Below are 72,089 nucleotides of genomic sequence, written 5' to 3'. Positions count from 1 at the left end.
GGGCAAAATAAAGGGACGGTCCTTTTCCCAAATGTAGGAGTTCTCCACCTTCCCTAAAGACATCTCTACCTCTGGGTTTCATACCTGCTGCAGGAAAAACCAGCCTCAACTTCTTTGAAAATGTCAGTGGTGGTGGGGAGAGGGGGGTAGGGGTGCGCCTCATATTCACCACTGCCATCCTTTACCTAGAACTCCATTTTACAAGGAAGCCAGGTAGGCTCAGGTAACATGTGTGTATACAGCCAGGTACACAGACTGACAGTCTTTATCAAAGCCTGTCCTCCGTGGCAACAATTATGGATCGAATATAAAAGGGACACCATTCAAGAACCTGGCAGAACAGAGATGGTATTTTAAAACAGTCACTTCAGGGGACACCTGGGTGGCTCAGTAGGTTGGGCTTCTGCCTTTGGCGCAGGTCCTGATGGGAGGGGGGGTCCTGGGATCGAGACCTGCAGCATTGGGTTCCCTGCTCAGTGGGAAGCCTGCTTCTCCCTCTCACTCTCCCCCAGTTCCTGCTCTCACTCACTCTCTCTTTCAAATAAATAAAATCTTAAAAAAAATAAAAATAAAAACAGTCACTTCAGCAGTGATCCACAGGCTTTGTAAGTGTCCAGAAGTTGACTTGACGCTTGAGCAAGGATGCCGATGTTCCACGGAGAAATACAGAGCTGTTGTAAGGAAAGGAAAAACCACCCCCTACAAGCCAAATGTACATTAAGAAGCAAGGCCCTGAGCCAGAGAGCATTTTAGGAAGCAGGGCCTGAAATGGTGGAGGAGGCTTGCATTGTTTCTTGAAGAGTGAAGAAAAATTGTTTAAAAAAAAAAAAGAAAGAAAGAAAAGTTGCTAAGAAGTAGAAAAAAAGCACACACGTGTTTTTTAGCACATTTTCACTGGACAAAAAGATGTCAGGAAGAGAAAAGTTGTCCAAAACAGGCCACTCAGAGACGGTAAGTGTGGGAAGCAAATAAGTTCACGTCTACACATATGTACTTTTTATAGACTTACAAGAGTTAAAACTCTTTTGAAAAGAGCTTTTTATACCCTGAAGGGAGACTTCCATATTTGAGCAGGCACTTATATGACTTTGGGGGGCGAGAGGGGGGTGGTTGCAGGGCTGAAATCAAATATCAAATCAAACCCCTTGGTCTTTTCTTCCGAACTCAGCTATTCTGACCCCAGCCTCTCCACTGAGGAGGTTCAGGCCAGAAGTCACACAGCTGCCTGTGACCTGGCAATTGAAGACTGAAATGCAGAGCCCACAACAGAGACGGGCATTCAGATCCAGCTCGACCAGCAGACTCGGAAACATTTTTCTCCAGTCACATTCCTGCATGAAACTGGGCACAACCAAGAAACCAGCAAACCTGGGGGTTTTTTGCCCCCGCCCCATCCCCAAACTCCAAGAAGTTCAGCCCTTCTTACCCCTCAGGAAGTCTACACACTGTCGCCCTCCCAGTCTACGAGCCCCCAACCATGCCTTGGCCCCAATCACCCGAACACCCAGCTCTTCTCTTTAGCTCTTGTTCCCTCTCAACACACCCACACACACTCTCACACACGCTCTCTCTCACATACACAAAGTAGGGAGGGCTGAGCAGTCACCAATTCCTGCCTCCAGAAACATGAGGTGGGGGGGGGAGTGGGGTCTCACTCCCAGATCAAAGGTTTGTGGCCAAAATCACTTTCAGGACAGTGCGTGAAATCAGCAGCAGATGAAAATTCCACTGTCTTTTCAAAGAGGCCAACGGAGCCAGTTTCTCCAGTCCAGAGTCTTCCTACAGATGACTGAAGATGTTCTGTAAACTCCCAAATGTTGCCCCAAAAGACCCACTTAAAAAATTAAAGACAAGATAATCATTTAAGAAAGCCTTTAAAGGCCATTATGTGATTAGCAGAAGAGAAGGGGAGAGGGCTGTTGACGCTTCCCCATCTTCACGAAGAGTGGTCTGCAAAGGGGTTTTCGTGGCTTCAGTCTCAAACCGACAAGAGCCAGAGGGAGCAGGGGGTGGGAAGGGAGTGTGTGCTCTGCCCAACCCATTGCTCCCTTTGAGGGAAGCCTGAGACCCACTTCAGGGAGGGAAGAGGATGGAAAAGTCCTGGGAGAAGGCACAAAATTCGAAGCAGGAGCAGCTGAACTACCTAAGACCCCCACCCATCCACCCCTCAGGACACAGGAGGACAGCTAAGGCTTCTCTGGAGGAGTGCACCAAAACCCCAGGCATTAATCCTCCCATAGACAAGACTTCGTGCTGACCCTCCCCTGGGAAGGGAGAAGGGCTCACCCAAAAGGCAGATTAAGCCCAGGTATTTTACTCAGAGGCCCTGTCGGGTTAAAACCAACAAAACACAAGTCTTACTCTGAAATGAAGCCAAATTTGTCACCTAGCAAACTTTCTCTGTCTTGTTTCCCATTTTTATTCACACCCCTATCCTTGCAAAAGAAACTCCAGCAATTAAGGGTGAAAGAAGGGAAGAAACATCAAAGAAAAAAAAATCACCTTTAAAAGTTACAAATGAGAAGTGAAGGCACCTTCCTTGGGCAAAGAACTCTCTAGAAACACACCCGTCACTGCTAGACCACTCATTGCCTTGTCCTCACCATCCTGTCCCCTGCATCCAAAGAATGGAAACCAGGAAAAAAAAAACAACAACAACATTCAAGTTGTCTCACTGCTGTGAACCTTTCAGCACAAAGCTGCTGTCAATTCCCCAGTTTCTGTCCATACAGGAGACATGTACCACATTGGGGGGAGGGGACCCTTTACCATCTGACTGTCTTCTTTGAACATGTACAAAGTGACAATCTGGAGGCCAACTTTAAATCATATAGAAAGGAAATCTGACAGTTGTTGATTTTGTACTTTTTCTCCTTAATCTGGATTTTGAGAGTGGCTTGCCAATGAGCCAAGATTTTTGCCAGAGTTCCTCCCTCGGGGCAATTTGACTCAATCTTAGCTTCTGAATGTTTCTCCATTTGAGCAGCCTAAGGACTCAGGCCACTGTGCTTTGGACAGAAAAGGCACCCTTTCAAGTCTGAGACTAGCTTTTGCAAACGCAGTCCCTCGCCTGGATTCTATTAAAACCGGGTCCCCATTTCCTTGACCGCAGTATCTAACGCAGGCAGAGGATGGTGGTCCTGGGCTGTGCTGGGATTTCTAACAATCACCATTATGACCAAGTTCTCATACCAGTGCATTTGGATACCCCTATGAAGTACACTGTAATGGAATCTGCCTTCCTGTTGTGTTTTTATGGTAACGCCCCCATCCTGGTTAATTACACCAGCCTTGGGAACCAGGGTAGGCCAAAAGGCCCAAGCATTACAGAAATAGGCCAGGCTAAGCGCGAGCAACCATTTTAACAACAAATGAAAGCATAAACCACAGCATGTACCATACTTGTGGAGGCTACAGAGTCAGGTGCCTTAGCCCCGTAATCCTGGCAGGTGTGAGAAGCAGCTTGCAAGTTTCTTCAGGGCAGAATCACTATTGTCTCCCTTGTAAGGTGAGGCTTAAACCTTTCAGGTTAGGAAGCAAACTAGATACTCTAAAAAGTGGGTGTAACAAGTCCCTTCTAGTGATGAGAGAAGTTCCCTACACTTTTATAAAATGTTGCTTAGTCACTTAAATATTTACGTTTTAACATGAGGCTGTTGCAAGTCTACAATACAAATCATTTCTTAGGTAAGGGTCTGCTCTGGGCCCTCCAGTATTTCCAGGCTCTCACAGTTACACTTCAGAAGCACCAAAAAAAAAAAAAAATTTTCAATGCCCAACGGCACACAGTGACAATAAGGACACACTCTCTGTCTATGACTTGAGACCAGAACTGAGGGAACCAAGCTAAATCATCACCAGCCCCAGATGATACTTTGCTAGGATTCCGCAATCACAGATTTATTCTAACAATCTGTAGGTCACCCAAGGTGAGCCAGGCCTGTCCTGGGAGTGTCTAGTAATCATCATTTAAAGTCATAATGATGAAAACTGAAATCTCACTTATTTTAGCTCCTTGCCACTGGGCAGTTCAATTGGCACTGAGTTTACACAGCAGTTCAAGCCAATCCCAGAGCAGCAAGAAGGAAGGCACTTCACTGTCCTGTTGGAAGGAGCCAAACAGAGGCCCGTGGAGAGCACTGTTTTATTTGGGTCTTTTCCGCCCTCCTGAGTATTCATTTGTGCAAATAAAAGACGGAAGGGAAGAAACCAAAATTAAAGTTTCAGGTGGTTGGGGAAGCAGCTCAGATTTTTTTTTTTAATTTTGGAAGAGTTACCAAGTGTTTCTCAATAGTTCCCTGTCAATCAAAATTGTTTTGAGGAGAACTGGAAAACAGCAGCTCTATCCCAGAGAAAGTGCACCGCTTCAAAAGAGAGCTGGGAGAGGGAGGTGACCCATGTCAGAAAGACAGACGGTCTCCAAGTCATTTAATTCCCTGCGATTCCAAAAGGGCTGATTTTAAAGTGTAAAAGTGCTTGCTTCTGCATCTGCCCCATGTTGTTAAATAACACTTGGGCAATTAAATAAGAGAGCAAAGTGTGACCCTAGCCCATTCTGAGAGGCACTTACACGCTCTCTGAAAACATGCTGGAAACTAAATGCAGACAATCTCCTTAGTCCTGTAATTTAAGGACAGGGGAGAGGAGAAGTTTCTCTTGGCCTTCACAGCCACACCCCCTCTGAAAGGGGGCCTTCGGGGTCTCTGCAAAAGAGAATGAACAAAAATGCAGGTGTGCAAACACCCAGGTGTAGGCCTCTCTCCAATGACTCCATTCTTGAAACCCTTCAATTATTTAGAACTGTGGACTCCTGACTTCCCACACATCCCACCTCTGTTCCTTAATCGCTTGTTGTGTTTGGGTCGGGTAAGGAGGAGGATTCAGAATCTTGGGCCGCCAGTGGCTGTTGTGATAACAAGGAACAGGCCACGCTCTCGCCCTGGCCTCTCTGGATCGGTTACCTTGGAAGGTGTCTGCTTTCCTCTCACATGCAGGTCTCTGCCCCAGCACTCGGGCTTCCTGCTCCAGCCCGGCCTCCTGGAACTCATGATTTTTAGGGTTTCCCCTTGAAACCTATCCAGAAACCACAGCCATTAAAAGAACATGAAGGTTTGACACCTCCTGAATTTAGGAATGAGGGGACTCGAGGGGCCAACTCTGCAAACTCGCACCTGCTGCTTGATGGCAAAGAAACAAAGCTCCCCAGCTAGTGGGAGCGAGGTTTAAATTATACTCTATTTATTTAGTGACTTGTCTCCAAGGATCTCAAAGCATGGGGTGAAATAAGATGACGTGTAACTTTCTCACTATCTACCTTCAAGACTTAAGTTTGTTTTCCTTGCTTTGCCTTCATACATTACACCAAGCAGCACCCCACCCCCCCGCCCCCCCACCCCCCCCACCCCCCGCCGCAGGAAAGGCCTTCTCCCTGTGCCCAAGTGAGGGCCCTCTGATATCTCTGAGCTTATCTGTCAGGGGCTTTTAGAGTCTTCCAGGCCTGTTAAATGACACAAACATGGGGTAGAGGCAGTGACGACCCTCCTGGATTCACCTGCTGATGGTTTCATTTAAACCAGGTTACATACTGTGCACCACTAAACCATGAAATGCACTCTTCTAATACACCAGGTACCAGTGATGGTCTTTGCCCTCCAGGTGTTTGACCATTCTTATAACATAGGTATGTCCAAAGCAGAAAAAACCATTTTCCAGAAAGTTCTTTTCCCTCTTTAAGTCTGTAATGATTACTTTTTTTTTTTTCCTGCTGTTGACCTAACTTGGGCAATCTTTCTCTTTTAACAGGACAAACATCACAGCTCTCCCTCTCCTCCACCCCTCTCCCCACGGAAATGTTTTTCCAGAGTGAGAACAAACTAAAATTAGAGGGTGGGCAAGTGGATCTCCAAAGGTGCCTCCAGCTCCAAACCTCTGATTCTCCCTTTATTTACTCCACAATAAGCACATTCTTCACATTGTTTCAAACTGACCAGTGACTTCTCTTGTGCTGAAAAGGGTGCATTTTTAGGCGGGGGAACTCAAACTTTTAAATGACACTAGCACTGCAAGTATTCAGAAAGCATGAACTAATCCAAAAGCAAAATAAGGAAGGAAGAAGGGAGGGAGGGTGGGAAGGGAGGACGATGGAAGGAGGAAGGGCTTTACTCTGTGCCTAGCAGAATTTAGACACTCTCACCCCAGGTAGGTTCCAATTGGAATCTACTAGTTCAAGTGCATCCAGCCTGCCCTTCCCCCACATGCCCCAAGAGAATGGGAAGTTCAGCCAAGACTTGCAGCACCTGCCCGCCGCTCTAGGCCGGCTGTGCGAACCGGGCGGGCTGGCCGGCGGGGGCGGGGGAGGCTCCACTCACCTGGCACACAAAGGCTCCGCACACCTCCGGAGGGAGGAGGCACTCGCAGGTCCGGGGGCCGCGGCGCGCACGACAATGGGAAATTCCAGCGGCACCCGAGCCCCGAACTTAAGCACCCCCGGCGGCATTCTCCCCACCTCCCGCCGCCCCTGGGACTCCGAGGTGGCTCTGGCTAGGTGCAGGAGGGCCGCAGGCAGGGGAGGGGGGCTCATGGTGGTGGCCGGGGGCTGGCGGTCGCCCCTCCCTGGGGAGGGAGGGTCCCCGGACGCGCGGCGGGGATTCACCCACGGGGCGCGGCGCTCGTGTCCGGGTCCCCGGCCTGCCCGCCGCCGGCTCGCCGCCCGCCCGCCCGGAATCGCTTTATGTAAATGAAGCTCAACTCGCAGTTTGCAGGCTCACCGCCCGGGGAAGGGGGGCGGACGGGGCGGGGGGCCTTCGGGGATCCACATTACACAGCAACAAAGCGGAAGGTTAATTTGAAACTCACAGCCCCGCCGCCGCTCGGCTCCCCGGGCAAAGCCTGACATCTACAGTCGTGCCGGGCGCAGGCCGGGTACTCAGCGGCGGCCGCGCCCGCGGGGACACGAGGACACACGGCCGCGCTCCGGGCACGGGCCTCTGGGCAGGCCGGGCCGCGCGCCCGGGGACGGGAGCCCTGGGCGGCTGGGCCTGCGCCGCCCCGGGAACCGGCCCGGCGGGAACAAAGCCCGGTCCTTCCCAGGCGCTGACCCCTCTTCTCATCAAAAGTCAGAGGCCGGCCTAGAATCCGGCGAGAAGAAAGGGGCGCGCCCTCGGCCACAAAAAAGAGCCTGGGGCCTCAGAACGGGAGCCATGGGTCTCTGGGCCCCATCCACGTCACAGCCAGGCCACTCTAGCATGGGGACATTAGCCAATGTGGACAGGAATTTATTTGAAACACACACCCATCCTATTAACTGCTTTACAGAGCACTTCTGTTTTTCAGCTGCAGAAACTTAGAAAAACATCCCCGGCTCTTCATTGAGAGTTTAAGGATAGAGTTTTTCAAGGAAGAGAAAGAAAGAAGAGGGAGAGGAAGAAAAGCAGCAGCAGCTCGCAATTAAGCTTACAGTCTTTTTGCAAGACTTGCCTTAAAAAGCCACATCGTTTCAGATAAGGCATACATCATGCCCTTCACAGGGAGATTCCACTGCCAGGTCAAATTTAATGGGGCCACCCCAGTTGGTCAAGGCAATTGCTGGACACTTTTATATCTCCCCAGGTTCACCTTTCCCATTCCGATATGCAAAGGCAGCGCCACAGAAATCTCACCGGAAGTCCCCTGTCCTCCCTGTCAGAATCCCACACTCGCTCTGATTTTACTCCGGATTCTCTCAGCACAGAAAGGCACCTGCTTTTCCCTGCCTGAAAGCCACCCACCCAGGCTGGCCCCACAGCCTTGAGAGTCCTTTCTGACTGCACAATAATGAACCATGCAAGTGTTAGAAATATAATAAGCTCACGAGGCAAAAAGCAGTATGTATGGAATCGTATTAGCATTAAGCACACACTGAGGCAGAAGGAGAGAGAAAGCCTGGCTGATTATCATGTCTCCATGTGGAAGGCATTTTGCACAGTGTAATTCGGGTTCAAATTCACGTAAATATCCAACCTGTTGGGGACAGACAACCCTTCTCTACAGTTTATATTTTAGTGCAGAAAAAAAGAGACTCCAAATTGTTTTTTTTTTTCTTCAGCTAGGGCCCTGGGAGAAAAGACTGCCTCTAGGGAATCATGTCCGATTAGGGACAAAGGAGAGCACAAGCCAAATTCTGTCACACATGAGAGAGTGTATGGGGAGGGGGACTTGAGAGCAAAAAAGGAAAGTGGAGGATGATTTTGCAAACCAGAATGTGATCACTGCCGAGCTGTTTCCAGACCACCTGACTTCAGACCCAAGAACAGGTGGTGTTTTCAAAACACACTATTATTTATATTAGCCACATGAGTCCAGAACACCTTAAAGAAAACCAATTAATAATTTAATTGAAAAAGTGACTATGAATAATACATGAAGATGATGATGCTAGCAATAACGCAAGTAACGAGGCACACGCAACACAGAGATGTCTCTGGAAAGGTCTTTAGGAACATTAGGACCCCCAAGCTCCTGCGTCTTACCTGGGAGCAACCTGTAGCCTGTTAAAGACACTAAAAACATGTTTACACTCCCAGAAAATCTAATTTCGCTGCTTTATCTTAACTTTTATTAACAGGGGACGACCTCATAATCTGGTGACATCATGAACCTGGCCGACAGATAAATATCTTCAAGAAAGACCCAGCTCTAAAGTAATCTGCAAGGAAGTGGAGGTGCTGGGCAGAAGGCCCTGGGGAGATCTGCAGGACACCACCAGCGTCCCACGCGGCGGACACCGCACTCTGCCTCCTGCACCTTAGAGGCCTGACAAGTGGAACTGAGAGTGACCCTGGGTCCCTTTCCTTTATCTTAATCCGGCACCAGCTACACACATGCCGAGAGCTGGTCAAGCCTGCCTTTGTGACAGGCAACACTTTAACAGGTGAATCCACAGGCAGGTCATCTACGGCCTCTGTATCATGACGAATATAAAGGATTACCAAAAAGCTGGGGCATTACCTCTACCAAAACTCATTCCCATCATTCACAAAATAACACCTCTTCAGCGGGATTCTGAAACTTCCGCGCTTATGGATGGAATCAACAGTTTCCTGAAATCCATGTTGCAAGTTCTGTCCTCCAGCTCTGAAAGGCACTGGCTCTTCTGAGGGTAAGACGCTTGTAGTGAAACGCACGGCCTCCCTAGCAGAGACAGCCTGGCACTCCATGGCCCCTGAACACTGTTGACAAACCCACTCTCAGAAAAGGCAGTTTTCCATAACTAGTCTCATCTCATCTGGAAACCGTAATTGGCAACAGCCAAAAGGATAAATATTTAAAAATAAATCAGGGAATGCTCACCTCTTCCCTACTCCTCCCTTTACCCACTCTCCTAGCCAGAGGCCAGTCCTCCGAACACTGAGCTGGCTGGTAAATTACAGTGACCCCAACTGAGCCAAACTGGCTTGTCTCTCTCCACACACACATTCACTCTCCAACGCTGTCTCCCTTCCCTTCAGCAAAGGTAAATATGATCTCTGAGCTAAGATACAGTGAATGTCAGCATTCTGACTTGTAGCTAAACCTGGACTCTCTATTTTCACAGCACAACTGGGTTTAGGGAGCTTGGTGTATTCCTCCAGATCCTGGTATTTTTAGGAAAATATACATACACACGGATTTTAAAATTAGTGCTTCATTAACCTTGAGGTTTTAACAAAGGAAAAGCCAGGAGAGGGCAAAAACAAAAACAAAAGTCCCTGAAACAAACAATAAAACATTTGGAGCTAAATTGCATGCCATGCCCTGAATTCAACCCTTCATTTCTAGGCAGTTATATTTAAGGACCTGGTACCCGCCGGGTGACCAGGCCCTCCTGGGTAGGACAGAGAATGCAGGCTTTCCTCAGAACAGCCCACACTCACCTTCATACCCATGGGAAGCTGGTGTGCCAAGGCCTACACACAGATGTTTTGATTCACATTTCTCTGAGACAGAGCCTCAAGGCCTCCATCTATTGCTACAATGCTAATTCCAGGGATTAATTTTTACCCCAAATCATGGCTGGAACAGTATCTAGTTTACTTACCCACCCTCCCGAACTCAGACCCTAAATCTGTCATGACACACATACGAAAGACACAAATGAGTAACTATTTTCTAAAAACTGTGATAGGAAGGAGCTTGTCCAAATTAATTGTAAGTTACAGAGCCCAAGTTTTAAGATAGCAAAAAATAAAGAACTTGCCTTCAAACAGCTTTAAAGCATTAGATAAAGAGCTTGCTCTGTTTCTTTTTTTTTTTTTAACGAAAATATTATTTCTAGAAGGGCAAAGAGAATTTGCCATGCAAGACTTTTATACCCAGGGGGATTCTTACATTTGTGTTTCTAAATCTTGAAATAGAGAATTTTAATGAAAAGACAGACAGATGCTTAAGGACAGCATCGCAATCAGGGTCCATACATTACAGTAGAGAAATGCTTTGTTTGGGGCCAGGAAAAAGAGCTGGACTCCTATTTTGTTCCTGGGCCATCCCCACTGTCTGACACATCCCTTTGCACTCAGCCTGATGCAAACCAATGAATTCTTAGAGGGAAGCAGGTTGGAGGGAGAAGAAAGGAAAAAGGAAACAGGAAAGAAAAAGGGGGAGGAAATTTGGCCTCTTTATATGAATCGTAGTTTGGGGAAAAAAAAAATCTCAACATCAGTTCCATAGGATGTACCAACAGCTCCCATACACATGTGTTAAAACAATCAATTAAACAATATGCCAGGAGCACAATAACCAGGATCAGATTTGTGTGTGTGTGTGTGTGTGTGTGTGTGTGTGTGTGTGAAGAATTCCATTTAGCTTTGCAATTCCTTCCGATCAAGCAACCACTTCTTGGGGCAGGACACTAAGAGATAAACAAAAGAGCGCCCTGTTCACACTTCCCAAATGAGAATCCCATTTTCTTATCTTTCCATTTGAGTGCATTTTTGTTTGAAATCTGTGCTAATCTGACTTAAGAGCCCGAGCTGAAATTTCACATATCCTCCAAGTCAGCCAGTGTTTTAGAATTTGGATTTCTATTGAGGCTGTTCCAATCGTCAGTGAGGCCTACGGTAAAATGTGCTTCATGCTGTTTCGTTTGTCTCTCTGCAGACAAATAGAAACTGTGAAATTTAAAGAATGGATAAAAAAAAAAAAAAACCTAAAACAAAGAGGTTAAAAAAATAGGACAAATGTTTTTGCTTTTGTGTCTCCCTGGAGCAATTGTTTGGGGGAGTCTGCATTGACAATAACCATGAGAAGGCCATCTAAAGGCGATGCGCACACAAGGGGACTCCTTGCCTGCTGCCTTTGGTCTGGGAGAAAAAGCACCTTAGCTCCGTTCTCCAGGAACAAAAGGCCAGGGCCACGGAAGGGGGGAGAGGTTACTGGGGCTTTCACAGGGAGCCAAGTGTCAATGCAGGTTCATTTTTCACCCGTCTTAGTTGGAAAGCAGCTCAGTGAACTTCCTAATGACTGCTTTTCCCTCTCCCCCTATTATTTCTAAACCTAAAAGAACAAAACAATAATATTTTTTTAAACCTAAAACCCATCATCCTATTAGAGGAAAGCCTTGGGGACCTACAAAGTTTTCCCTCCTTCCTTTCCCCACCCTACTTTTTTTTTTTTTTTTTTTGGAGGAGGGGGGGATTCCAATTGTAGATCACATGGAAATAAGAGACACTGGACATTGTGGTCATTTTTAGTAACGCCAGAGAACTGCCTTTATGTCTACAAAAAGGCAGGGAGCAGAAAAATAAACGCAAAGGGGGAAAAAAAACTGAATAGGGATAGAAGGTGATAGTCGGGAAGCTGTGGGGCAACGCCTGAAAACATTTTCTTTTTTCACAGCGTGAAGTCGCGAATGCCAGCTTCAGATATGCGAGTGAATCAAAGTCATCACTATAAGGTTGGGGGTTTTTTTGGGGGGAGGGGGGTTCATGGAGAAGTGGACAATAAGGCTGCATTAAAGACATAGGGGTGTGGGTGGGTGTGTGTGTTGGGGGGGTGCTTCAAAGAAAGGAAGCTGAGATGAATCACTTCATGCCATGGAAATGCCAGGGCAAATGCATGTCGGAGTGTTTAACCAGATTCTAAGCTGGAAACATCTTCCCCAGCGGGCGACCCCTAGGACGAGGCAGTGACACGCAACCCTCAGCCTTTGAACCCAGACCTGGCAGCTTAGGAACGCGTCCCCCCTTCCCCAGGCAGTCCCAGGCTCTGGCTGAAAAGCGAGGTGGGGGTAGGGATGAGAGGGCCCTGCGAAGAAGCACAATAAACAACTCAAATATGAACGGAAATGACATCAGCAAAGTGAAGGACCTGTTTATTGCAGATCAAAACAAAACAAACTTCCAAACCTTCTGTGTATACGAGATAACTCTATAAAAAGCCTTCCTAAAATGTCACCAGGGTCGACACATCAGCGACCCAAGAAAACGGATGACAGCTACCAAAGGGGGAGGGGGCACAGGGAGGAGGAAGGGGGATGAAGGGGAGAAGATGGGAGGAGATACAAAACCAGAAGGGGCCAAAAACCCAGCTGACTAGTTCCCCCCTCTGCTGATCCTTAATATTTATTGGTGTTTATAATCTAAAAGCCATGCTCTGTGTTTCACTTAATACAAGGCCAGACAGTGCTGTCTAATGAGGCAGCATTACAATCAGCTTGTAATACTGAATTTTTAATGCTGCCAAGGATTCTGTTACATAATAATATGAAAAACAGAAGCTGAAAGTGGGCTTGCGGTGACAGGACACTGGAGGTCCAGGCAGGCAAGCGCTACACGCCCGCCTTCTCTTCCCTCTCTCTGCCCACCCCCATCTCCCGATTTGCAGTCAGCCCTCCATCCCTATACAGGAGGTCGGTATGGAAACCAAGAGGATTTCTTAGGAAATCCACTCTTTGTATTATTATTGCTATGATTATCATCTCTGATCCAAAGTTATATGTCAAGAGTTTGAATTCTAGCCTATCTGGGGTTAGAAGTCTGCGATGAAAACTGGGGGAGGCTGAAGAGACAAGGAGTACAGGAGTGGGGGGTAGCTTATTTTGAGAAAGCTGAACAATACGGAAAAAAACCACAGAGGGGGGAAAAAAACTAAAATGCCGGGAAGGGGGGGACTGAAGTCAGCCGACCATATTCACAGCTGCTGCACTCAGTTTACATTGGTGTAATTTAAAAGCATATATATAGCCGCCGTTGCTCCTCTCTGTAATACCCCAAGACTGTAAATCTATAACCACTGCAATGATTTAGTGATTAAAAACATGATAACATATTGTGTAACTGCAAACCACAGAACCCCTGCCAACTCTCCTCTAAGATAAAGAGAAAAAAAATACAGAAAATGTGTTGCTTGCAGCGATCTTCCTAAACCCAAAAGATTTTAATAAAAGAACCTATATAGTAGACTGATCGGAAAAGGGTGAGTGAATTCTGTGTGAAGCCAGCAAAGGGAGGGGGGAAAGGGCAGCTTTATGTGGGATTCTTTTCCTTGTACTAACAAATTACGACCTAAACATGCCTTTTCTTTTCTCTCTCTCTCTTTTTTTAATAGTTTGTTGTAACTGGAATAACTGGTCTTGTGTGCTGTCTTGCATATTCAAAGCAGCTTTGTAATCGGATCTGGAGACCCAACCTTATTTGCCTGAACTCAATAGGGTTTTTCTTCTCCCCCCTCCTCTCTTGTTTTGTTTTGGATTCGGTATTGTGGGTTTTCTGTTCTTGCTAGGAGCAGACAACTAGGCAGGAAGAGGCTCTGGTGCCTTTAAGCTACAGAGCAAACACCTGAGAGGGGGAGGCACAATTTGTAACATGGCAGGAGGAGCCTAAAATATACACAAAAAAATAAAATCAAAGCAGCTGTAGGGGTTTTGGCCTCTGAGCAGCTGACCTGACCCCATTCTGTATATTCTTTTATTTCCCCATTGCAGGATTCCTGCACCTTGGGTCAGATTCTAACTCAATGTGACCCTGAGGAGAAGGCAGTCACCGAGCCCTGGAAAACTGCTCCATATGGGGGGGGCTGTTGGGGGGAGTATAAGTGCATATGCATTCAGACTCCCCCAGTGTAGACACCCACACACTATGTCCTTACACACACACAAACACAAACACACACACACACACACACACACACAATCTGTCAGGAATGCCAGGCCATGGGGCCAGCTCCAGCCCAGCTTTCACAGCTCACACTGCCGAGAGCCTGAACTCTCCCTAAAGCCCCCCAAAATCTTCATATCTACAACTCTACCCATAAACACATGCATGCAGAGACGAACACTCCAGAGACTCTATATGTTTAAAAAGTCCACAGATCTGAATTGCCTCCTCTCTGGACCTGAGCAGGGCAGTTTATTCAGAGAAATCAATAGGAAAGAGCATTTGCAAATATTTATATAAGCCCTGTGCGTTTCAGCATTAAGTAATTAAAAACTAAAACTCAGGGAGGGGGAAGGGAAGAGACACACAGACAGAAGAAGGCTGCAGGCCTAGAGTGGGTTTTCCTACCCACACCTCATCTCCCCAAACCACAATCCTTTCAAAACCAACTCCATGTACACTTTTTACGAAATCCTGTTCGTGCACCATTTGCTAGACTATTTCAAAATCATCTCCAAATATGGATTCACCTACCACCAAGCTTTCAAGCCTGACTGTAAGATAAGTGTCTGTATTCCCTTTTTCTCTCTCTCGCAAATGCATACACAGCAATCCTTACTTTTGACATTGCCTCAATCTCTGGTGTATTACTCTCTACTGTATTTGTATTTCTAAATTATTTGCACTAAAGATATCGAACATTATAAGATGAGAGGAGGGCCCCCAAGGTGATAATTCAATGAGTGAATACCCACCCCCTAAGCCCCCCCCCAGTACTTTCCTCAACCTACAGGATACCCACACCTTGGGGGTTCAGTACCTGAAATCCACATATGTAAACATATTTGCATACCCCCTCAAAAATGTACAGTAAAAAGGAGGAGTTTTTAAATGAGCCACTATCGAGTGGACTTCCTCTATACTGTTCCGAAGAGCTGGGCAGTAAATTCTGCGTGTACTGCCTCTAAATCCGCTCTGAGAAGCCGACCAAGGCACTGGAGCACCCACACTGCAGATACTGTAGAAATTTACAGTAAATGTAGGTGCACGATTGCAGCATGCTGCCCTATCGATTATGCAGATTGTGATCAATCTTCTCCCCTCTCCCATTTCCCAAGCCTCTTTCTGAAGACCTCCAAATAAGTTGCTCTGTAACAGGCCATTCTCCCAAAGTAGGAAGAAAAAAGTAATTTTTTAAAAAACATAATAAATCCTCAAGTGTCCGCACTGAAAGGGCCTGAGTCTTTTTTTTTAATTCAAAGTGAATTTATGCTCTGCAATTTGCATTACAGTCCAGCGATCACCGTATGTCAGATTCTTCAAAGGTGCTTAACAAACCCCCTTTTAAAAGTCACTAGAACTGGAGGCCAGAAAAAGGCAATCAGCTTCCTTCTTCCACATAGTCCTTAGATCAAGTTTCAATAATTTAGACAATAAAAACTGTCATATTTACCTTAAGTTGGAAGCAACAAGGGGGAAAAGTTAAGAGTGGGCGATTTCTGAAAGCACTTGTAATCAAAGAATTTGCCACAGTCGAAGGAATGGCACAGCATTTTGCAAAAGTCAGCTTCTGAGCAACAGATTAATATGTAAAGTAAAATGTATTTTTTAATGTAATAGCTCTACAAGAAACCTACGACTACTGAGTCCTTTCACAATTTAAATACACTGCATAAAATACACTCACATCTACTCTCCAATAGATACGCAAAAAGAGGTACATGAAAATGCATAATGGAAAAGAGTGAAACAAGACGAGGGGTGAGTGGAGAATCCCAGATTCGTGTGAGCAAGAAACAAATAAAGAAAAAAGAAAGAAAGAAAAAGAAAGAAGGAAGAAAGAAAAAAAAGAAAAAGAAGAAGGAAAAAAGAAAAAAAGGAACACTCCGATGTCTCTCAACTCCCCTGGTCAAAGAGAGGCCGGCTAGGCTGGGTCTAGTCCTGGCCGGCGGCGCAGCCCCGAGCCCCCGGGAGCCCCTAGTGTCCAGGGCAGAGCCCCCTCTGGGCGCTCGCGGCGCTGCCAGTGGGGCAGGGCGGAGAGCGCGCAGGTGAGGGTCGGGCGGCCGCCTCGCCCCCTCGCCCCCTCTCGGACCCGGGGCTCCAGCCGGGCGGCCGCATCCCCCGCAAGTCGAGCCCTGGCGCGGAAGGCGCCCGCCCGGCCGGCCAGCGGTAGTGGCGGCAGCGGCAGCAGCCACGGCGACTGCTCCGGGCCGGGTGCGCGCCCCGCGCGGCGGCTCAGCCCGGGGCCCCGGAGCCTCTCGGGGTGGGGCAAAGTTGGGGGCCGGGGGAGGGGGGCGGGCGCCGCACCGCAGAACACCCCCCGCCGACGGCGCTGCCACCTTAAGGCCTTTTGGACCCCGGCCGCCCTCCCGCCCTCGGCCCGCGCCCTGGCCGGCCCTGCCCCGCGGCGCCTCCAAACTCGGCGCGCGGGCCTCGCCCCGGGCGCCTCCACCCTCCCGGGGGTCGCTGGCGGCCGGCGGCGGCGGCGCGGGGGCCGGGGAGGAGGGGGCGGCCCGGGCTCGGCGGCGGCGGCGGCGGCGGCGGCGGGAGGAGGAGGAAGAAGAAGAGAAAGAGAAAGTTTGGCGCAGGGGGAAGGCGAGCGGGACGCAGCGAGCGAGCAGGGCGCGGGCGCGGGGAGCGCGGGCGGCGGCGGCCGGGCGCGGGAGCCGGGAGGGGGCAGGACGAGCCCCATGCAAAGCAGCCCGGGCGCCCCGAGGAGCCCCGCGTCCGGGCGGTGGCGGCGGGAGGAGGAGGAGGAGCAGGCGGCGGCGGCGGCGGCGGGAAAAAAAAAAAGAGGGAAAAGTTGCCACTTACGCGGTTGCTTCTCCGGCGGCGGCGGCTGCAGCGGCGCTGCTGGCGGCGGCGGCGGCGGCGGGAGCTGGCGGCGCTTTTAATCCCGAAAAGAGGCGCTCGGGCCGCGGAGCCCATCAAGGCAGCAGCGGCGGCTGGCGGGGGTCGGCGGCGGCGGAGGACGCGCTGCTGGCGGCGGCGGCGGCGGCGGCGGCGGCAGAGCTGGAGCGCGCTCGGCGGAGCCCGGGGCGGGAGGCGGCCGCAGCCGGGGAGCCGGAGCCGCCGCCGCCGCTGCCGCCGAGCAGCATGGTTGGCGGGGAGTTTACAGCCCCCGGAGCGGGCAGGGGCCACGGAGGAGAAGCGGCGGCGGCGGCGGCAGCGGCTCTAGGCTGTAATTGGGATGCAAAGCAGGCGGTGGCGGCGGCTGCGGCCGGGAGGAGGAGGAGGAGGAGGCGGCGGCGGCGGCGGCTGCAGCGGTCGGAGGGGACGCGCTGGAAGTGGGAGCTGATGAGTGAAAAGAAAAAAAAGTCTTTGGATCTTTATTCTGCTAATTAGTTTCCTGCAAAAAATGGCTGTGATTAATTCAGTGCGCATGTGCTTCATTACCCAGGCACGACGGGAAGGGCTAATTAGCCACCTTCTGGATCAATAAGATTCAGCAAAAAAGAAAAGGGGGAGGTGGAGGGAGGCAGAGGGGAGGAAGGGAGGAAAAAAAAAAAAAAAAACCGGGGGAAAGTGATGAGCAGGGCAAGGAGAGCAGGAAGAGAGGATGGGAGAAGAGCCCAGGAAGAGGGAGAGAGGCACCAAAAGTTTATGCATGTATTAAAAACACATACACACACACGCGCACACACACACACACACGACACACGCACACACACACACACACACACACACACACACCGAGAAGTGAAATGCAGAGAAGCAACAATAGAAACCTGGCTAAGATTTTTTAAAAGATTTCTTTCTTTCCTTTTTTCCCCCTTTCTCTCTTCTTTCTTTCTTTTTTTCCTTTTCTTTTTCTTTCTTTTTTTTGGCAAATGAAGCAATGTTTAAATTAAATAGGAAGAGAGCATCTTCAAAGAAGAGGGGAGCAAGGGGGGGCAATAATGGAGTGGGACAGCTCAAAGCAAAGATTTAAGTGAAAGGCAGAGAAGCAGCAGAGACAAAATAGAGGCCACTTTAAATTGCAAATCTGAGATTTTTTTTAAAGGAGGAAAATTACCTCCCCCCCCAAATCAGAGGACAAATAAAGAAAATATGGAGAAAACTTTAGCACGTACCATAGACTAGACAAAAAATATATATATATGATATGTTAATTTTGCCTTCTGAAATAAGATACAATCAATCTTCTCTGGTTCTTTAGAAGGAGAGGGGAAGCAGGAGTGATGATTAGAAGGAATAAAAGGGAGAAAGTGAAACAGAACTGAAAGGGGGGTAACTTAAGGAAAGACAAGAAAAGGAAAAGTTGCACTTGGAAACAAGTCCAACTTTCTACCTTTCTGGACCTAAGAGAAAAGTAAAATCAATTTTCTCGTGTAAAACCTGGAAAGCAGATGTTTTCAAAACACAGGAAGCTATTTTGCCATCAAAAGCAGGGATGTAATAAAGGCAGTGAAAAATAATTTCAGACTAAATTCGTAAGAAAGAAAGCCAATATATTTAAATAGCGAGGAAAGGTCTAGAGTGGAGAAAAGGGGAAAATTACATACCCCTTCCCTAATGCCAAAAAAAAAAAAAAAAAAAAGTCTTACAGCTTCCTCCAAGAGTTTGGAACAGAGTCTCGAAGCCAAAGGGCTTGAAATGAGAGGATGGATTTCAGATAAAGACTAGGAGCAGTACATCCCACCAGAGCCCAAAGGAGATCCCTGGAATCAAAGACAGCAGCCAGGGACCCTGCTACTGTACCGATTCCCAGTACATCAAAGCCATCACTTAGGTGGGCGCACGGTACCTCCAAAAAGCAAGCAAACAAACGCAGGAAGAACAAGAGTCTCAGTCTGTCTCTCTCTCTCTCTCTCTCTTTCTCTACCCCCTCTTTCAAATCCTAGCCTTAGCGTCACTGCTAATGCAATAGATTTTTTTTAATGACAAGTATGTATTTATGTAAGTTCTAAATATGAGCTAGTACCACTGAAATTACAATGTCTGGAATAAAATAAAATGCAATTTGCACTTGAAGTGATCTGCAAACAAATGCAAAAACAACGTTTATGTTTCTGAAGGCATTTTTAGTGAACCCTGGAACATCAGGTAGACAGCTCTCACCAAAACTTATTTTTCTTAGAAAAAAGATTTTTCGCCAGCCTAGCTGGATTGTTTATTTTAGAAGGAATTTGGGAATTAATCGGGAAATCTATTTGATTAGAAAGGAATTCTTCATTTTGAGAGATTTTCCAATGCTCTTAAGAGCATGCAGCTTCTTAGTCAAGACTAGGGGGAGAAAACCGGTTTAGGATTTTGCAGGGTTACCTCATCTAATCCTTGTGAATTCACTCTGGGAATAATGCTGTTTTATTTAGAAAGAAAAAAAGAAAATACATTTAGAAAAATCGGGGGTTTCCTCTCTATGAGCCAAATCTGGATTGCCATTCAAACTTTTCCTGGCTGCTTTTCCATGCGGGACAGTTGATCAATAAAGCCAAGTCCAGGCTGGCTTGCTACAGGTTTCACCAGTCAGTGCTTGCAAAACCTTTGTCATTTTCTAAAAATAAAAAAGCTAAAAGTTATTGTAGAAGAAGGGGCTTTTTTTTTGTCCCCTGCACAATGTGTCTTTTGTGAGGTTAATGCCATTCTGGGCTCTCGATAGCCCTGGACAATGGGAACTCTCCAGGAGCCTGCAAAGACTCTGGCTTTTTTCTTTCTTTTTTTTTTTTTTTAAGGGAAGGATGAAACATTCCTACAGTCCAAACACAACTTCTACTTTGATTAAATAAATATTTATCTTTATTGTAACCATTGTATATTTTTACCTTCAGTTTGTCCGTTTCTGATTATTATTTTAAATTTTTCATTGGCAACAGCTAATCTTTTTTTTTTTTTTTCCCTTTCAGTCCAAAGTGCAGGTCAGTGTAAAATGTAGCTGACTGAAAGAAGACTGGTAAATTCTGAATTTTTCCATAATACATCAGGTAAGGAAAATTGTTCAGACCTTCAGGAGTATATTTGCCTCTTATTTATCTATCTTCACGAATCTTCATAATTCTGTTGATTTACTTTTTTAAGATGCAGCAGAATTAAATTTCTCCCTGTAGATCTTGGAAATTCACTTAAATGCTATGTATTTATTTTCTTTTAAAAATGTAAATAGTACTAGAAGCGAACTTGGAGCTTGTTATACAAAACAGCGCGGAAGAAGTCAGATATCTCCACTGGTATAGGCTATTTGAGGGAAATTCTGGATATAAATGTATTTCATGCTGCAATATAGGAAAATGTCAGCTTAATCTGGTAAATACTTATGCTAATTTTACTCAGTGAATTCGTTATAAAGAGGAGAGGTACCAAGCTTGTATGATTGAATAATGCTTAGGCGATAATCCAGCATCTATATGGATTATTTTATGTACAAAATGAAAAAAGGAACCAAGAAATTCAGAATCTAAATCCTTCATTTAGCTGGCAAGAGGGCAGAAAATTTTAGACCAATCTGTTTTTAAGACATTTACAGTAGGGAGAGAAAGTAGAATGTAGGCTAAATATTGCATTGATGTGTATATTTCTCTGCCTCTCGCTCAAATAAATGGATACAAACACAAAGATATATGCATAAATGGGCACATAAATATACATTTGAATGACTCTAGATGTCTTTGCGTCTCTGTGTGTGCGTGAATATATGTGCACACAAATATACAAGGTATACATAAATGCAGGTACTGTACAGAGCTATGCGTGTGCTCTCTCGCTGGGGGTTTTTGTTTCCAGATCTGTTTGAAGCTACTTTTTTGCAAATATAACATAGGAGTGTCGGTTTAATGATGAAGATATGGATGGTGAATTTGAGTAAGAATCTACTTCTCTGCAATTTTCAGAATCTGGGGTTGCAATGTGAGCAGCTATTATTTGGTCCAAGGGCTAAAGATGCCGTGGGCCAGTCTTAAGGGGGAAGAGAGGTGAAGGGGATCTTAGGAGATCTCACTTGCAAAGAGCCTAGCTTCTGGGCCCTGGGTTTTCTTCTGCTGGAGGGTTGGGGACACAAAAACAAAAACAAAAACAAAAAGGGAGGAGGAAGAGAAAAGAAAGCCCGTGAGGAGCCAGGGGAGGCTGAAAGGACGCCTCTGCGCACAACTCTAGAGCTAGATCTAAGGGCAGGGTTGCAGGGTGAAGAATGTGCGGGTCTCTTTTTGAATGTGTATTGTTATTCTAAGTCTATTGTATGTATGTGTTACTGTCCTTTCATTTGCCACGACAACATATGGATTCCATAAATGCAGACATGCTGAAGTGCATCTGTCTGGGTAGTTAACACGATCCAAACATCCCTCTTCGTTCCGCTAACTCTGGCTCTTCCTCGGGTTCCCTGGCAGCGCTCCGGGCTGGCCGGCCCTTGCCCCAGGCTCTCAGCACCCTGCAGTCTCGCCCTTTTGTAGTCTCCTGGTGGGATCCAAGGTGCCGCGCCGAGGAGGCGGGCTGCTCCGGGTTCGGGGGTCAGAGGCGCCGCTGCCGCTAGCCCCTGAGCGCCAGGGAACGAAAGGGTTAAGCTGCCCGGGCTCTGGGAAGGGGCTGCGCTCATCCCGGAGCGAGGTGCAGCCACCAGCAGCTGTGATTTAGGGGTCAAGTCCGAGATCACCTTTCTCCTGCCTCTGGAAATGGCAGAAGATGAGGTAGGGAGGGAGAAACAGGAGAGAGAGGCAGCCAGGCGCGGCACTTCGCGCTCCATCCATCCGTTCCCTCCCCCGACCTCCCAGCCCACCTTCTGACCCCCAGACAAATCGAACAGTTCCCCTTTCTCCTCGGGGTGCAGGGTGAGGTTCTTCTGAGCGTCCAGAATTGTTCCATCCCCCAGCTCTATCCTAGGGCTAAAGCACTGTGATCCAAGCCCCAACCACCAAATCAGAAAGTTTGCTCTTAATGCACCAGAGGGTGAGCAGATGGGTCTGGGTAAAAAATGCTCCCCATTTGTGGAAGACAGGGGTGCCCTCGGCAGAGTGGGGGAGTTTGGATGTTGGCGCCAGCCCCGCAGACTCCGGTCATGCTCCTCATAGTCCTCAGCGGATGTACACAGTGGTGTCCATTACATGCAGCTTCTTGCTTTGTGCCCACAATCTCGGTCCAAAGCTTTCTTTCCCCCAACTTGGGCAGCCTGGAGAATACTTTTGTCAAAATATTTTTCACGCCTGAAAGATAACCAAAACCCAAATTCAGATTTGTTTCTGAGGCATTTCACTGGAAAAGAGCAAAGCGTCTGAAGTCCCCTTGTTCTGGCGCTGCACGGAAGCACCTGGTTGTGGGGCTCAGTGCCCAGGTGATGCCCTGGGGACCGTGGGCCATGTACGCGGTGCCCACAAAAGAGGCTTTAATTGAGAAAGAGCTTCCCAAATCCACCCCACCAGTTTGGACTTTAGGACGACAGCTCTTTTGGAAAGTTACTCCAAGAAAAAGGAGTTTTTGGTGGGGAAAAAAACTGGCTGGAAATGACAGAGAGAAAGGAGAACTAGATCCCTGGGGGGACACGAGACAGGTGGGGGACGCTAAGAGTAGATAGGGAGATGAGCGCACAAGGAGGTCCACATACAAGGCGTGTAGGGCACGGCCGCGCAGAGGCTCAGTGACGCGCTCCCCAGACGCTCCCTTCAGCTGTCAGAGTGAGGGCGAATCACCCCGATTTCCGCTTCTGCTTCCAGGGCCAAGAGTGGACCAGCTGGTCCAGTAGGCAGCTGAGGTCTGTCTTCCTAGCCCCGGCACCCTTAACCCCGCCAGAGCCTCCAAACCACAGAAATCAAACCAAATTGGCCGCTCGAATCTAGAGAGGTTTCATCCCTGGGGCAAGGGGGAGGGAACAAGCCTTTTTTTTTTTTTTTTTTTTTCTTTTGAACTCCCGATTCAAAAGAGACCACAACCTACTCTTGAGTGCCATCCCCAATACAAGGATTGTGGGTATGTTTCATTCTTTCATTCTTTCTTCCCTGTTTCTCAGAAGTCAAATCTTTAAAGAATTAGCCCCAAACTTAGAGTGCTTGGGTCACTGAAAGAGTTCCAAATGATAAAGCCTGCCCTTCGTTTCCAATACATGGCGCACTGTGAAAATGCAGGGCAATTATTCAGTTCCAGGGTTTGAGTCAGATTTCCAGTTTCCCCGGTTCCTTTGCAATGGAAATCAGAAATCCAACCTTGGGGCAGAAGTCACCTCAGACTTGGTGGCTCTCTTGGGTTCCACACAGTCTGCACCACTGGCAAGCGCTGGCTTCCCTTTTGGTGACCTGGTACCAGAAGTTTGCGCTGACATCTAAAGCCTAGGGCGGGGGGAAGAAGAGAACTAACCTCATCTCTATGCATCAAAGTGAACAACTTGAGGGCAAGAGACCCTCGGTCGGGCTTTATTCGCTTTGGGGATTTCCAAGGGCATAACTTGGGAATGATCAAGGTTTCTGACTTGCCAGGCAGAGGCAGAAAAAAGGGATCCTTGAGAGGCATGGGCAGCGGGCTTGAGAGCAGTGCTGAGAGCAGGCAACTGAGACCTGGCGCCCATTTGCGCAGCGCCCGTTAGGGCCGGCGTGGGGAGTCAGTGCCCGTGGTAGCACGTGCATTGTTGACACGCAGACACGCGGGCGTGCGCTAATGGAGGGATGCGCGGCTGAGCAATCCCCCGATGCCTGCATTTCTTGCAGGCATGGCTTGTTTAATAGCCAGGGAATTGAGTGCCTTCCCTCCACCCCCCGCTTTTTTTTTTTTTTTCTGAGAAATGTAGAAAGGGACCTATACCATGTACATATTCTGAAGAAACATGTGCATTTTTTTCCTGAGAAATACCTGGCACCATAATATTTCTGATTTAAGGGGCAAGGGAAATCTTTGAAGTGAAGAAAATCAGTGGGGGACGAACTATCTTTTCCTGATTTTTTTTTGTGCGTGTGCCTCTCCTCAAAGCCAGTAATGGGATTTAAAATCAGAGATTCCCAGTCCTCATCCTCCCTCCCATTCCATTTCGCTCTCTTCGCCCCAGAAAACATCTGCAATAACCGACTGCACGTCTAAGGGGATGGTTTAAAGAGAAACAAGATTTGGGGCGCGCGTCAACTTTCCTTTTCTTTTTCAAATGAAGCTGAAAAAAAATTCCAAGGACAATTTAAGCACCAAACGACATCGAACAGATATTTTTCCAAAGCAAAAAATTTCTAATTCGTTTGTTTCCAATTCTTAGAAATAGAGAAGAAGGCAAACCCGATCTTCCTGCACAGGGATGACTCGAAATTTGGGGGCAGCACTTGGTTAGGGCCAGGAGGGGCAGTGCAGGGTGCAGCCCCAGCGTCTTGGAGAAGTTCGGTGCATGCCAACCCTGGGGCGCTTGGGCTGGGGCTCTGGCTAGCTGGGCTCCCCGCAGATGTCCTGCGGGCCCAACGTGCCAGGGCATCATGCAGGGCAGTGGTCCCCTGTGGGCATGGCCACCTCCCTGTTTAATTCCAAGGCTCAGCGGGGCAGCAGGAACATTCAATGCCACTTTCCTCTGGTCCTGGCAAAGGGCGCACTCTTTTTGTGTCTAGTCTAGTCTCCTGCCCCCTGGGCTCAGCATCGTGGAGACCAGCCACTGTTCCCACCTCCCCAAAAACCATAACCTCAAGGATCCCGACAGTTTCCTGAGACACTGACCACAGTTCACTGAGCCAGGGCATGCGTTCTTAAAGTCTGGCACACCCAGCCCCATTTCGGGAAATCTTTATCTCCTGCCGGCTCCGGGCCCCTGAGAGGAAGCCCGGGAGCTCCTGCGCCTGGAGAAGCCGGCTGGGGAGCTAAAGCCAGCCCAGCGCAGAGCCGCTGCCCTGGGACCCAGGCGCCCCTCACAGGTGCGTCCTTAGCAAGGCTCCTCACGGCTTCAACTGGGTGGGTAAATGGCCTCCCTTGGAAAATTCGAGCACCCCATTATGCCCCAGCAGGGCACCCCCAGAAAAACCAGCCAGGCCTGGAGGTGCCTGGCCTTAGCAGCCATCTGGGAAGGAGAGGGCAAGTCATAGGTGCACTTCAGGCCTGGGCTGAGCTACCCCAGCCCAGCACCTGCCTCCAGCTTTGATCCCACTCCCCACAGAGGGCAGCTAATGGTTTGAGGGCAGTGGTCTCCACCACCCTCCCTGGGCTTCCCAGCTTCTTTCAGGACACAGATGCCCCAACCCTGTCCTGTGGGGCACCGAGGTAGCCACGCAGCATCGACCACAGGGGGCAGTTGGGGGCCCTGGACCCACCTGCCAGAAAACACGGCTGCTTCCTGCTCAGGCCGGCCCAGAGTGGTTCTGCACCCTACAGCCCAGGGAGATCTGGGAGTGGAGAGCCCCCTGGGGTCCTGCTCATCACTAAGGCTGACCAGAAACTGGGCTGGTCAAGGAGGTGGGACTGGATGTGTAGGGTTAGCAAGGGCCTGACTTGCCGAGTGCCTGCGTCTGCGTGTTTGGTTCTGTGTATCTCCCTCCCTCTCATTTTGTCTGGGGGGAGAAAAGAAAGGAAAGCGGGCAGATTGGTGCCGACCCTCTTTCCAGTCTGGGAGCGCAGCAGCAGGAAGTAGTGCTCATAACGACACTTCAGCCCTGACACTTGAATGCTGAAGGTTAAACTCACAGTCTTCAGGGAAGGGCTTCCTGCCAACTGACCAACTGTGCTCTGCCACAGGCCTCACCTCACCCTACCCCCTCCAGGTACAGCCAACACCCCCGCCTCCTGCGGTCTGGGAACCTCAGGGAGAGGTGCCCCTGGGGGCTGGCTCCTCCCACCTCCCCCCACCTCCAGGGACCCTCTCCTTTTTTGTCTCCCCCATTATTTTGCCTGTGGCTATTTGTACCTCACTTTGGCCTATGGGTTCCAACTAGTTCCTGCTGTGGAGCTGGGATGAACTCGACACTGCATCAAAGATGCAAGGTTCACACAAGTGTGCTTGGGGAGAAACCACACTTGTCCCCTGTCCCTTTGTTCTGGGTATGTGGTGGCCCCCACAACTTGGTGCAGGCAAACCTAGAGCTTAGTGCCCAGCCCTGGAAGTGTCTGCAGGGGGACCCTGACTGTAAGGGGGCATGTAGAGGCCAGATTTTCGGACAGAGAAGGTTCTCCAGAAGGAACAGCTATGGGGGGGGGTGCCTATCCCAGGAACCCTGTTCTTGGTGCCTGTGATCAAGAATACCTCTTCCCTTTCCCTCTTGACCACATCCTCCCAATGATGGTGAGATTAAATTCTGCACCCTTAAGAAGAGCATTCCAGCAGGAGATTGGTGGTCTCGTAAACGGAATGGGGTTAGCTCTTGGGAGACTGGCACACCGGCCCTTTTCTCTTCTTCCCTACCTCCCTGAAAACACCTACTACGTGTCAGTTCCTCAGCAGGAACTTTACACAAATTGCATTCCATTCTCTCAGCAGCCTTGGGAAACTGGTATTATTAGTCCCATTTTCTAGATAAGGAATATCAGACTCTGAGAGATTAAGATCACACAGCTATTCAGTGGCTCAGCGTGAATTCGAACCCAGCTCCATCTGGCTTTAAAGCTATTTTTATTACACCACCTGCCTCTGGCCAAGGTCAGGAGAACCAGGGACTCAAGGGAAAACAAAAGAGAGATACACAGTGTCCATGGGCTCAGAGGAGGGAAAGAAAAATATTCCGGGAAGGGTTCTCTGGTTTTGATAGGGATTCAGGCCTGGGACACACATCAGAGAAAGTCAAGGCCAGAGACAGAAAGGACAACGAAATATAAGGTGAACAAGCCCCCAGCCCAGGATGACATCAACATAATATCACCCTGAAACAATCATCAGTGTACCCCTGGATGTGTGGACCTTAACCCAGCCATACCAGGCCAAGATAATACCAGGCCTTTTTCATTTTCCTTTGTAAATTTTCTTACAGTGTCTGAAGCTCAGACAAGTTCCTAACTTCTGTGAGTCAGCAGGCTGACAGGAAGGGATGATCAGATGACCAATTACTCATGAGGAAATTCAGAAAGTGGGTAGAAGAGAGGGCAGTAACATGGGAATGGTAGGCCCCCTAGGGTCTCCTGGTCGCTGCGCTGAGCTTTGCACTGTTGGGGGGTGGGGGGGGCGGGGGGGGGAGGCGAGAAGGGTACTGTAGCTGCAGGCCTGCAGCCCCCTTGGAACAAAAATATTTGCTTTGTGGCTATTGGGGTTTGGCTACGGGAGAGTCTTCTCCAACTCTGGCCTCCACAAGTGCCACCAGGTACTGAAGCACTCCTTTGGGAGGGCTTCTGCAGTGAGAGGAGGGGGTAATCCGGTCAGTGGCATAGGCTGACATCTCTTCGCTGTGTTTTGCTGGGTTGTCTTGGGCTGAAGCGAGTGTGTGGAACTGGGCAGGACTGGCCAGGCCCACACGGAGGGGTTGCTGAAAGCCTTGTTAAGGAAGTCCTCCTGACCAGGCAATCCAATTACATAATGCCACAAAAATAACTCTGGGCTGGGAGTCTTGTCAGAATGACGTATTTAGTTAGCAGAGAGGGGTATCAAATATCTATCTTCCAACACAAGGGCTGAAAGTACACTTGTGGCACCGCTGGACCCCCCCCCCCAACTGAACAAGGAAGGGTAGGGTGCAGTGGGGAGGGACCAGCGTCAAGGATGCACATTTCTTTCTCCCCTCCCTTTTCCCCCAGGTGCAACAAAAGCCAAATGCTCAGTTCAGCTGCACTCTGCCAGCTCATACCACATACAGAGTCAGGTACTGAATGGGTTAGGGGCAGCTGAGAGAAAGAAAGGAGGGAGTGGGAGAAAGGAGAAGAAATGGAGTGAAAGGGGGTTTTTGTTTTGTTTGTTGGTGGAACAGGGTGGGCATAGGTTATCTTATTATTTCTATCTAGACTAGACAAGGCCTCCCACTACAGTTGACCAACTAGTCCCACTTTGTCCAAGACCGTTCTAGATTTAAAACTGCATCCGAGGAACCCCCTCAACTCTAGAAACTGGGACAGTGGGTCACTCTCCCTCCCACAGGTTTGGCCAGATTTCCACAAGGACAGAAAATTATGACCAAGATAAGGTACTTCATTTTGATTCAAAATTATTAAAAGAATGACCTAAATAAGCTATTTCACCATAGATGCAAAGGCCCTATTTCCAGGAATTTGAAGAAAAAGGCATACACTCTGTTTTACCCCCCCCAACACCCCCCCCCCCCGGACCATTTTTCGGCTCTAGAGCTTTCCAGGTGGAAGAATCACCTGTTCCATCTGCTCTGCTTTTCAGATAAAGTTTCCAGACATGCTTTTGCCCTTCCAAAATGCCCTGAACTCCTGCCAGGGTTTGGTTGGGGATAGTGTTATATCACTTTGAAAAAACTCTGCTTGAAACTCTGCTCCCAACATCTTTTTGTCACCTAATCTCTTTCCTGGGTCTCAGTTCCTCCCTGTGGCACCACGGACACATTCTGAGCCGTATCCTTTAATATATTCACCTAGAGCCTGTTAGCATTTTCTTTTTCCTAATATTGATAATCACAGCATCTGATCCTTTTATTCTAAACTGTGGCCTTCCAACCCATCCTTCATCTAGACCCATCTGCACCCCCCCCCCCCCCAAGGAGACAAATGAGGCTAAGCAATCCCTGGCCCAAGACACTTTCACAGCATCTGAGCTTCCATGTGCCTTCATCCCCACCTCCATTCTTTTTTAAAATCAAAATGTCTCTAAACTCCTCGATCTAATTATAAAAGCAAATAGCTTTCCCTCCCTGAGTCCTATTCCCTGGCTCGTGAACAGGCAATTCCACTCGGAGACCACCTTGTCGCCAGCCAGAAAACCAGCTCCTTTAGGACGCAGCAGAGAGGAAAGGGTGAAGTGGCAGCGCCTCCGCCCTCCCCCAGCAGGCTCTGCCTTTATGGAGTCTATTTCCAGTCTGTTTACCTGGCAAGGACCACGTGACCAATCCAGAAGGAAATGCTGACATCACTGTCTCTCTCACACATGTGCGCCTCCCTCCCTCCAGCCCGCTCTGCCTGCATTCCGGCATCCATCCTCTCCGCCTCTCCCGGCGCCGGCCCCTCCCCCAGCACTCGCGCCTTCTCCCACTTATTTCTCTGTCTTTCTCGGTCACACTTTCCTTTGTTTTCTTTCTCCTTGTAGGCTGTCTCGGAGACTGTCTCCGGCGCGCACGCACGCGCGCGCACGCGCGCACACGCACACACTTCTGGGAATCCTTTTCCCTTCTCCTCAACAAGCCTTTCTTCCTCTTTCAATCTCTTTCAGATCTGTGGCCATTGAATCTTCACTCTTTTAAAAATACACTTCCTCTTTCTCTATAGATTGGAGATTTATTTAAAAAAAAGGGGGGACGGTCCTGGAAGATCTGGAGAACCTTCCAGGCCCAGGATGGGGTGGGGGTGGAGGGGAGGGCAGAGCAAGGCTGCTCTGTCCAGCCACTCAATTTCCTGCTCCAGTGGGCTTGGAGATTTAGGTGTTGGGGGTTTGGTCAAACGTGCCTTCTTTATTTATTTGTTTTCAGCCTTTCTTCTTCCAGTTTCCCTCCCACGCTTCCTCACTGCTGCAGGAAGGGGGTTCCTTCCCTTCCCCATAGCCAGACCACAGGCCCGAGCAGCTCTTGGCCCTGTGTGCACGCGGCACATGCACCTCGTTCCTGGTCTTTGCTGCTGCCGCTGCTGCTCCTTCTGTCAGAGGCTGAGGGGCCTGCTCAGCATCCTTCCAGCCCAGGGAGCTGGAAGGCCCTGGAGGCAGAGGGGAGGGGCAGTGGTCAGTGCAGGTGCCTCCTGCCTGTTCAAAGGGCTATTTATACGAGGAACCAAGTGGCAGGGCTCTGGGGTGCGACTGCTCCTGGAAAGCTTGCTTGGTGCATGTGGGCACAGAGCCAAAGCATGCAGTTTAGAGGAAATGTTTAATAAAGACACGGGAGTCTCAAACTGCTTATTTATCCTTACGGAAAGGTGGAGATACGATGTCCCTGGAAACTGCCTCAGAAGTGGACTGCAAGGTTGTAAGGCCAGAGGGTAAAACAACTGGGGCCTTCAAAGGGAACGGGCTAGCCTGGGCAAAGGGGCAGAGAGCAGACTCTCACGGCCCTTTCTCTCCCACCTCCCACCCCAAGCTGTCATCTCCTGGGTTCATGCGCCTTTTACTTTGGGGTGGGGCAGGAGGTAGAAGGATGCATGTGAAGTCATGCAAGAGTGAGACCATTAATATATACAATGGAATATTACTCAGCCATAAAAAAGAATGAAATCTTGCCATTTGCAACAACATGGAGCTGGCGAGTATAATGCTAAGTGAAATAAGTCAGAGAAAGACAACTACCATATGATTTCACTCATGTGGAATTGAAGAAACAAAACAAGCAAAGGGGAAAAATGAGAGAGAATGAGGGACAGGAAATCAAGAAACACTCTTAATTATAGAGAATAAACTGATGGTTACCAGAACGGGGTTGGGGGGGGGGGTCGTGGTGCATGGGTGAAACAGGCGATGGGGATTAAGGAATGCACTTGTCCTGATGAGCACGGGGTGATGTGTGCAAATGTTGAATCACTATATTGTACACCTGAAACTAATATAACACTTTCTGTTAACTAACTGGAATCAAAAACTTAAAAAAAAAAAGAGTGAGACCATTAAGTAATCATTACTTAGGTGTGAACTAATAATCCCCAACACTCATAAAGGTAGAACCCTACCAGGAGGACATGGTATTTTAATGGGTATTTTTACCATTGGGTTATGCTAAAAATCAGGCATATAGCATCTAGGGGTGCCTAGCGTGGCTCAGTCAGTTAAGCATATGCCTTGGGCTCAGGTCATGATCCCAAGGTCCTAGGATCAAGCCCCAAGTAGGGCTCCTTGCTCAGCGGGGAGCCTGCTTCTCCCTCTCTCTCTGCCTGCTGCTCCCCCTGCTTGTGCTTGCTCTTTCTATCAAATAAATAAAATCTAAAAAAAAAAAGGAAATAGCATCCAGTTGGAAGACCCCAGTAAAATCTAGGGGTAGGACCTTCAACATTAAAATAGTACTGTTCTTCAGTGTTCAGATGCATTCCTACTTCTTGAAAAATGTTTTCAGCACACATTTAAATAGCTCTGGCAGCCAGTAAGGAGAGAATTCAGATGTTATAAGGTCACCTTCTGGAGAGACCTTTTCATAGGTCAATATACAACGCCAGCAGGGGAGTCTTTAGAGGAGGTCCACTCATAGATACATGTCTCTTCAGACATGTTAAGATCTAAATCCTCTTTAGACACGCTGGGAATCCAGAACTTTTCTACTGGATTTCTTTAAGTATTTTGTGCAAGTTCTAATTTTAAACCTCCAAATGTTACAGGCCAAGGACTCGCTGTTTTGAGTTGTCAATTAGGTAGATAGCTCTGTTGGTCAATTAAATGATTTTTGTGGTTTCAGAACCCAAATAAAGCGGTATGCAGAGTCTCAGCGTCCTTCTTACCATCCCCATGAATATTTATGGTGCCCTGGCTGAAGTAAAAGCACAAAAGACTAGGATGGAGCCCAGGTTCCAAAATCCCTGTAGGCTTGAGATGCCTGCGTTACAAATTCTACACTATCTAGTTAATTATCAGTGTTTGTCAAACTAAAGCCCAGAGTGGTGGAGAGAGGTGATAGAGGGTGGTGGAAATTATGCAAAAAATATAGAAGGAGTTTAGGTCTTTTTAATATGCTGCCTTTCAACTTTGGAGGGATCTGGGAAAGGACATGCAGAAAGTTCTTTTCCCATCCTTGAGTCTAGCTCAGGCTGGCCTCCTCCTGTGGAGGCCCAAGGCTGGAGTTGACCTCACCCAGCTTCTCATATTCAGCTCTCTGGGGAGGTTCCCTGGATTAGCTGACAGGCACCAAAAAAACATCAATAAGATTCATTTGTTTCACTACTCAATACTTGTGATGCTGTGGAAACTCACACGCATTTATGAATAGATTTGTATTCATGTTATGTGTCACCCCACCTGCTTCCCCAAGGATAGGCACCATATGGAGTATACTCTGTGCGCATCTCCATAAATGCCCACAGTGCTAATTGGTACTCAGTGATGTGCCCGTGGTGAAGTGGAGGATAATGATAATGTTGATGATGATGAGGATGACAATGATGATGACACTAAATTGCTAATAATGATTCAAGGATGAAAACAGTTCTGGGCATAAAGAGATGCTCAAAAAACACAGAATGAATGAATAAAGTTTAGATTTTTACCGGCTGTTTTCTGAGATCTGATTATTATTTTTTTTAATATTTACTTCATTATTACTTATTAAAAGAAGGCATCTCAACTGCTGAGCCTGTGGGCTGGGCTAAAATGGCATAATAATAACACAAGGTGGACTGGCAATCCCTTTTCATCATCAGTGTATTTTTTAAAATATGATTGAGGGGGCACCTAAGTGGCACAGCAGTTAAGCGTCTGCCTTCGGCTCAGGGCGTGATCCCGGCGTTATGGGATCGAGCCCCACATCAGGCTCCTCCGCTATGAGCCTGCTTCTTCCTCTCCCACTCCCCCTGCTTGTGTTCCCTCTCTCGCTGGCTGTCTCTCTCTCTGTCAAATAAATAAATAAAATCTTAAAAAAAAATATGATTGAGATACCTAATACTTCCCTCTCTCAAGAGAAATCACCACAGAAGGTAAAGTTTTTTGCTGATACATAGAGTGTAGAACTATTCTCCCACTCTGCTCAGGGAAGGACGTTAGAGAGGTGATGCTGGGAGCACAGGAAAGACATGTCTTACAGTCAAGCATGAAGGCCTGCAAGCCAGAGGTGGTCGCACCTTGCAATGATATGCAATACACAAACCAACCGTTTTTAAAACATATACAGAAGTAGCGGCGCCTCGGTGGCGCAGTCGTTAAGCGTCTGCCTTCGGCTCAGGGCGTGATCCCAGTGTTCTGGGATCGAGCCCCACATCAGGCTCCTCCCCTGGGAGCCTGCTTCTTCCTCTCCCACTCCCCCTGCTTGTGTTCCCTCTCTCATTGGCTGTCTCTCTCTCTCTGTCAAATAAATAAATAAAATCTTAAAAATAAATAAATAAATAAAATCTTTTTAAAAAACCCAAACATATACAGAAGTAAAGAAATATCAGAAAAAATTCCATAACTATCTGGAAGAATCAAAGTCTTTTCTTAAAATTTTGAGTATAAGGATCACCAAAGGCTTGGGTTCTGGTCCCAGCTCTGCCAACGAGAGCCGATGGCCTCCAGTAAGTGACTTAATGCTGGATTGTATTTTCTCCTTGTAAAATGGAGACAACAATACACACCCTACAGAGTTGTTGGAAGATCAAGTGAGATGCTTAATATAAAGTGTCTGTCACAATGCCTGGCACCTGGCAGGCATTCAGTACACGGTAGAAATGGTTAATATTATCCTGACACCACCGCTCACCTGTCTGCACCTGCGAGGTTGGAGTGTGAAGAGCAAGCGACTATGAACGTGCTGTACAGACTAGATAGCCTTGCACAAACCCAACACATTCTTTCCAGGTATTACTGGGCCCTGGGCTCACTCCGTTAGCACAGGTATTCTCCACCTCTCAAAAGTTCACATTACTCTACTTCGCTTTTACAAAAGACCTACTACCAATTTTTACTAACCGAAAGACATGCGAAGACAGTTTTCGTTTTTACAGAAAAAGGCAAAAAGCAAAAATAGTGCCGAGCATTTGCTTTGCAGCAAGCTGTTAACGTAGGCAACACACACCCCAAGCAGCCAGGGTAGCCCCGCCAAGATCCTTCCAGACCCACTCTCAGCATCTCGGCACCAGCTGCCAGAGCTTTGAACTGTGTCTGTGAGCATCTGCGCTTTGTCTCGATTTATTTTGTGCATCCGTTAGCATCATGTGTCCCAAGGTAACAGAAAAGCCTAAGAGAGGTTATTTGGGGGTCTGGAAACATTCAAAGATTTTTCCATATAAATTAATGGTAATTGCTGCTTCAGAAGCCATTTTGGCTTCTGAAAGTTTTCACAGGAGCACTCTACTTTCAGAAAACAGGGGAAACCAATATTGGGAAATGGGGCAGAGATAAAGATATATTCTCAAGGACTAGTTTTCTCCATATACAGGAACCCAATATACTGAATTCTGGGCATACGGTTACTGAAATGAGGAAGACGAGCAACCACCAGACGTCCTCAGGGACGGTTTTGTGAAGATTAATAGTTAAACATGACACACGTTATCAAGGTGCATGGGCTCCCTGCAGCACAGGAGATATGTAAATCCAAGGAATAGTCATCAACATAATATCATCACCATTTCTAGAAACAGATTCTTTCCTAGGCCAGAAGAGAATTTCCAGAAGTATCTTTCCCTTTTGGAATTACAGAGTATGACAGATTTATTTCCACACATCTCGCTTGCTTTCAGAGTTATTGTTTCCTCTTATTTTTCTCCCCTTCTTTGGTGATAGAGAGGCCTGAGAACCGATTCTGTCAGGAAGTTCTTGGGGAATTTTCAGGAGGATGTACAAGTAGGTTATATGAATGACTGTGAACAGCAAGCATCCTTTTTTTTATTTTATAAAAAATATATATTCATAACCAATCTTCGGATAAATAATGAAAACCACGAATAACAAACGTATCAGATATATTTTTTCAGAGCACAAAGGGTCCTTTTGGAGCAACTTCCTATCATTTCTATCTCTTCTTCTTAAAGCAGATCAGGTAACGTTTCCCCTGTTACAAAAAGGATGTGCTATTAAATCCAGATCCCAGGATAGGATCTCAATTGCCCCCTAGACATCTAATGCCAATGCCCCAATTTATTGAATTTATCGACCAAAATGTTGGATGGAGCAGGTTCAAGCATCTTGCTAAATAAAATATAGATTACATTTATCATTTCCCCTCAATCTACTAAAATCTTGTTACTTTTTCATGGAAGGAAATGAATCAGTTTGACAGGACTTGTTCTGTCAAGTGATATAAGTTCCCAACACTGTATTCACTGCAGATTATTCTAGAAGTGATTTGGCAATCATTTTTTCCAGGTAAAGTTCCAGATTAGGACATTACGAACTTCCTCTTTGCTTTTTAAAAATAGAGGCATTAATCTTGCTTCTTTTCAGTCTTTCCAAGTGCTTAAAAATGAAGTTACTCTCCCATGATTTTAGCCAACAACAACAGATTCCCTTATAAAAAAAACTTTGCCCTGCAAAAAACCTACTTAAAAAAGAGGTGTTTCTGCCAGTATTTAAGGCATATTTAAAAGTTGATCATGCGAAAACAATGAGGAAGCAAATGGTCAAAGCTTAAGACCTCTACTTCCACAGGCCTGTTTCCAGATCTCTCCATGGATTTAGATATGATCCAAATGGATTTCTGAATTGAATGGGTTCAAGGCCAGAGACAGGTATGGTAAATTATCAGATTGTGTCTACCTTGTATGTCTCACGCGAGTCAAAGCCATTATTCTCCAGAAATATATTGAAAATCCACTAGTTAGTAAATGAGAAAAACGGGAGAAATGATGAGAAAAACTTCACAGTTTATACCTTCTAACACAAATTATAGCAGCTATAGGGTCTGTACACTTCCTAAAATCTTAAAGTTTAATGAAAACTCAATGTTTCTAGAATGCATACTGAAGGCATGCAACCTTAAAGTTAGCACAGCCCCAACTCTGTAAAGACCAAGATGGGAGCACAAAGGCCACATCCTTGAAATGAAATTCAGATATCTTGGGTACTTCTGGGTATCTCTAGGATTTGGGGTTTTTAAGTTTAATGGAGGCAGATACTTGTTTAAAGCCTCTGAAGTGGCCCTTGACAGGTCAAAGCCTGGTATTTACCAATCTTTGTGAGCCTGCAATTTAAGTTCCTGTATCCTTTCTTGGGCGCATGCACCAGGCTGATTCCCCGTCCGGGTTATCCCAGCTACCTGCCTCTCACTTTAGCCTCCAGATTGCTCAACACTGCTAGGGACACAAGGACCTTGAGTTGACGGTACCCTCTATGGTGTTCTATAATGCAACAGCCAATTACGGGTGGTTGTTGACTCCTGAATAAATTCCCCAAACCTGCTACTCCACACCTTTTCCACACTCCTCCAGCTCCCACCAACTGCACTCTTTCTTAATTCACAGCAAAAGATTTCAAACCCTTATTTCTTGAAACTGTGATTGGAATGAATATCATCAACTTGCCCATTCCATTACCTTAAAGTGCCTTGCTCTGCACCCTCTTCTGCACCATAAAATGCCTTTGTATCCTTCCTCTTACTCTGCCTTGCTTCTACTGCAAATCTTTCCTGGGCTCTAAAGCCTGATCTTTACAGGTTCCTCCACTCCCCTACTTTTTATTTCTCTTTCCCTACTCCTGTCTCCATGGCATGCCTGCCCCCACCACTCTCCCATCTTTCTTTAATTTATATTTGGAAACGTACACATGCTCTATTCTCTCCTACTAAAAAAACAAAATAAAACAAAACTTTCCCTGATTCTACCAACTACGCAACCCTTCTACTCACTACCCAACTTCTTAGAAGACTCATTTAAACATGTTCTCCGGGCCATGATTGAACACCCCCAGTCCTGTGGACAGCTCTAACTGGAGAAGGATGGCCATTATTTTGAGCATAAAGTGATTTTCCTGTCGCTCTTGCCCACTGGTCCCTTGTGTCACCTTGTGAGGCCACCCAGAGCAAGTCTAATTCCCTGACACAGACAACCTTTGTTCTGTCCTGTCCTCTTCTTCCCAATCCTCTTCCTGAACTAGGCACTACCAGTTCCTTCAACTGTTCTTTACAAGACCCGATTCTGACTTCCTTTGCCGTCTTATTTGCAGTTTGACTCGCTTAAAGGGTTGTGTCCTGAGATTAAATGTAAACGACTACATCTGCTCCTCCACCCAGCACAGCAGAGCAGGGTTCTCGCCTCCTTTGTTCTCCTAATTACGCTTTGCTCAATACAATTGCTGAATCCTCCTGCTATCATCTTAAACCTCTTAAGATAATGGTTCACAAGCTTCTATTCCAGAATGACCCAGGTAGCCTTAATAAATGCAGATTCTTGGGCACCACCTTAAACATGTTGAATCTAACAATGGGGGTGAGGGGACAATGACACCTGGGAATCTGTATTTCATTTTAATTTTTATTGTCTTGGGGGGGTTCCACATTTTAAAGAAGAATGCCAGATGATTCTTAATGCACACAAAACCTGGGGGCGGGGGGGGGGATGCTCTCTAAATGTCTGTTGCCAAGCCTGCACATAGCCCCCATATTTGCGCAGATGGATTTTGGGGTCCAAGACAAGGCATTCCATTTCTTGCACTGTATTTCATCTTGTTAGATTTGGTTCATTGTCTTGCCCTATCAAAATCTGCCGAACTGTGTATTCCACAACATATGACTTCATGACAACCACGCATGGATTAAGATGAAAAACCTTAATGTCACAGCACTCAGGATCTCCCTCTACACTGACACCAACGATGGTCATCCGTTCTATCAAACCCCTACTTCATCTTTTTCCCATGAGATAAATGGACAAATTGTCATTTGCCATGTTGCCAAATGCCTCGGTCAAGCATACGCTGTTCTTTGTCTTCTATATTTCCCTGATCTGCTGTCATGTCAAAGAAGAAAATGAAGTATTCTTGAGGGTCATTTACACATGCCTTCTAGAATCTGTGGCCAGGCAATGGCGTGTAGTGTGCAGAATCCACCTTTTCCTATGACCTTGTTCTGAATGCCTACGGCACTTAGGCATTGTATTACAAATGTTCTTGTCCACATTTTGACTCTACTACTAGAAAAAGAGCTCTTGAACTCTGAAGTTGTGTCTTATGTGTCTCTAAATATCTCATGGTAGCTAGCACAATGTCCTACTTTTCTTTGAAAACTTTTCTTTGAATGAATGAATGAATTTTACATTTTATTCCCACTAACTTACTTTACCTCTTTGTTCGAGATGAAAGCAGACTCTGTAGTGAACACTAGGAGACTATGCTTCTTAGGCCTGAAGGAAGTGGTGTGCCTGGACAGATCTCCACAGGCCCAATTATTTCTTTTAGTCACTGCCCATTCAAATGAGCTTGTTAGAATAAAGGCGTTCTTTGAGATGAAGTGTGATGAAAACACTGAGAAATGATGACAGTTTCTAAAAACATCACAACTTTACTAGAATCTGTGGCAATGACCAAATGAGACACAGGAAAGTGCATTTCAGAAAAACCTTGGCGGGGCGCCCGAGTGGCTCAGTTAGTGAAGCAGCCAATTCTTGATTTCAGTTCAGGTCATGATCTCAGGGTCCTGGGATTGAGCCCCACATCAGGCTATGTGCTCAAGCAGGAAGTGTGCTTGAGGATTCTCTCTCTCTTTCTCCCTCTCTGCCCCTCCCCCCTCAGATAAATAAATAAATCTTAAAAAAAAAAAAGAGAAAAGAAAAACCTTGTCTTAGTGGAGCCACCGAAGTCAGCATAACATGCAAACGTATTATGGACTTCATTCTAACAAGACCCCTTGTGATGACAGACAAAGCAGATCAATAGGACAGGAGATGGCTGCACAAGGAAATCTAGCTTCCCTCTGCGTTACAACTGCAGACACATCTGAGTAATCCTCTGATACATAAGATAGTAGAGTGGACAACTGTAAACGAATGACGGGAAGTCCTGTGTTTTCTATGGCTCATGTGAACTTCTTCATGGTCATTTTGTCTTTCCTATTTTTTATAGGCCAGAGAAGATTCCATAAATACTCCAGAACATTGGGAACTATACTTCACTGGGAAAGCCAGATAGCCTCAGGTCTACTTACTTGTTCTGCATAGGTACAGGGCAGTGATCCTCAGCTAGGGGGTGACTTGGCCTCTTTGCCCCAGGGATATTTGTCAGTGTCTGGAGACGTTCTTACTTGTTACAGCTGAGGTACAGGTAACTGGCATCTAGCGGGTAGAGGCCAGGGATGCTGCTGAGCACAAAGGCATGTGACAGCCTTCCTCAACCAACAAGAATTATCTGGTTCAAATGCCAATCGTAATTATACTGATGAAAATATTCAGTTAAAAATATCCAGTGCCGCTACTGAGAATTCCTGGTCGAGGGCTATGGTTCTAGTGCCAAACCTGGAAAGACTGAACCATCTCAAAGGGTCATGGGGCTACCTGTTAGGGATCTGTGAGGTAACTCATGGGTGATAAAAACTCTAAGATATTTTGCGGTTCTATAGTGAGGCTGGAAGACCTATCTAGTGGGCTGGAATGGAAGTAGAAAGGTTCTGGAAAACTCCTAATAGCTACAGGTTTTACTTCAGAGTAGCTTACTGGAAAGGCTCTTAGTGAACTCTGCTCAGAAGGCAGCCTCCTTCTCGACAGATGAAGGAATGCAGGCTCAGTAGAATCGCGCAAGGAGCGTCAGTAAGCCATGGTCATGGTCATAAAAAAGCCCTGAACCACAGCTGCTAATGATGTAACTGGAGACTTAAGGCCCCAGGAATGTGAGGTGGACATGAAGCAAACGTACCAACTGGAAAGGGTGCTGTTTTGGTGCTGACTGCAGAAAAGTCTTAGTCCTATAGAAAGAAAGGGGAATTCACTTTACTTGAAGCTCCTAGATGACAGATACATTTTCCCCAACTTCCTGCTATTTTTTATTTGACCAAGATTCTAAACACCAGCAGTTTTATAGATCATAGGGAAGCTGGTAGATTTAATGAAGCCTCCAGATGCCCCTTGAGAGATGATTACAACTCTAATTAAAAATGGAGGATGACAGATGAGAATCCCATGGGACTCTATAAGCAAGTGGCATTCATGTGTCTTCTTTCATGGAAAAGATTACTTTGTTCATGTCAATCTGGGCTCTTTCCAGTAGTAAAAGATAGCATTGCCAAATTCTAATACATTAGGAGATTTACTGCAGTTCAAAGATCAGGGAATGTTTTAAACGTAGGGGACAAAAAAGTTTATCAGCTAAGCTGGACTTTCATTTCTTTTATTTCATATGCCTGTGCTCACCATCTCCAAGATTACATATAGCCTAGAATACAAGAGGAGTCACCTAAATGAAGTCTGTCTTAGTATCAAATCTAAGCTTGGAGAAGAACAAGGGGGGAGGGATATTAGCAGGGCAAATGAGGCTTAGGGCTTCATACTCAGGGCTTTAGGGACCAGGTAGGTATAGGAAGTCAGAGTAGATTGTGGGGTCACAAATCCAGGTAATCAAATGAGGTTTAAGACATTACAAAGTAGGTCTTGAAGGTTAAGGCAGTCAAATATATAGACAGAGGAGGTCAGTGATATTGAGATATCATTTTCGGATGACAGAACCACTCATAAGAGCTCATCTTATCACAAGAAGCTAATCCTCTCACCCCTATAGTGCTGGTCATGTTGGCTAGTCACTGGACAGTCTTGGTTCTGAAAGGGAGGTCATACTACTTAATCTCCATGGTCGGAGTATGGGGGTGGGAGCCAGAGAGAGCCAGAAGCAGAAAGGAAAGGCTCATTGGAAGGCTTTCGGTTGGGTGGGGCTTCTGCACGGGGACATTAACGCAGCTCTGGGGCCAGGTTTCAGTAGCCTACATAGTCAGACAGCTACTTCCAGATGCAAAGGTGGTGCTTACATCTTCACAAAATGCACTTGCATCTCTTTAGTCAATGCACATCTTTTATCAAAAGGAAATCAAACGGGAGAGGGTTGGGGCAACATGAAACCAGCTCTATCATTGAACAAAGGGTCTAACATAAGAAACATCAAGGACTCCACTGTGATTAAATCATGGGTGCACTGACCGCGCTCTCCGTCGACACTGTACCGGCTGTCATAAATCAGGTCTGGTCTCTGACAATGGAAGCCCAGTGAATCAAGATTCATTTCTAGATAGGATGAATGCACCAGGTAGGGCTTTCCTCCTTGCAGCCACAGAACCTGAGGTAGGATGTCACTCTGGGAGACTGACCCACAGGTCTTATTAAGGATCATCACGTCTTCTACTAACAACTGGCGAGATTTGGAGATTCCTCCTATCAATGTTCAAGCCTGGGGAATTGTCTGCAGAGTGTAGGGATGAAGAAATATTCTGGAGCCCAAGCTGTGGTTGCTTTGAGGCTGGAGGGCCTCAAACTCATCTTCAGCCTCAAATCCTCCCCAGATCCTAAATGTGATTCATAAAATGTCTACCCATGATTCCCAAATACTCCGTGTTCCCTCAGCTGAATGCCTTCCCTCCTTTCTTTCGATACCTACCAGAAACCTCTTCTCTGGGACCCCCTCTAGGCTGAGTTACTTTCTTTCTACTCTGTGCCCTCCAAGTTCAGTGTATACAACTTTATTTAAACTATATTAGTGATTATTTGTCTACTTGACTATCTCTTTCGTGAGGCTGAAAACTTCAAGCTCGGGGAGCATTTGTTTTAGCGTAGGAGTACCGTGCACCTTGCCCAGTGTCTGCTGCACACTATATATTCAATAAATGTTTGTGGAAGGAGGAAAGCAAGTTGGTAGGAAGGCTTAAAAAGCAGTAAGGACCACTAACCCAGGCAGACAGCAGTGTTAGGTTCTTCCAAAAAGGATACTGGCCAGCCAGCCTGGGAGAGACCGCCTCACGGAAATCTACAAAGGAGCTGGCAATAGCACTCAGAGGCTATAGGGCTGTGATTCCCACTGCACTTACTGGCAGAACCCCAGGGAATCCCTCTCTCCTGGCCGAGCCACTGACTTACCTTCCTGGAAGGCCGGCACACACTTCTGTACTGTCGACCTTCCGTAAAGCCAGCCAGCACCAGGTTGGCTATGCCAGAGGGTCCCTTGCATCCTAGAGGCTGGGCCTTGCTAAGTCTTGTCATTATCCTCCTGTTTCCTCTGAGGCCTCTGGCATTTGATATTATGATGTTTGATCATTATGAACAATGGTCAAAAATAGTCAACCTTAGTTTTGATGAATTGCTTTGATCTACTTGCTATTCCTCATCAGATGAAAGAGTTTGCAGAGCTGGGCGGGGGGGTGGGGTGGGTGGGGTCTCTTTCAGAAATTCCCAATGTATAGTTTTTGAAAGTGTTTCTTAATTCTCAGAACATCCACTGGTGACAAAGATCATTACAGACTACAATCCTGACTACATCAATACAGATTTTTCAAGACCCGAGAACTTGACGACACAGATCTCTTTTACTTTCCATTCACCTTTGCAGACCAATAAATTCAGGATTCAGGAGACTCAGCGGACCATTCCATACATATCCTTGACTGCTCTTAGAAATCAGTTCTGTTGATGTATAAGTTATTTCAAAAAAAGTGGTTTTAAGCTCATTGTCAAACATGGCAGTATAGTATCATATAATCATGGAGTCAAAGAATGAACTAGAAGGTACCTTATAGGTAGACAGTCTGAACTGCAGGTGTTAATGCCCGGCAGGAGATGGAAGTAATTTGACCAAGGACACACTGCTGGTGAGTGGCTCAACCTGGCTTGAAACCAAACATGATGATCTTTCTGCTGTTCAATAGTGATGATATGTGTGTATGTATGTGTATGTGTGTGTGTGTGTATATATATAAGTGGTAGTATACACACACACACACACACACACACACAAGGATAAAGTCCTGCACCACATACCTTGAGTTGTCTGCAGAAACCGACAGCCCTACTGAAACAATAACCCATTTCAATTTAGTGCAGCCTGGTCAGGAATAGGCCCAGAGCCTCACCAGGCCCCCAGAAAACAGAGCATTGTTTCCATCCAAACCTTGCACTGAAAGGAAGCCTGTCAGCTGGCAATGACCTCGTGAGACAACTTTGGGGAGAGCAAAGGGCTGAGAAGAGAAAGGCCTCATTCTCACTGCAAACAGGAAAAGGGAAGAGAAAAAGAAAGCTCTGTCTCCACACAAGGTTTGCTGGGCTGGCTATGAACTGTTCCAGTACGTTCCATCAAATAGACGCCTTCATAGAATCAAGCCAAGCGCGAACACCGGCTCTGGGACTCCCACTCCCGGGACACACACGGGCCAGCTCACACATGCTCTTGCTCTCTTGCACCCTGGGAGAGCACTTATATGGGCTTCATGAGGCTAAGTAATAAACACTTTGTCTTCACCCTGCTATTTATGGGTTGCTTGGGGCATCCTGTTCTCTCCACTGCCCTTACCTGAACAGACGGCTCCCACAGACCCCACACTTAATAGGGACAACAGTAAATGTGAAAGGCTCTGTGCGCCCCACACGCTCCTGGTTTTCCGGCCACCGGTGCTAATTGCAGAGAAAGGTCAGTCTGCATCCATTTACCTATTCTCTGTGCTCCCTTCCTTGAGGTTAAATCTGCTCTCCTTTTTCCCTGGGTCCTCATTTTCTTCCTTCCTTTCAGACATCTCTCTAAGACATCTTTCAGAGATACCCTTTTCTATTCTACCACGGCCAGGGACTCTTTCATTCTTCCGTGAATGGCTCAACCATCTAGGAAAACAAGAGCAACTCCGAAAACTGCAAGCCACCGGCCATGGCCTCCAGCAGACGTTCTGGGGGCTCCCTGGACGACCACGCACATGCAGGGTTAAGAAGCTGATCCGGTCCTACCTGTCGCTGACTTCAGGTTCACTTAGAAGCCTTGTGCTTCCCTTGCACACATTGTGTTTGGGATGCCAACGGGAGAGATGCACGTTTGGAAGCAAAAAAAGCGTGTCCGGGCCAAGAGATGCCTGAAAGCCGCAGGGACGGAGGCCAGAAGTGTCCACTGGAGGCAGGGCCAAGGTCGATCACTTTGGTCAGGTGTGGGGCCCTTTGCCCTCAGCTCCTTTGGGGGTTTCAGGGCTCTCAGAGCCGACGGGGCCTGCATGAAGAGGATGAGTCACGGCCGTGTCCTGTCCACCCGTGGGCCATCACGCAAGCCTGCAGCCCTGCCACCTGTCAGTCTCGTCTTCATCTCGGGCTGGCCCGACGCATCCTGAAAGCAGACGGGACAGAGGAGGATGCGTTAACTCGGCCTCTCCCCACAGAACACAGTTCGCCATGGCCACGCTGATTAAATACAGGACATTATCTCACCATAATGCCCTCCTGGCGGCGTTCCCAGGAAAATTCTAACTAATCACAAAAATAGAAAGAAAAACGCACCCTGAATTCCATTCCTCGTCTTAAATGAGTGATGTGTTCACTTTTATTTATTTTTCTGGAAGCAAGGCGGGAAAAGAAAATGAATTTTAGGGCTTAGAAAAACAAGCTACTAATAGTACGACGTAGAGCCGGGCCGTGGTGCAGACAGCCGGGGTGTAGCCGGCATGGTATCGTGGGTGAGTCCCGGCCCCGCTCCTGGCTACAAATTCTGAGTTTCAAACCAGAACACCTGGCAGGGCAAAGCCAGGCAAGGGCCGGGCAAGGGGGGTGGGTGGGGCCGGGTGTGGACACACAGGCACCCATGCAGCTAGGTGCTCCGCAGCATCGTCCCGGCCCCGGCAGGCAAATGTCCTTCTGATGCTCCTTTTAAGCAATGCCTGCATCTTTTTTCCAGCATCTTTCTTTCTGGATACTCATGCATGGTTCAGAATATCCCCTGCCTAGAAGTTTTTCCAGGAGATTTACCTCACTACTTCCTACTCACCCTTTAGAGATCAGAGCAAATGGCATTGCTTTCAGGAAACCTTCTCCAAGAACCTCTAGCCCAACTCCAGTCCCCGTGCTGGTGTTCTCAACCTTCCCTTCACGTCAGTCACGTGGCCGTAACTGATTGCATTGTTGGTGGTCTAAGGGCTGTCTCCTCCCTTAGATCTCCTAGATATCGTCTTGTTAAGCACTTTGTACCTGCCTGGTACGTAGTAGCTGTTTAATAAATGTCTCTGCTGGATGAGTGCTGATGGACAGGCCCAGCCTGTGAGCGGTACCTTACGTTACATGTAGGTCCTCAGCTAAGAAAATCAGCAAAGCAGATGAGGACATAGATCATGGCGGGGGGGGGTGTCCACAGCCCCAAGGACCGTGCCTTGCCCAAATAATTCCTGCTTTTTTTTTTTTTTCCCTGGGATGTCTTCACAACTACGGGAGAGTTCAAAATCCTGAAGACCAGCTTCTGAGATGCTTCTCACAGTGTTACCCTGAATGAAGTGAAAATAAAGGACACACCTCTCACCCCTCCTACCTCCCCACCTGCCCCCGCTTCTGGCATTAGAATCCCAACGCTGCCATCCCTCATCATTGCTACAGCTGCAGTAATGGGCACTGCTACTTGATGGCAAAGTTCTAGCTGAGCTAATTAAGCATACTGAGCTAATAACCTTCCATTTTGGGACTGGTATTATTCATAATTTAATGTATTGCTGCTGAAACATTAACCTTTCGACAACTGGCATGTTGCCCACAGCAGCCCAAGTGCTGACCATCTTTCAGTAAAATGAGTATTATTGTTAAAACAGGTATAAATCATTCATGGCTGCAGCTTTTGTGTCAGACCCTATGTGAAAATAAGCAGTAAGCTGGGTAATTTATTTACCTTTTGGTGATTATTTTTTATGATTTTATGATCATATTCAATGATTCATAAACATTGGCCTGGTGCCATTTTGTAATCATTTCACATTTTAAATATTGTGTGGCTGTTCTGCTTTTCATCTTTAAAAATTTCAGGATTGATACTGGGCAACTTAATCCAGACACAAATGCAATTTCATTTGAAAGCAAGGTTGGGGGGTGGGGTGGGGGCTGAGTCCCAACACCATTCATTTTAACGAAACCATTTTCAACATAGCTGTTTGGCGCGTCCCCTTGCTCCAGCACTGCACTTACGGGAGCAAACTTTCTTTGAAGTTTAACACACAGAGGGTGCCTTGAAATCTGAATAAAAGCACAGGAAAACAGTTAACAAGCTTCTGGTTGGGAAGATGATGGGAAGGAGCCCAAGGGTGGAGGGAGGCCTGGAAACTCTGGCCTCGGGCCAAGAAGGTTGGAAGCCACAAGCCTTATTCCCAGCACCTGGTTGGAGAATGTGATTCCATCCCCTGGGGGTGGGGTGGGGGGAGTTCCGACACTTTGCTCCTGCCGGCTCGCTCCTGCTGCTGGCACTGGGTTTGGGCTCCCATAACGGTTCCAGAAAGCAGCGTTTTCTTCTCATGATAGCAAGTAGGAGCTGCAGGCTGAGGTGGGCCGGTCTCTCATGGCCTGCGAGCTTAAGAGATCACATTCCACAGGCTCTCTTACGGGTTTCCCTTCTCGTTTCTTCAACCAGTGAAAACAAACAATCCCTCCTATGGGGTAGCAATGACGGTCTGATGGTGGCGGGGAGACAGGGCCCGAGAAGGCAGGGAATGTGCTGGGGTGCTCAAACTCCTTCCCCAGAGGGGAACTCAGCCAGAAGAGACAGGAGCCATCACCCCAAATGTAGGAGGTGAGGTCTCAAAATGCAGCCACAAGTATGTGCCGTAAACAAACACCCACCTCCATAGGGGAAGCCCAGGCAAGGGGAAGATTATAGATGTATTTTGCTCTGAGACAGTTTGAACTGAATAGTTCTGAGATGGCTGCTTACTGTCTTTTCTACCTTCTATTTATTTAATTTCCTATTTATAGCTTTCATTGTTTTTTTTTTTTCATTTTGATTGTCTGAATTTTAGGATTTATCTGGAGGTGTCTATCATCCACCCGTCTATCTGCATATATATATCTCCGCGTATATTCTCCACACATATGTGTGTACCCGAAAGTTATTTTAGTAGATATCATTATTTAATTTTTCAATGTACAATTCAGTGGCATCGATCACTTTTACAGAGTGGATAATTCTACTATTTCCAAAGGTTTTTATCACTCCAAACAGAAACTCCGTACCCATTAAGCATTAACCCCCCACTCGCTCCTGTCCCACCTCCTGCATCCCTCTAATCTACTTTCTGTCTTTACAGATTTGACTGTTCTAGTTATTTCATAGAAGCAGAACCACACAATGTCTGTCCTTTTGTGGTTAGTTTCTTTCACTTTGTGTAATGTTTCTAAGGTTCATCCATGTTGTGGCACGTGTCAGAACTCCGTTCCTTTTTTTAGGGCTGAATAATGCTCCATTGTTTGGATATGCCACATTTTGTTTATTGTGGACCGCTGGCCTGTTTCTACCCTTGGGGCATTGGGAACAGTGCTGCTGTGAACATCGATGTACAAGCATCTGAGTCCCTCATACACAGAGACTAATATTCCTTGATCATTACAGTTTTTCTCATAAAAGGTCGCTGCACCTTACTTACACACACTGACTACCTTTATGAGTTCTACTTGCTAGCTTGGCAGAGCCGGCCTGGGCACAGGGAGCAAAGCCACTCAGGCTTGGGAATGACTCTCTAGCCAACCTGTCATTACTTCTGCTTCAGAGGAAGCCTTGCAGTCACTTTCTAGCATCTCTGAGGCTGGTGCAGGTGGTGAATTCTGTACCAGAAGCTTCTGTTCTCTATATTGGACTTGCTAAAACAGGCTTGCTTCTCAGGTATGATAAAGAACAAATTAAGAAACCGAATAACCTGGCTTGAGTGAAATTTCCTTTCAATCATGTCAGCCAGAGCAGATGTTGTCGTAAAATCTGATGTTATGGGTTTATATCCTAATATAAAGTCTAAAACGGAAAACAGCATAAGAGCTGAAATGTGAATTGGACAGGTCTATAGAGTGTGAATTGGATTTAAGACAAAATATTGTGAATGGTTAATAGGGTCAGTCTAAGTATACTTGCTAAAATAATCTCTTGGATATGCAAATATTCTGAGAACTACACTGTCAAATATCTATTGTATCCTCTTATCTATGTGTTCACAGAACTGCTACATGTTATAACAAATGTAAAATGTGAATTTAAAAAATAATGTCACCCTAAAATAATACTTTACTTTGAATAGTAATTTTTGTTGTCGGGTTTTTTTTTATTTTTTTATTTTTGTCACACACCAGGCAGCCAGGTTCTTAAAACAGCATTATTTGGAAATACTAAGAGGTGAGCTTTGTGTGTCCTGCGGAGAAATAGCAGTGGGGTAGGGGTAGGGAGGGAGCAGGAACAGATCACATGTTCCTCTTGAGCTGGGTCCCTCAGTCTGCTGTTAGCACCTGCCGCGCCTTGGTATTATCCCAGAGGAACTTCCGCTTCTCGCTCTTCTGTCAGTGGAATTCCCTTTCCTCAGTACATCGTCTTCAGGACGTGAGACGCTACTCTGATGTTCACCATCTCACCACAGCAGTAAGTCCATTTCACATGGGGAAGGGGGGCAAGGAGAATTCAGATAAGGAGCACTTGGAGAGAAGCCTTAGGTTTGAGTGCTGACAATTTCCAAAACTCCACCATAAAACTGCTCATTAAAACTGTAAGCAAGGAGACACACGGATTGAGTTTCATTTAGTTTCTTTTCCTCTCCTTTCCCTAATGTCTGTGAGTTGGGCTCATGAGCAGAGAAAGAATGAAAAGGTGGACAACATGCGGAACCCTACCATACTGCTCGTATTGTAGAACAGTCTCTGGCCCATGGTAGGCAGTCAGGAGAATATTTATCCAACGAACAAATAAACATCAGTCAGCAGAGCCTCAGGAGTTGATGTGATCCGACCAGTGGGTGTGCCTTGTTTCCTCTTTGGTCTGGCCAAACAGGGTTGGCTGGGTTTGATTAACTTTGCAAATCCTTCGTAAAATTTGGCTCTCAGAAATACGAGGAAGCAGCAGAGCTCAAGAGAGCCCTTTCACCCCACTTCCATCAGAACATCTCCAAGTTTTGTTTTGTTTTATTTTGGTTTGGTTTATAGGTTAGAATTCCCAGGATTTTCTTAAAAAGGACTCTGAGGGTAAAACATCAGAAAACAACTGATTCCCAGCACCTCTCTGGTCTTCTCTTTACCCATTCTTAGAGCCCACCGTGTCCTTCCTCTTGTGCTCCAGACTCTTCTCATCTACTGCATTCATCCTGTCCCCACCGAAACCCATCTGGTCTGTATGCCATTAGCTCCGAGCCCTGCTTGCCTGCGCCCTGTCCAGTCTGATGCAAATGCCCCTTGATCCCCCACCCCATTTGCACCCTTATAGCAAGGGTTTCTCAATTGTGGCCATGGCCCATCTTATCAGAGTTTCTGGGGGTACTAGTTAACTACACGCATTTCTAGGCCCCATCCAAGATTACCAAAGCAGAATTTCTAAGGTCAGTTTGGACTCCTCAGAATTATTCATAAAGTTGAGGACACTGTCTTTTGGCATGTGTCATATGATTACCATATTAATAAAATACTGTATTATTGCAGAGCTTTCATGGGTGGGATTTTGTAAGGCTACTCCTTTCCTGCCTGTACGTGGTGGGAAGGCACAGGGTTGGGCTTTGGTTTGAAGTTGACACCTGCCATTAATTGACAGGAGAAAGAAGAAATCCAGACAAAATGATATTAGCTCTTTGGGAGCCTAAAATGTAGTCCTTAGACACAAACACTCTGGAACCCTTTACAAAGCTCTCTGCTCCCCACTTCCTTTGAGTTTTACAACTAGAAGTGTGTACTTTGAAAAGCGATTCATTTTTTTCCTTTGAATTATCCTTATTTCTCCATTTTCTCATAGGATGCCGAGGCCACCCTTCTGGAGATGCTCCAAGAATGAATTTTTCAACCTTGGCACTACTGGCATTTTGGGCCAGATACTTCTTTGCTGTGGGGGTTGTGGTGTGCATTGTGGCGGCATCCTTGGTCCCGTCCCGGTAGATGCCAGTAGTACTCCCCCTCCCCGAGTTGTGACAACCAAAAAACGCTCCAGAGAGTCCCAAAAGTCCAACGGGGTGCGAAACTGCCCCTCGTTGAGAATGCTGCTCGAAGAGAAACCCAGCTCAGTGCCACAGAGAAGTACAGCAGTTCTTCTGAATTCAATTTCATTTTGAGATCGGCTTCTTCCTGACTTCCTTATTCTTGTTAATGACACCACCGCTCCACAGGCCACAAGTTTCAAAACTCAACCCTCCAGTTATCCTCTCCCTGTTCACCACCCCTCCCAGTGTGCCCCTCACGAATCTGGGGCTCCCTCCTCAGCACTGTTTCTACCACCATCACTTCTGCACCTCTAGATGAAGAACTGGGAATCTTCACGTACGCTGGCCACAAGACACATCTCAAATGCAGCCTCTAGATCCACGGTACGTGTCCCCCCTTTCCCCCAACACTTATTATCTGTCCACTTTTTGAGGATGTATCTCCGCATGCTTATCGATTTCTTCCACTGGACTTGAAGCTCCCAGAACTGAGTTTCTTTGCTGTAAGTCATCCTTGCTTTTCTATAGCATAGGACCTCCCAAGATGTTGGTGCTTTGAAAAATATTTGTTGAATTGAGTTGAACAGGTGAACTTCTCAATCACAGGCCCACTGCTGATGTGTAGTGATATTTGTATAGATTCTTCAACCTTCCAAAGCACTTTTGCAATCATAATCATAGCTAGCCTTTCTCTCCCTGGTATTTGCATCTTTCAGTATATCTGCATTTGCAAAGATGGAAATTAAAACAAAGATGGAAATTAAAACCACCACCTGGACTTGAGCTTAGAACCTCCGTTTTGTCAACCAACAGGAGATCTTGGGCAAGTTCCTAACCTCTCTTAGCCTCAGTTTCACCTGCTATAAAAGGGGAGTAATAATACCACCTAACTCATAGGTTGTTGTAAAGGTTGAAAGAAAAAACACATGTGAGTGGTTAATGTGGTTCCTAGCACATGTCGGGTGCTCAATATATGGTAGCCATTGGGTCCTGGTGTCCCTCCGTTTACATCTCTCTGAAGGCCTCCACTGGCTCCTGGTTCTATTGGATGAGGTTTAAAATCCTGGTCCAAGAGCATCTCAAGTCTCCAGCCCCATCTCCAGGCACTGCCCCATATACCTCACACTCAGTCACCCCAACCCAGACTCTCTCTCATCCTTCAACAAGATGTGTGCCCCTATTCCCTCCAGGTCTTTCTGGAGCAGCTCCCTCCACCTGCAGCGTCTATCCTCCCCTTGGCTACCCATTTGCAGATACTTGCTGAGAATTAATTACTTCCTCCTCCGTGTTTCCACAGTACTTTGAACCTCCCTCTATTATGGCACTTTTCATATTGAATTACACTTAATTTGTTTTTGTATCTGAACCCCTTTATGAGTCCATGAACTCCTCAGGGTGGGGATTAGATCTCATGCTTCTTTCTGTCCCAATCACAGTGCTTAGAAAATTCTAAGAGGTTGATGAATGTTTTCTGGGTTTAATAAAATAACAACACCTTTTTATTTGCAGATCTCTTCACAGAGATATTTTACATAGATCATCTTGCTGGATCTTCAGACCAAACCAGGATTGTTCAGGCAAATACTGAGAAAGATCTAGAAATCAAGACAAGGAGTTTGGTAATTTGGCCAAAATTCCAAGCTAACTGGGGGTATTCTGATGTCTCTTGACATCTGTGTTAGGGGTTTATCCTCTTAGATCCCTGAGCTTCTCTACTCCTGACCTTTGTCATCATGTTCTGATCATTTCTGTTTCCTACAATTAAAGGGCAAGCTCTCCAAGGGCAAAGATCTTGTCTTGCTCTTTTTTCCACACCCAGTACCAGGTGCTCGGTGGCTGGATGAATGTTTACGAAGTAAGAATCTGTGTGATTTTACATTTCTTTTTTATTTAATAAAGTTGAAGTTCTTTACCAGCTCTGAGAAGACTTTAAATGTACACTGCTTTCAGTATGGCGCCAGTTTTTGGTTTCCAGGACTCTTGTTTCAGCAGAATGAGAACACAGGATTAAGCCAGCAGCATATGTATAAACTCGTTCTCCAAGGATGATGCTCTTCAAAGGCTATAAAAGACTGAGCAGTGAGATGGCTGCCGTGCTGCTGTCCAATTTTGCTATCTTTATTGTGCTCTTGGGCCTGGTCAAATCTGCCAACGAAGCTGACATGACATTTGCAGCTAGTTTTATGAAAATGTGAATTTTTGTGCAACAACAACAAGGGAAGCTTTTATAATTCTGTGCAAGTTGGAAAAGACTGGGGGCCAATTTGGCCTTTGAAGATGTGACTTCGTCTCCTTGTCTCCATCATTCATCGCAGAGGCCCTGCTTTGGAAACTTTAAGTAATCAAAATATTTATCAACTATCCATCGACAATGATGACGATATGCCTGTGTGCAGTTAGTCGGTCCAGTTCCAAGGGTGTTCTCATGTGATAATTATGCAACAGTGCACTTGGTCACTATGTGGGTGATGAGAAGCGGGTCATGACATTGCATCTTATCAGGCATTATGAGTTGTGATCATGGATGGGACTAACTTTCCATCTGACTCGTTGGCAGGTGAGTCACTTGCAACACTGAAAAAGTATTTAATCGTGTAGTTTAAAATTAATTACTATTTGGTTTTGTTTATTTCCAACCTTATTAAGGAAGAAAAATGATTTAAAAACAGCTTCAAAGACAAAGGGAGATCCATGTAAGCCCTTTATGCCCGAACAACAGATGCTGTCCCATCTACCTACTGTAAGAGAGCACTTTGCGGGCGCATGTGCCTTCCCTGACTCACCCAGTAAGGCTGGCAACTCCCCCTCTGCACCACCCGTACGCCCTGAATAAACCTGTTCTGTCATGCAGCCGCTGTTGTACGGCAAGTGTTCAGTCCCATGTCTGTGAGCATCTTGGGGGCAGGACAGCGGCTTGTTTACCTTTGTACCCATCTACGCAAGCACAGATCTTCAGTTAAGGCTGCTGCTGCTGCTGCGTATCATTGGGTAGACTCAATTCTGTATGTCCCCCCCCCCATTCCTTTCTCAACCCATCCCTGAGCATAACCACCAGTACCTCTCCGGCTCTCCCCACAAGGCTCCCTCCGTCTCCTCCCCATCAGGCCCTGTACAGCCAGGGGCACAGAACTGTAGCGACTCTAGCTCTCTCTGCTGTGGTTAGAATAGGGTTAAAGTTGAGGTTTCTAATTGCTCCCATGAGGTCTTATTACCTGTTGATTAGGTCCTTTTGGGATCGGCATCAAACCGACAACAATAATAAACACTCCCTTCTTTGGAACTCAGTAATGACCCTGCCTGCCCTGCAGGCCTAGCGGCTGTGGGGAGGGGCGTTGTGTGGGCCTGGAAAGGGCAGGCCACGTGAGGGGACGTTTCCTGGCGATTTGGGGGTGCAGGCTCTGAGGTGCAGCTAATAAGCTGATGGGCACCAGCTTGAGATTTTTGGCTGGCCGGGGGCACCTCTGTTGTTACAGCACAAGGCGCCTCAGAGAGGACCCTCCGCAGCCAGCCCGAGGACTCGCGAGAGGTGTCTGGGTGGTCTTTCCACAGGAGTTGGGGAACTTCTGGAGAATGGTCTGGTAACTGTTTCATGGGTATTTCTCCGAACATTTGCCTTTGTACACATAAATGTGAGTGAGTGGGAGTGTGTGTGTGAATGCGTGTGTGTGAATGCGTGTGTGTGTGCATGTGTGTAGCATTGTTGTTGTTATTTTAAGATTTATTTATTTATTTGAGAGAGGGAGAGAGAGTGTGTATGAGCAAGTGTGGAAGAGAGGCAGAGCGAAACCTACGTAGACTCTACACCGAGCGCAGAGCCCGATGTGGGGCTTGATCCCATGACCCCGAGGTCATGACCTGAGCTGAAACCGAGAGTTGGGTACTTAACCAACTACACCACCCAGGCACCCCAGTTTAGTGCTTTTATTACAAAAATGCAATCATACTAAGCATTTTGTCCTGCAAATTGCTTTTTTTTTTTTCTTTTTAACCCAACCATCTATCTTGGACACTTTTCCACATCAATGTGTGAAGATTTGCCTCAACCTGAAGAAGAGTTTGTAGTAATCCAGAACAGGACCAAAGGAAAATACATGTAACCATTATCTCGTTGAACATGTTTTTTTCAGTTGAACATTTCGACTGTCTCCAATTTCTTGGTATTACAAATAAAACTGCAGTGAACATCCTTACACATTTTCTCATGTACTTGCACAAGCACTTGCGTAGGATACATAAAAAAACTTGTGCCTATTTGCACACCCAATAGTAATGTCTGAGTGTGTCCTTTCCATGGCCTCCAGCTAGTATCATTTTATTTATTTATGACAACTTAATTATAGTAAAATATATCTCCATGATATTTTAATTTGAATTTCCCTGATATGACATTGCATTTGTTACGTAATTTAAAAATATCTAATTCAAGCCTAAAAAAATTATAATAATCCAAAGAATTTCCACATACTCTTTATGAAGGTTCAATTCTTTACCTTTTATCCCATTTGCTTTTTACTTCCCCTCTCTGTTTATATCACTGCTAACCAATATGGTAGCCACTAGCCACAGGCGGTTATTTAAACTTAAATGGAAGAAAGTTAGTAATTCAATTCCTTAGTTGCAGTAGCCATATTTCAAGTGCTTGGTGGTCACATGTAGCTCCTGGCTGCCATATTGTCAGAGCACATATAGAACACTTGCATCATCACAGAAAGTTCCACTGGAAAGCTCTATATTATATAAATGCATATTTTTTGAGCCATTTAAGAGTCAGTTAGAAAAATCACCCCTAAACACTTCAATGTGTACTTCCTAATAAAAAGAATATTTTCTTATATAACCACAGTATGATAGTATAAATCGAGAAATTTAACATCAATATGATATTATCTAATCCACTGATTACATTTGAATTTCACCAAATGTCCCAATATTTTTCTTTATGGCTATTGTTTTTCCTGATCCAGGATCAAATCTAGGGTCAGACCTTGAATTTTAGTTGTCATGTCCTTTTGTGCCATTGCATTTTAAGAACTGAGTATTTAAATATTAAGTCCAGACTAGGATATCCTCCGGTGTATGGAGCGCGTCTCATTTATCTTTATGTGCCCAGCATTACAGCAGGGTCTAGAATAGAATCAATGGTTAGAAAAAAAATGAATGAATGAGTACATTTCTAGGTCTCCCCTTATTTTTTTCTAACTGGCATCCTTTTTTCGCCTTTCCTGGAATCAGACAGAAAAGGACTACAAATGATTCTTTTGGAAGTATGTCGAAAAGACACCTAAGAAAAGGTATTATTAGTAGGTTTATAAACTGGCACCACAGTCTTTAGAAGATATTTTGGCAAGTATTGATCAATATTTATAAAAAGAAGTCTTCTTCGCCTCAGCAATTCCACTTTTTAAGGCCTATGGTAAAGTAATCCGTGCATCTGTGCACAAAAAGGCAGGCAAAGGATGTTCACTGTAGTGTTGTTTGTAATAGGAAAAAAGAAAAAAAAAAGAAATAACCTAAATGTCCATCAGTGGGGAAATGGTTAAAAAAGCATGTGGAGATTCGAAGGGGCACATGCACCCCAATGTTCGTAGCAGCACTATCAACAACAGCCAAATTATGTAACGAGCCCAAATGTCCACTGACTGATGAATGGATAAAGAAGATGTGGTATATATACATAGTGGAATATTACTCAGCCATCAAAAAGGATGAACTCTTGCCATTTGCAATGATGTGGATGGAACTAGAGTATGTTATGCTAAACAAAGTCAGTCAGAGAAAGACAAACGCCATATGATTTCACTCATAGGTGGAATTTAAGAAACGAAACAGATGAACTTGGGGGAAGGGAAGGAAAAATAAAATAAGACAAAAACAGGGAGCAAACCATAAGAAACTCTTAACTATAGAGAACACACTGAGGGTTGAAGGGGAGGAGCGTGGGGGGATGGGCATTAACGGTACCAGCTCTGATGAGCACTGGCTATTGTATGCAAGTGATGAATCACTAAATTCTACTACTGAAACTAATAGTACATATATGTTAACTAACCTAGAAGAAAAAGAAAGCATTCTAGGTGATTCTGATGCAGGTAGATCTAGGGACCACCTTTGAGGGAAAAAATGCATTTGGTGCATCCATATTAATTCACTTAATCATTTAAGAAATATCTGTAATTGTTAACATAGTAGTAAAACACCTATTATGTGACAGGTAATGTTAAAGGTTTAAAGAATAAAGAATTGAAAAAGACACCATCTCTTTCTTGAGCTTATATTCTAGCGGAAGCATATAGAACACACTGCAGCAGGTGGAAAAAATGAGGTGGGGCTCTACACAAGGACAAGACAAGATCTCCAGAGCATTTCACCTAATAAAGGAGCAAACAGCCAAGCTGCAAAATAATAATAGTGAGGATACATTTTATGTTTAAAAATCCCAAAATAAATCTAGACATTTCTATACGTACACATATGCATGTGAATGAAAGTTTATCCTTCTGGTCCGAATGGACACACATCCAGCCATTACCACCTCTGGGACAGGGTTAAGATTTCTGGGGGTGGCAGAGGACATTTTCGTTTTATCTTATCTTGTTTGATTTTGCTTTTTTCTCATGAGAATGTTTTCACGCATTGCTGGTGAAATTAAAAATAAATAAATAAATAAGCACACTGTGGGAGGTCTACCCATCACGCCAACTAACGGAAAACAGTCTCTATTTAAACACTAAGGAATCTAATCCAGTTGCTACAGCATACCCAGAATAAAAATTGACCTGTAGGCTCTTGCTATCCACAGGAAGCAGTACCAACCAATACATGAAATGCTGTGCTCTTACCAGCTTCAACTGCCCAGCTTTATTATTTATCCTAAGTTCCTACAGATTCAATATTCTCAGGGAGGAAAGGAGATTAATATTCACTGTGTGCTTAACACATTCCAAACACTTGTCATATTTGCTATTTCATTCTGTGCTTGAAACTCCAAGAAGTATTACTGTCCCTCCATTTTACAGATAGAAAAACCAAGGCTCAGAAGATTTAACACGTTTGTGCAAGGTCTCCCACACACCAAAAGGCAGGTGATGGAGCCTGGATTTAGACTCAGTTCAATGCCCACCAATTCTCCTCACTTAAGAATCACTTACGAGAGGTTGGAGAGTGGGTTTGAGGTTGTGGAAGTTTGGACTCATGGGTCTGGATGTCTCATTGTCCTTTTCCTCTGTTTTTAGGGATGCTCCAGAGAAAACTATGGCTAACGCCCTGGGTATGTTTGCAAAACTTTTCTCCAGAGTGCCCCATTTTTCTTTGCTCCTATCTGCTCATGGTACCCCATAGCAAGGGAGATGAGAGAGAGAAATAAGGAGCAGAATCAACAAAGAAGGAAGGGTAACCGGAGAAAGAGGGGCAGGAGACCACAGAGGAGTCAATAAAAATGAAAAGACAAAGGAAAGTGGACAGAAGGAAAGGGGAGGGACCTGTGATACAATAAACTATGGGGAATCTTGGTCTCATAAATTAAAAGGATGACAACAAAGCCAAACAGGAAGGATTTTCTATTTAAATAAACACTTTTCCTCATAGAGTGGGAAGGGAGAGGTTAGCGAAGGGTGGAGAGGAGAAAAGTGTGCCAGACACCACCCACTTTCCTTCTGCATCAAGGGGAGCTTGTGAAGGGTCCCCAGCTGCTGACCCGAGGACCTGGCTGATGAGGTAAGGAGGTCTGCAGCCCCTTTTGATTTGGGCATGTCCATTCTCTCCTCCACGCCGTGGAGACATTGCATATGCTTCAGGCCCAGGCACCACAGAAGCCTTTCACCCTGGATGTTACTGTCTTAGAGATTTTCAAAGTTCTCCCTTTGCCTGAACACCTCTGGGCACATATTCAAAGCGACCTAGCAGATTTGACAGTGCAGCAGTGAACCAGTTAAAATAGTCATGGGAGAGAGGGCAGGGGGGATGAGAGATAAGTTGAGAAGAGAGAAATAAAAGAGGGAGCGCAAGAGTGAGAGAGGAGAAAAAGAGAGAGTGCCAAGGAAAGAGAAGGACCAAAAGGAGGAGGACGACAGGAAGCCAGAGGACAGGTGACAGGGGAAAGGGACAGGATAAGAAACAAGGAGAGGAAGGAAAACAGCTGGCAAAAAGAAGGACCAGGAAGGGATGAGGAGGGCATTTTGCATTCCTAGGAAACAGTAACATAAGACACTTTACCTTATCCTGAAGGTCAGTAAACCTGGCTGGAAAATCAACAACAAGTTCTGGTTGAAGGTTAGCAAAAGCCCTACGGAAATACAAAAACGTCTGCCAGCAGGCCATGGTGCACACGGCCCGCGTCTATCCACGTCCAAGTCCATGTCATAGCCTGGAGAGCCAGGCATCACCCCAGGTGTTGCTTTCATGTAATTATAATTCAGCCAGAACTCCCAGAGGCTATCACATACCCCCACTATGGGAACTACTGGGGGGAGGCAAGGAAGTAAGTGCCACAAACACACAGGAAGGAATGCTCTAGAAGAGGTAACAGGAAGTGGAATCAAACACATATGGGAGGTCTTGATTCCTACAAGATGGGGTAGAATGGTATCAAGTTCTATATTTGCAGGGTAGAAAGTTTAAATTAAGTGATCACCCTCATGACTGGGGCTCTTTTCAGAAACTTTCAGGGGTATGGATTTTGCATATGTTACTTATTTCCTGAGGCTATTTGGTGGCCAAACACTATGCTTGAAGGTAAGTTGGAATTTTATTAACTGAGGTTGCATTTTTAATATTCTTTATTAATCCTTCCTTAAGTTGTTATAAAACTGGGCAGACTCATTTGCTGATTTTCTGCAAGGATCTAGGCTTTGTCATCTCATGAGGCGGGTGCTCCGCCTGTCTTTCATCACAGGGACAGCTTATAGCCAATAGGTGGCCTCTATTTTCACCCTGGGATCCTAGGCCCTGCGGTAACTATTCACAGAAGCATCTGTCTTCAGTTCCTCTCTCCAGGCCTCTTTGCTGGCCACCAATTCTGAGCATCCCTCTTCCTTGTGGGAGCTGACACCTGGAGGGTCAGGACCAACTGCTGAAGAAAGAAAACTTTAACGCTGGCTGTCTCATCTCCAAGTGTCAGCCGACACTGTTGAGTTGGCGCCTTCAGGGGGACCATGGAGTCTGATTCTAGGGATCCAAGGGCCACCCTGGCCCCAAGATTATTGGCTTCTGGAACCCATTATCCATACTTGGCTTTCTTCAGCATCTCCTACCAGATTTCCATGCTTCTAGAATGGGATGCCAACATTTCTTGGCACCTACTCTATGGCCAGCATTAGTGCTAGGTGCTTTTTATCTCTAATTCAGCCTTCATAATTATAGGAGATATTGCTGTTCACAGTTTCACAGCCAAGGAAACCGAGTCTTAGGTAACTGGTTCAAATTCACACAGCTCACAAATTCACACAGCTTGAAGCCAATGCTCAAATCCCGGGTTGCCTGGTTCCAAAGTCTCACTCTCCCCATTCCATCATCCTGCCTTCTGTTCTATGCCTCAAATTTCACAATTAGATTCAGCTCTTGGGATGCTAAAGACTGTTTCTACCTTTAAGAGTTTCTCCGTGGAAGTCCTGACACTCCAGAACTGGGGGTAGGGGGCTCTTATAAAAATTCTAACACATTAACAGGTATTTGCTGAAGGTTACTCACTTTACAGCTTTTTCCTTAGGACAAGGAGGGCTTGGAAGATTCAGGCTAATTTTCAAGGGGACATAATGAGAGTTTGGACCAGAAAGTGTTGTAAGAAATACCCCTTAAATTATGGAATTGCAACTGGAGGAGGCCAGGAGTGGCCTATGAGGAGGGTGCCAGACCCCAAGCTGGGAAGTTGGAGGTCTTCATTAAGCAGTGGGTGAAAATGTTGCTTTTTGTACCTCGGCATCAGCCCGACTATATATCAAAGCTTAATTTGGTAGAAAAAATTCAGGATGTTGTAGTGGGTTGGCTACTGCTGGCAGCCTTCAATAAAGTACTATAAGAGACAGGCTGAAGGTGGCTTGTTTTCCAGCAGAAAGTGAAGGGAATACGGCTTTGCTAAGAGAGATCTTTTCTGCCTATGGCATATAATTCAATATGGCTGAAAGTCTTTACCCTGGGGCCTACGGGGATGGCAAAGCCACATTTTTTATCTCAAATCAAGGTTAATATACACAGATGCAGGGAGACCAGAGGATTCCCAGGAGATGAGATTGGGACACAGAAAATTCCTGATCCACCCCATCCTAGGCTGTCCCACCACATCTGTTAAACATTCTCTAAGAAAGCGGAGACTCATATGCTTTGTGAAGCTGTATCTGGGAGCAGTCTGAAAGCTAAAAGAAATCATGAGATTCTCTCTATATGAGGCTATTTTTAAAAAATTTAAAATCAATTAATTAACATATAGTATACTATTAGTTTTAGAGGCAGAGTTTAGTGATTCATCAGCTGCATGTAACATCCAGTGCTCATTACATCAAGTGCCCTCTTTAATGCTGATCACCCAGTTACCCCATTCCCCCACCCACCTCCCCTCCAGCAACCCTTTAAAGCAGGGGTTAAAATGAAAGGGGAGGCTATTAAACTAGGCCTCAACTAAGGGTAATGCTTTCAAACTCTGGGTGTAACCCATTAGTTGGTTGTAAAATCAATTTAGTACATTGTGACCAGCTTTTTCTTTCCTTTTCTTTTTTCTTTTCTTTTCTTTTTTCTCTTTTCTTTTTTCTCTTTTCTTTTCTTTGTCCTTTTCTTTCTTTTAATGGAATGAAACAGGAAATATCAGCATGCATCTCATGCATTGGGGGTAAATACTGTTGCATGAAACTTGTGATTTGATTATACATAAATACATACTAATACACACATGCACAATTATATAGTGGGTTATGAAGTAAAATGAATTCTCCTTGTGAGTCATGGCCAAAAAGTTTGAAAGTTAGTAGTTTAGGCAGACAGATAAAGCATAGAGGTTTCTGGCTAGAAAATACAAGTTTCTAGGTTTGAAATGCATGACCAAACAAAACCTCTGGCTATAGATGCCACTCAGTGGAGTTGACTAGAAGCAAAAGACTAAAGGCCTATAACTTTCCATGAGCTGTGTTGCCACAGAAACTGCATGAAAGGGTGATAGTTATTTTCAGTTGCTCAAATCTTAGGGCAAACTTTAGGACAATCTCTAACCCCCAAACTTGTGCCAAATGGTTGTGAATGGCCAAAGCAATAAGAATTCTCAGAGAGCACATCCTCCCAGTGCCTTTCTCAGATATGCTCATGAAGGACAAATGGACAAAGATGATCTTCCTTGATCTATATTGGAAGCCAAGAATTGTTCCTATTGCCAGGAGTCTTCATTACTTCTGTTCTATAGGATATGGTATGCTCTTTTCCCCATTTTCCCAGAGTTTTTATCATATACATTCTGTTTTTTATCCACTGGGTAGATAATTTACCATTAGCCACAGGTCACTGAACCACCGGGAATTATGTCTGGATTTCAAGAAGAGGGATTTCACAAGATGTAGTTATATGAGCCTTTGGGTTCTTTCCATTTGAGGTGAATGAATGTTTATGTGGGTGTGGGCATTTGTGAAACTATCTCTGTGGTAGATGGCCATGAACAGATGTTGAATGGCCAAAGGGGTGGACTGTAGTTGACATTTATTGGTTGCTACTCTGCACTCATGTCCCCTCCCATATTAATAGCACCCAGATTTTCTTTGAGGCAACTACACCCCCATGCAGCCCATGGACTTTGTGGGCTGTTCTAGCTGAGAGCTATGAATGACTTGAGCCAGTCAGTGCCTTTTTTACTTCTGACTACAGTTATTTCTCCAGGTATGGTCATTGTGTCTTGGGATGGTCTCATCAGGTACATTTCAGGAATCTTACTTGGAATGATTGAACACTCTCTACTACTGGATGTGAATGAGGAAACATGGGGCTTCAAACTCTGTTGGCAGTCATCCTATGGCTCCAAGGGGAGCAGACCTTAGGATGAGGTCACCATTGTGAATGACAGAGTGGAGAGGAAGAAGGGTGGTGGGCCCTTCATTATACTCGTGAGCACTTGAATCAACCAGCCACATGGCCTGCCTTTCTCCTAGACTGTCCCCTATGAGCCAGTAAACCTCCTTACTGAAATCTGCTTGAGCTGATTTCTGTTGCTTATAGAAAATATACACTTCATCTACTCTATACTTTGTTTTGCAAAGCATTGTCATCTCAGAGGTAGACTTGCTGAGCCTTTGTCCTAGGCCACCAGGAGTGTGGAATCTTTTATGTTAGGTTTTAGTGTCCCCAGCTGGGGCATACACCTGAGACTTCTCTCTGTGCTCAATTTCCCACATATCAAGGACATATTTATGAAATACATAATTCTTTTGGAGCACTCAAGGCTCATTATGATTGTCTTTTGCCTAGCCCTTCACCTGTGGCCCATTTCCCATCACTAGTCATATCTATTATGTCACAATAATATCAAACTGCAGAGTTCCATACCTCATACCAACTAACTTACGTGCCTTTGCTCACACTATTTTTTTTCCAGCCAAGAATGCTCTAGCTCCTCTACTTTTTTTTGCTTCACATCTATTTATCCTTTTAGACCTGTGCTCTCCAATATGGTAGCCACTAGCCACACATAGTTATTGTGCTCTTGAGATGTGGCTAGTGGAAGTTACAAACTGAATTATTTTATTTTACTCCACTTAAATTAATTTAAATAAAACATTTCAAATTGGAGCAATATAAAATATGTTTCTATTAAACACAACTTTAGGGGCGCCTCAGTGGCTCAGTCGGTTAAGCATATGCCTTCAGCTCAGGTCGAGATCCGAGGGTCCTGGATCGAGCCCCAAGTCGGGCTCCCTGCTCAGAGGGGAGACTGCTTCTCCCTCTCCCTCTGTCTGCCACTCCCCCTGCTTGTGCTCTCTCTCTCCCTCTCTCTCTCCCTGTCAAATAAATAAATAAAATCTTAAAAAAAATAAAGTAAAAATAAACAACTTTATTGCTTTGATAGGACTGCATTTTACTTTAACTGCTGAAAAGCTGGTGTCCAAATTGAGGTGAGCTGTGAGTATAAAAATACACTTGATTTCAAAGAGTTACTACAATAAAAAGAATGTAAAGCATATCATTAATAATTTTTATGTTCATTGGGTAGTGCAATGGTAATACCTTGGATATTTTGGATTGAATGAAATATGTTATTAAGATTGTTTTCTCCCAGGTGCCTGGGTGGCTCAGTCTGTTAAGCATCTATCTGCCTTTGGCTCAGGTCATGATCCCAGGGTCCAGGGATCGAGTCCCACATGGGGCTCCCTGCTCAGCAGGGAGTCTGCTTCTCCTCTAACCTTTCTCCCTGCTTGTGATCTCTCTCTCTCATGCTCTCTCTCTCAAATAAATAAAATCCTTAAAAAAAAAAAGATTTTTTTTCTCCCATTTGTTTTTAGTTTACTTTTTTAAAAGTAGGCTCCACGTCCAGCAAGGAGTCCAATGTGGGTCTTGAACTCACAACCCTGAGATCAAGACCCAAGCTGAGATCAAGACTCAAATGCTTAGCCAACTGAGCCACCCAGGTGCTTCATGTTTTTACTTTTCTAATGTGACTACTGGAAAACTTAAAATTATATACATGATCCAAAGCATATTTCTACTGGACAGCACTGAACTAGACTTTATCAGATGTCATCTCCTTGCAAAAGCCTTCCTCAATCACCAAGGCTAGGTACAGCGGCCTCCTGCCTTCTTGTGACCTCCTCTTACACAGCACCTACCTCATTAATTGATATTATTTCTTCATGTGTGTATCTCTTCCCACCTGCCCCCCCCAGACTATAAGTTCCTCAAGGGCAGTGACCATGTTTTATGTTTCCAGGGCCTCCATGGTGCCTGGCACATAGTAGGTACTCAATAAATACTTTTGAAATGAATTCATGAATGGCTAACCATATCAAGTTCATAATCTCATAGGTATTTTAAAGTATAATTTCACATACAACTACTTTTTAGATTAATATTTTGTCTTAGTGCTTCCTGATGGTCCAGTCTTCTGGCTAAGTCTCTTGGCCACTATGTGCCAACCTGGGGGGCTATACAGGGCATCCCTGGAGGCAAACCTTTCAACTCTTCCTAGAATCTTGCTCTTAGGAGGGCACCAGATGGATACAGAGCAGGAGTGAGCAGACAGGAACAAGCACCAAGAGGACTGGAGAAAGAAAAGAGGAAGTGAGGAAAGCAGGAAGCAAGACTTCTCCCTCTGCCCTTTGTGGCAATGTGAGCTAAGCATAGCTGCCAAGCAGACAGTGGTGTGGAAGACTGGGAAGGAGAAGCCAGGCTGGCTGTGGTATGCCACTGGGTGGAGTTAAAATTTACAACAAGGGAGAGGCAACTGAAGAAAAGAAAGATTCTTTTAAAAATTCTGCTGAAGCCTAATTAAAAAAAAATTCCACTCCCTCATGGTAAGTTTTAAGAGACTTTGCTTTCAGAATTATTTTCAGTCTGGTGGTAACAGGCAGGAAGAGTGTCAGATGTTCATAAAGTGGATACTCCCCACCCCCTAAAACATAGGACCTGCCTGCATTGCTTTTCTGACTTGGGTTATGAAGATACAGGATATGAAGTTGTCAAGGCATAGATCTTTCCAGAGAGGAGTGTCTCATGTGGTAGGTTGAAAAAAACAAAAAAGAAAAGCTGAAGTATTTTTCAGCTCCTCCCACCAAAGAGGTGAAGTGGATTTTGCCAGCCCTTGCATCTGGGTTGTACTCAAGGGATATTAGACAACCTGATGCAAGCACAGGCTTGAAAAGTGCTTGCCCACTGGGGCTTGCTCTCTTTGGCTCTTTTTGGAACCCAAGCACCAAATGAAGAAGTCTAGGCTAGCTTGCTAGATACTAGAGACATATGGCCTGGTCACCTCTGTGGCTTCTGCCCAGCTGCCAGACACACATGTGACACCATCAGGGGCCACCAGGTCTCAGAAAAGTCTTCCAGTGAACTGCAACCATATAAGCAAATCCAGGTGAATCCAGCAGAAGAACTTCCCAGCTGAGCCCAGCCCAAATGGCTGGCCCCCTGAAGGGTGAGATCATGAATGATCCTTGTTTGAAGACTCTTAAGTTTTGGGGTGTTTTATATGTAGCAAAAGCAAACTAATATATTCTGACTAAGAAGTGTGGAAATATGTAGAGAAACAGCTATCTTACACATTACTGTGATAGAGTGATTCAGAGTATGGGTTTTGGAGTTGGGTAGAGGTGGTTCCATCACTTCCTTAGTACGATCTCTGGTAACAACGACACTACCTACTTTGTGGGGTTGTAATGAGAACTGTGTCAGCCAGCACGGCATGTGGGAATGAGGATAATTTGGGGAGAGTTTATATAGTGACACTTGTATTTACAAAGCTGTGGTTGGGGTTCAGGGAACCACAAAGGAGAGTGCAGTGCCCTGGGGCCATGTTATCATCCCAGGTGTGAAGAGGCAAGGTGAGCACACGGTGACTGGAAGCTGGAGACAGAGAAGTCTCGTCCAAGATGGCCACCTGACAGGAGCCATGACTTTGGGTTGAGAGATGAAGCTGTTCTCAGTGACACCACTGGGAAGGAGCTGGAGGAATAAAAGCTCCGATCTATACTTCCTCCCCCTGCTTACTTCTTGCCAGCATTCCTCATTGGCCAAATCTAACTAGAAGCCACTGGACATACAGATTAGCCTCTAGTGGCCAAAAGCAAGATGGAGCAGGAGGGAGAATGGATGTGGGGCAAATAGAAGATGTCCAAGAATTTAAAAGCAATAATGCACATAAAAGTACTGAGTATGTACCTAACACCCAACAATCATTATTACATTATCACTATAAATGAAGGGCTATGGGTGATAGAAAAGGAAATTAATATTTTTTGCCTGGGTAACCTGGAGAATATTCATGGAGAAGATATGCTTTGGGCTGTGGGTTGGAGAAGTGGCAAAATAATGAGAACAGTGATAAGAAGAAACATTTACTTGGACTTTACTATGTGCAGATACCATTCTGAATGCCTTACATAAGTTAATTCATTTAATCCTCACGACCATCTTGTGTGGTCGGTACTATTATTATCCCTATTTCACAGATAAGAAATTGAGGCAGAAAGAAGTTAGATAACTCAACTGAGGTCACACAGCTAATCAGTGGTGGAGTCAGGATTTGAACCAATCTCAATTTTTTTTTGGCACAGAGCTAGAAAACTCTCGTAGAAGAAGTAGGGAGTCATCCAGATGGAGTAGAGTCTAGGGTTTCTGCTGGAGGACAGCAAGAGACAGACTGGCAAGAGAGGTAAGGACCAGATCTCTGAAGGCAGGAATGATGAGCTAAGGAATCTGGCCTCTATTCTGTGGGTGACAGAAAGTCATTGAGGATATCAGAGAAGAGAAAGGTAGTCACAACAGAGGACCAGGAAGATTAATCTGTGTGCAGAGTGAGACTAACAAAGCAGGGAACAACTGAACGCCAGGCAAGCAGCAGGAAGATACAGCAACAGTCCAAGCACCACGAAATGAAGGCTGGAATAGGATGATACCAACAGAGATGGGGGTGCAGGGACATTAGTCCTGAACTGCAAGAGAAGGCTCAAGGGGCTTGGGGACTGAGGAACTGGGTATGTGAGGGGTCTGAAAAAAGAAAACTAGGACAGGAGGCCTGAGACCCAGGTGACAGGGTCATGATGTTGTCGGATGTACCATTCAGCCACGCTTAGTGTGCACGTTGGGAAAAAAGGTGTGTATTATCCAGTCTTGCATGTATTCTGGTTACAGCACAAACGCCATGAAGTTGTACCAACCCCAGTCCATTTCAAAATAACAACTGGTTTTGTAACACCAGCTCCTGGCAAATTCACTTGTGAGCCTGGAACAAAGATGGGGGTGGATTCAAGGAGACCCCCCCTTGAGGCTGTGAGAGAACCACAGTTGCAGGATATTGTGAGATTAGTTCTGGGGAGGCTGGAAGGATGCTTGGTTGCCCGGCGACAATGCTGCCTCCGAAGCAGCCTTGGTTTCCTGCAGTCCCGGATGCATCTCATTAAAAGGAAAGAGGGACAGCTGGCTGACACATTTTCTGAAGTGGCATTTTCAATGTCCCAAGTCTTGGTATCTTGTTTATAAGTGGCACTTACAACATACAAGGGAAGGGGAAAAAAGGGGAGCGGAAGAAAGGTCTCCCAGGATCTCGAGCACACGAGGAGTTGATCTTGACTCTATGATTTCAGTTTGTCTGACAGAGACGGGGTGCAGAGCCTCCTTGAAATCCACCTGAAATGAATTAGCCTGAAGTAAAAGTAGGTGTTTATCTCAAGTCATTGCCTCAAATAGCCGACTACCTGTTGGAAGAAGGGTCTGATCGATGCAAACCAGAGCAGCTGCGCGTGAGCTGTTACACAGCGGTTAATATTGATCAGAGCTAAAGGCTGCCGATAGGAATGCGGAGTGAACTGACAGGCAGAGAAGAGGGAAGGAGGAAACAGCCTTCGCTGGTGGCAGCCGTACAGAGGAAAGCCGATAAAAAGTCAATTCCACTTAACTGAATGGCCGCTAACTAAATATTTTTGGGGCCAAAGCCTTCCCAGGTAGCAGCTGGAGCATCTCTGTCCCGGAACTGAGACATCAATCGAGAGCTGGGCATCGACAGGCAGGATTGCAGGGCTCTGGTGATGGATGGGGGAAGAGGAGAGGCCCTCGTCAGAGGGATGGGTGGCCCTGGCCTTGGCTGAGCTGACTGGGTGCCTGGGACGACAGCCACCGCCCATGGAGGGCTGCTGACATGCACGCAAGGGACAGGAGCCAGGCTGGAATTGTGAAACAGTCGCTGATGAATTAGTTCATTTAAAATGCTGATGCTTTTCTCTGAACTTAAGTAAAGGGTGTGGAAACTAACTGCTGCAGTAAGGGAAAGTTGAACATGGATGGACCTATCCCCGAGACAGACAGAACAGTACAATCTAGTATAGTTTGGAGGCTGGCTTTGGAGGACATGGCATTCACTGATAGCTTATTTTCCCATATCTCCATGCACTCAGAACGGTTGCATGCCTCTTTCTTGAATTTGGTGTGAATGTGTAACCTTGTTTTGGCCAATAGCATGTGAGTAGAAGAGTCATATGTCCCTTCAGGTGGAAGCATTTAATGGCTAGTGCCCAGCTTTCCTGCTCTTTGCTTGCCACTGGGATCACAGTCCCAGTGTGTTGTATGGATAAGAGCAAACCCATCTGGAATGTTAAGCTAACCCATGCAGAGTTGCCCAGAACTGCGTCAGATTTTACGTTAAGTAAGGAATAAGCTTCTGTTGTGTCATACCACTGAACTTTTGGACTTGTTTGGTATACAGCACAACCAAACCTTTCTGACTGCTACAGGCTGATCAGGTTTTAGAATTCTATGCCTATCAGTTGCTAGTAGTTGGGTGATTTGGCCATTGCCTAATCCACCCAAATCTTGGATTATGTATAGAAAGCATATAAAAACAGCAGCAACAATGAAAATTATGATGCATGGAATGCTTCTAAGGTATAAGGATGGCACAGGTTCTACCCGTATTAACTTGTGTAATTCTCAAAGCAGCCCTGCAAAGGATCTATTATTATCCTCATTTTACAGTTGTGGAACTCAAAGTTCACAGAGGTCAAAAGACTTTCCATGGTCACACAGCTTATAAATGATAGGCAGGAATTCAAACCCTGGTAGACCACTCCAGACTACTTTTTTTTTTTTTTTAAAGATTCATTTATTTATTTATTTGGGAGAGAGAACACAAGTAGGGAGGAGGGGCAGAGGGAGAGGGAGAAGCAGTCTCCCCACTGAGCAGGGAGCCCGACATGGGGCTCGATCCCAGGACCCTGAGATCATGACCTGAGCCAAAGGCAGACGCTTAACCAACTGAGCCACCCAGGCGCCCAGAGCACTTTTTCTTAATTATTTTCCTATCCTGGTTCTCCGCTTAGGTGCTTAATAAACAACAGGTCTCCTAGTACAGGCTTCGGAATAAATTCACCAATTGTCTCACACCCAAGAGTTCTACATAGGAGGAGAAGAAGAAAATGTGGCTAGTATTTCTTTTGACCCTTCACTGCTCCCCTTCCCTCACCCGCATAAGCCTCTGTAGGGTTTGAGCCTGTCTGGAATATTCTACTCTACTTGTTACCCCAATTCTGGGTATTTCTAAAGCTCCACATCAATTTCCTACTCATTTGTGATACAACAAGAGAATTCCTTATCACTGGAAGAGGCTGAATGGACTTTTGTCAGAGGACCCTGTTCTGAGGAGTTTCTCATCTCTAAAATGGGGATAATAACACCCATCTAACTGTGTTATCATATACTATTTTTCACTTGTTTTTTTAACATCATATTCTAGGTTCTAGACACTGTACTCTGTGATTTCATATGTATATGTGTGTATACACATATATAAGAGATTTATGATCTACTTATCTATCATCTATCTATCCATTTTTATATCTTCACAGCAACCCCAGGAGGTAGATATTATGTTATATCCATTGTTAAAGATAAGGAAACCGAGGCTCAGAGAATTTAAATACTTTCTCAGAGGTCATCCAGCTAGAATGGAGATGGGGGGCTAGTTCAAATTATGACTGTAAACTCTATTCTCTTTTCTATTAAACTCTTTTGCCTCCCTCCTGCTGGTGGAGTTATAGTGAAATAACACAGTTAAGATTTTCTTGAAATACACTGCCTGGCACATAATAGCAGCCCAGTAATTGGCAGCACTTATTATGATTCCTTCATAAACATTTATTAGCAGCTCCTAAAAGGCTCCTCACCCTCTGTCCAGCCTACAGGGGATCTGGGCAGCTATGCAGGTGGGAGAGAAGCCCCTGGAAAGCAGAGCAGCCCAGAGCAGTCAGAACCTGCTATGTGCTGAGCACCTGTCATTCAGGTTCACATTCATTCTTCACAATGACCTTCAGGATGGTGACATGAGTCGTCCTATGTCCAAAGTTGGTATTTGAACCCAGCGCTCAACTTCTAGCCACTGCCCCACGCTGCCCTTTCCTTATGACGGTAGGTGTGGGAGAGAAGGATGGTGACTGACTACTCCTTGCCCATAGCTGGAATTTACCTGGACTGGCCTGTGGAGCCCACCCAGCCCTGTGGGGAGGAGGAAGAGTGCTCATCTCCTGTCAGCTGAATGGCCATGAGACCCTGTAGGATTAAGGGACCTTACACTAAGTACCTCCTTATTTTGTGCCAGTTGTCATGCTGGGTATCTCCTTATGACTTCCCCATACCCTTCCCAAATGGATATTACGGACCCATATGATTGATGAGAAAACTCAGCCTCCAAGAGGTTAACTGGTATCTATTATTGGTCCCTGTTTTCTCTGTGCTCTTATGAGACCATTTCATAATTTTGCTGACTAACAGTCCTTCTAAGTACCTTAATTGGGGGTCATCTTTGCTCTCTGCTTGTCAAATTCTAGTTACTTGACAAATGTATTCCATTTATTGATACATCAATGTATTGATGTGTGTGTGTGTGTGTGTGTGTGTGTGTGTGTGTGTGTGCCATCTCTATGCTCAGGTTCCTTTCAACCAATATTTTGGTTATATGCTAAAGGGGAGTATCCTCAGGCTATTTTGAGTTTCTGTACTGAAACTTAGCAACTTCAATAAACTTCATTCTTTTAGGTAGTAGACTTAATATTTTAAGTATGGTTTTAATTACCATCCTCCTCATGCTGAAGTCAAAACCAGGAAAAGGGAGAAAAAAAAATCGAACCTATGAGTGTTGCCAACGATTCCACTCTTTGTGAGAACGAAGGTCAGGATTCCAGAACGTAGAGGCTAGAGCTCTTTCTAAATTGTTTCTTTGGGCATTGGTACATAATGCTTAAATCACTTCGAATTTCACTGGGTTCTATTCTCTCAGCACAGGCTGTAAACATTTATCTTTGGGCTTTCCCAGAAATGTGTCTTATGGAAGGGATTAGCTGTTTGCGCATTTAAAGTTCCGAAGGTGAACTTCTCTAACCTAACCCACATAATTAAAGTGGAAAATTTCTGGTGGGGGAAAAAAAAAACCCATCAGGGAAAATACCATGTTTGGGAAGGCTGCTGTACTCTTAAGGTCTCAGGAGATGGCTCTGCATTCTCTTATGACCTGTCTTGCTGGGTGCTCCCATTTTTCTGCCTGTTCTGTCTCATCTCTGTGTTAAGATGATAAGCAGTTTGACGGTGTGACATCGGAGTGGAGAAGGTGGTTGGTTTTGTGGTATAATTTTTATTTATTTATTTATTAAAGATTTTATTTATTTATTTATTTGACAGAGATAGAGACAGCCAGCGAGAGAGGGAACACAAGCAGGGGGAGTGGGAGAGGAAGAAGCAGGCTCACAGCAGAGGAGCCTGATGTGGGGCTCGATCCCATAACGCCGGGATCACGCCCTGAGCCGAAGGCAGACGCTTAATGACTGAGCCACCCAGGTGCCCCATTTTTGTAGTATAATTTTTAAATACGACATTCATTATTTTTTTAATGTGAACTGTATCAGGAAAAAATAACACATAACAAACGAAAACAAAAGTTGTGTGGTTCCGAGAAATCCTGTCGGTATAAAACAAAACCCCCATGCGGAGGCAGCTTTGAGAATTCAAAGACTACAGAAAAGTACTAAATGAAAATGAAAAATCCTGCTATCTTCACCTGAGCTCGGTCCTGCTCTACAAAAACCATCACTGTTAACATGTTCTTGTGATTTCTTCCTTCAACTTAAAAAACATATTCATAGTATAATTTTAGCAGGACCTAGAAAGCCCTCTTTCCCACTTACAGCCTGTCTGTCCTCTTGGCTATCATGGCTGGTATTTCATTATCGTAGACTCACTCATTTCCATGTACTAGATGCCCAAGCTATTTCTTTTATTCAGTGATATTCTTAGTTAAAAATGTAAACAGCAGGAGGCAATGTTAAATGCTTGCGATCCCCCACCTCCCACAGCTGGAGCTCCTGCCTGAACTAAGTGTTGGTTCTGGAGTTACACCACTTAGGCCAAATCCAGTGTCTATCTCTTGCTGGCTCTATTTAATCCTTTAGTTTCTTCCTCTGTCAGGTGGGGTGATCATAGCACTTGCTTCACGGAGTTGTCTTGAGGAATCAGTGAAAGGGTAGTACATGAAAAGTACTGAGAACGATTCAATAATACACAGCATTACATAGTAGGTCTTGAAAAACGCTGTTATATATCATGAATGACTAAACAAGAATGATTTCTGAAACAACTGCCCTTTTTGAGTGCCTAATGAATGCCAGACATGGTCTGGAGTGCTTTATGGACATGACTCGTGCAATCGTCCATATAG

At 45.7% G+C, this 72,089-nt stretch overlaps 1 long non-coding RNA gene across 3 annotated transcripts; it reads left to right on the top strand.

Annotated features, from left to right (window-relative positions):
* Window positions 1–17,740: 17,740 nt before the first annotated feature.
* On the top strand, window positions 17,741–52,570 carry LOC103673602. 3 transcript variants are annotated; one of them, XR_571435.2, is made up of 4 exons: window positions 17,741–20,032; window positions 48,846–48,924; window positions 49,540–50,104; window positions 51,230–52,570. It is a non-coding gene; the product is annotated as an uncharacterized LOC103673602 (long non-coding RNA). The 3 variants fall into 3 exon arrangements; XR_571436.2 differs by lacking the exon at window positions 17,741–20,032 and adding an exon at window positions 47,892–48,186; XR_571437.2 differs by lacking the exon at window positions 48,846–48,924.
* Window positions 52,571–72,089: the final 19,519 nt, after the last annotated feature.

This window comes from Ursus maritimus, unplaced genomic scaffold, assembly GCF_017311325.1.
Source record: "Ursus maritimus isolate PB19 unplaced genomic scaffold, ASM1731132v1 scaffold_19, whole genome shotgun sequence".
Classification (NCBI taxonomy): Eukaryota; Metazoa; Chordata; class Mammalia; order Carnivora; family Ursidae; genus Ursus; species Ursus maritimus.
The sequence above is the reverse complement of the archived record's forward strand: the minus strand, read 5'-3'. Positions and strand labels throughout refer to the sequence as shown.